At 33.2% G+C, this 71,585-nt stretch overlaps 7 protein-coding genes across 10 annotated transcripts in view; 3 read left to right on the top strand and 4 right to left on the bottom strand.

Annotated features, from left to right (window-relative positions):
• Positions 1–498, top strand: part of LOC129321850 (G-box-binding factor 1) — a 6,190-nt gene extending 5,692 nt beyond the window's left edge. For both annotated transcript variants that reach the window (XM_054967774.1, XM_054967775.1), the window contains exon 12: positions 49–498. In XM_054967774.1, the coding sequence (XP_054823749.1) occupies positions 49–90 (42 nt within the window). In that variant the 3' untranslated portion in view covers positions 91–498. The remainder of the gene's footprint in view (positions 1–48) is intronic.
• A 403-nt stretch (positions 499–901) lies between these two features.
• LOC129321852 (HVA22-like protein k) lies at positions 902–4,713 on the bottom strand. Its single transcript, XM_054967776.1, has 8 exons — positions 4,547–4,713; positions 4,000–4,058; positions 3,693–3,790; positions 3,263–3,314; positions 3,028–3,091; positions 1,669–1,764; positions 1,362–1,440; positions 902–1,276 (listed from the first exon to the last, which is right to left on the bottom strand). Exons 1-8 carry the CDS (start codon positions 4,577–4,579, stop codon positions 1,140–1,142), a joined length of 618 nt encoding a protein of 205 aa, XP_054823751.1. The 5' UTR covers positions 4,580–4,713; the 3' UTR covers positions 902–1,139.
• Positions 4,714–8,859: 4,146 nt separating this feature from the next.
• On the bottom strand, positions 8,860–11,050 carry LOC129321658 (scarecrow-like protein 15). Its single transcript, XM_054967512.1, has one exon. The coding sequence runs from the start codon at positions 10,734–10,736 to the stop codon at positions 9,099–9,101; it is 1,638 nt and encodes a 545-aa protein (XP_054823487.1). The 5' UTR covers positions 10,737–11,050; the 3' UTR covers positions 8,860–9,098.
• Positions 11,051–22,892: 11,842 nt separating this feature from the next.
• On the top strand, positions 22,893–26,151 carry LOC129321248 (vicilin-like seed storage protein At2g18540). The gene is made up of 5 exons (XM_054966961.1): positions 22,893–23,256; positions 24,350–24,525; positions 24,641–24,721; positions 24,898–25,197; positions 25,301–26,151. The coding sequence occupies exons 1-5, from the start codon at positions 22,956–22,958 to the stop codon at positions 25,937–25,939; spliced, it is 1,497 nt and encodes a 498-aa protein (XP_054822936.1). The 5' UTR covers positions 22,893–22,955; the 3' UTR covers positions 25,940–26,151.
• Positions 26,152–27,885: 1,734 nt separating this feature from the next.
• On the top strand, positions 27,886–32,457 carry LOC129322294 (vicilin-like seed storage protein At2g18540). The gene is made up of 5 exons (XM_054968534.1): positions 27,886–28,339; positions 28,767–28,942; positions 29,053–29,133; positions 29,330–29,629; positions 29,728–32,457. Exons 1-5 carry the CDS (start codon positions 28,039–28,041, stop codon positions 32,197–32,199), a joined length of 3,330 nt encoding a protein of 1,109 aa, XP_054824509.1. The 5' UTR covers positions 27,886–28,038; the 3' UTR covers positions 32,200–32,457.
• A 266-nt stretch (positions 32,458–32,723) lies between these two features.
• On the bottom strand, positions 32,724–36,727 carry LOC129322295 (probable protein phosphatase 2C 55). Of its 3 annotated transcripts, none has more exons than XR_008596242.1 (6): positions 36,438–36,727; positions 35,035–35,452; positions 34,425–34,749; positions 33,958–34,107; positions 33,617–33,885; positions 33,167–33,304 (listed from the first exon to the last, which is right to left on the bottom strand). XR_008596242.1 is itself a non-coding variant. In XM_054968535.1 (5 exons), exons 2-5 carry the CDS (start codon positions 35,406–35,408, stop codon positions 33,014–33,016), a joined length of 1,140 nt encoding a protein of 379 aa, XP_054824510.1. In that variant the 5' UTR covers positions 35,409–35,452; positions 36,438–36,720; the 3' UTR covers positions 32,724–33,013. The 3 variants fall into 3 exon arrangements, 1 of the variants encoding a protein (XP_054824510.1); XR_008596243.1 differs by lacking the exon at positions 33,167–33,304 and adding an exon at positions 33,335–33,456; XM_054968535.1 differs by lacking the exon at positions 33,617–33,885 and having other exon boundaries at positions 32,724–33,304; positions 36,438–36,720.
• Positions 36,728–43,613: 6,886 nt separating this feature from the next.
• On the bottom strand, positions 43,614–47,219 carry LOC129322872 (zinc finger protein GAI-ASSOCIATED FACTOR 1-like). Its single transcript, XM_054969318.1, has 4 exons — positions 46,329–47,219; positions 45,833–46,229; positions 45,464–45,720; positions 43,614–44,957 (listed from the first exon to the last, which is right to left on the bottom strand). The coding sequence occupies exons 1-4, from the start codon at positions 46,450–46,452 to the stop codon at positions 44,179–44,181; spliced, it is 1,557 nt and encodes a 518-aa protein (XP_054825293.1). The 5' UTR covers positions 46,453–47,219; the 3' UTR covers positions 43,614–44,178.
• Between the last annotated feature and the right edge of the window lie 24,366 nt (positions 47,220–71,585).

The following is a 71,585-nucleotide window of genomic DNA, read 5'->3' as shown; positions in this document are numbered from 1 at the left end:
GACACAATTAAACTTGACTTTTAAGTAATAAACAAATGTTTTCAACAGGAAGAGTTGGAACGGCTGTGTGGACCTGATGCAGTTGCTTGACTTGGATAGACACGCACGCTACAGCTAAATCTGACACTCCCCTCGGTAAAACAAATTTGCAGCTGGGAATGTATGGATGGCCTCGTCTCTCCCTCTCCCTCTCCCTCTATATATATAGATATTTTTTTGTCTCGCTAATTTATGTGATTAACCCTCAATTATAATTCCCCTGATGATTTACTCGTCATATGTTGTAATATTTTCGGCTGCGGAAGAGTAGGTAACGTTAGGCTAATGGAGCACCATATACATCACTGATGCCAAAGAGCCCGGCTTCAGTTATCTTGTATGAGCCTCCTGAGAGATAAGTCCGTAATCATTATGTTCCCTTGGAGTCTTTCGTTTTCCGCTATTGGTTCACGTTGAAGTGGAATTACTTTTAGTATTATAACAGCTCCATGTTTTTAACACTACCTCGCCAACAGAACCGTTAGTTCTCAGTTAAGGTAAGCGCCTAATTTTCATGATCAAGACACTAATTAAGCAATTATAAGCTTCTTGAATTTTCTAATTAAATATATTTAAAAAAATGTCATGTGATACTTGTTTGAAGTACAAGTGAAACTATTAAAAATTAATAGGAAATAATAAATGACATGAAATTTGGCGTGAAAAAACCTACCAACGTAAAGAATAGAAAACCCATGAATGAAAAAGAATCACGTGATAATCATCTCATTCCTATAAAAATGAAGAGACTATGAACAAAAAACTAAAACTGTAAGCTTGGTAATAAATAATATTTCCTAAAATCTCAACTATAAATATAATAGAAGCTACGATAATAAATAAAAATAATCACAAAAGAATATAAAAATTTAAATCATAATCTCAACAAAATAGTAGAAAGCACCGGGAGTTTCGCAAACAGATAATTATGAATCTTGCAGTTGGACTCTTACACTTACAGCATCGCCATTGTTCATTAAACAAAGGAGCCAGCTGTACAACGTCATCCTTGAGGCTGGCTGGCAACAGTAAATTGTATTTTAATTCAAGCAGGCTAGCGTAAAAGACTAATCTCTCTCATGGGTAATGTGCTTCTCTGATCATGCGATGTGCCTCTCTGGTTGATCAGCAGTACTCTGATCAAGCTCAGAATCCGATGAATTAACTGGTTCTTCTGCTGGACTTCGTTGCTGGGATCTATCTGATTCACCAGCGTCCCTTATCCTATGGCCTGGGGCTATACATTAGGAAATTTACTTCACAAGCGAATACTTTAATTAGGGGGGAAAACTAACAAAGAAGACCATTACATGCTGCTTCACCTGATCTAGTTCCAGTTATCTTCACTACCATGCTCCTGACAAACTGGATTTCTGTTTGGTGTGAACTTACTAGTTTGACCTGCAAGTTTGACAACTTAAACTCCATTAACGATTGACTGATGCATAAAGGCAAAGAATGGACACAACTTGACGGGAGAGTGCCGGGATAATGCTCAGTGCCGAGGATCAACATTTTTAAAAAATTTACAATATAGGCAATCTCCAAGGTTGACCCTTACAGTCAAACCGCTTTATCACAGCATTAAAAATCCAGTTGTCTAAATTGCAGCAGAATGTGGGGACATACCACTTCACTGTATGCGAGGCCCAAAATTTGATCAGTTTTAGCTTGATGCTTCAAGAAAAATGGACGAAGGTGGTTCACGTATATCTGTTTTGCTCCCTGTTTGAAAGCAAGTAATGGTAAAATATGAAAACAGAACCGATCTATAGAAGAGACAAATTATCAGCCACATGCATGTAAAACAGGGGACAATGTAGGCTGCAAACTGGAAGAACAAAGATCGATTACCGGAAGGCTGTTATGAGAGAAATGAGGAGAGTAGAATAAAGAATGAACTGACATTAAATAGCTGCCAACAAAAGCCATTCCCGCCACTGTATAGCTGCATTTACATGCTTTTCCTAATCCCTTGGCGAAGTTAGTTATTACCTACTCTAACTCTGCCTCGCATCATATTCACATCAAAGGCTGAGGCGAAGTCAAGAATTTGTCTCCTTAATGAATCAGCCTACATTTAGAAGATGGATCCCTCCAAAATACCACCAATTGGTCTTCATATTGACAAAAAGGTTATTATTTTGCTTGTGGGCCCTGAAAGTCATTTGGAAAAGCCCTTTACTTAAGGGCCAGGGGGAAGTACGCCGTTGAAGAGTTGCATTAGATAAATGTCCAATTCTGCAGAACTAAAGACGCACTTTTTTTTTCTCAATAGCACTACTTATCAGAATATTAATTTAATTACAAGGCAAAATGCAAAAAATTCACCGAGAATTGAGGGTGATGTACTCCATTTATGTAGTAGTTCGTCAAGCCCCAGCTTCCAATTTTATGCACGCAGCTCCTTCATTTAATATCCATCCAAAACCTTAACTTCTCCCTCCTAGGTAGATTTTTATTATACCAAGTCAGTTTCAAATGGCAAATCACCAAATTCCTAACTTGGGCACCTGGCATCTTCTCAGTCCAAGTGGAAGGAAAAAGCTAGGTCAGCCAAGAAAAAAGGAAGGAAAAAGTTCGGAGTTTTCGATGGATATTTAGTGGAGAATGTTCAGGAAATTCAATTTTTTGAGTTCAGGGGGTTCAGTTGCAGATGACCCTAAGTTAGAAGAGGTTTTCTGCATCTTGGCCTGAGTTGTATAATATTCTCAGTCACATTAAAAATAAATGCCTATCATGCAATAGAAACTGATGAAATTTTGTATTTTTTCCAAGAAACCAAGATGCTTATCAGACACTTGCAGGACTTCTGGCAAGTTAAAACTACGACAGAACCATTGAATGAAGGAAAAGGGGAAACATCGGAAGTATAAATGACAGGTGGGGAGGCCACAATAGAAGTCTGCAGGAAATAACTCGATTTTGTTAAAGATTCAAGGACTTTTTTACTGTCTAAAATTCATTATAATCCTACGTTGAACTCACATCAGTAGATGGAAGTTGAAGCCAGACCAGAAATGCAAACTTCAGGTGATAATACATAGGGCACCTGCACATTAAACAACAAAAATTGAAAATTATCAAGTTCATTGGCAAGACATGAAAAACATGTCACCAGTCATAAAAAGACTCCATCAGGACCAGTGATGGTGAAACTACATGCAAAGAGACAGCACCCTATACACATAACTTAAAGGATCAGGAGGGGGGCAGACCATACCATGAAATAAGCTTATCTGAGAAAACTTCAATGAGGCTGAAGGATCCATAAGCTGCAAGTGATAAAAGTGAAACATAAAACAGCCAGGTAGAAAAATATTAATATAATAGAGTCCATAAAAGGGTTCGGACAAAGAAATGCAAATAGCTTTGCTGTTGCAACTTGAAGGACTTAATATGATATGGATTCATATTTGGTTACTTCATTCTCAGCAGATGTCATAAAGCACTGAAGATTCTTAAAAACAAGTGTGTTTTGATAGTAAGTCCAATCGCATGTAGTCAGAAACACACGAGGATAAATAATAATGGGGAGGGGGGATAAAATTCTCTTAATCGTGGCAAATATTCTTGATGGAAATAATATTTGACTGTAACAAATGAATCAGAAACACAATCCAAGAAGAAATGAAAAGCTAGGTAATTTCTACCTGCCCAGTAGACAAGACATCTATGTTGAGCATTTTGATCTTTTCTTTCTATTGCCTTGAATGTAGAATACACAGGTAAAGCAACGCCTACAGAACAGCTGCACAAATATAATGCTATAAGCTAAAGTGGCAATTTAACATTCAACAGAATCGGCTCCTAGAGCTCATCAAAGAATCTTCAAATCAATAGCGATCTTCAAATAAAAATATGTCCACATGAATTTAAGAGTGTGTGTGTGGCTTCTTAATTATGAGAGAAATATATTTCCAACCCCAGAATGCGAGCAAGCATTAATTAGTGGCTCACCATGCCGTTCGAATCACAATGTTAGAACCAATAGGACAAAGAAGCAACCGCAGTCCAACCTGCACCAAATCCAGACATCAATCTGAGCGACCAAGTAACAAAAAACATCGATCCCAGCCGGATAAAATAGTTGGGAAGGGGGGAGAGGGAGGGGGAGTCCTGATACCAAGGAATTGTCCATAATTACAATAATTTCTCCAGAACTCAGAGCCCCTTCAACTAATAATAGTTATTACGGGAAAGACACGTAGTTCGCTACGCTGAGACAATCATACCTTTCGAATTTTAGAAGTTAAGAAGCAATCGCTTTAGTTTATTACTTCAATTAGAACCCCGAAATCTATACTAAAAATGTGAAGGACAAATTACCATCCGATGATCCGTCTTGTGAGCACTAGCATCAAATGGATATAAATGGAGAATTAGGCTACTTTGATTGAAGAAGTATATGCTAAATTAAAGAAAGAAAGAAAGAAAGTACATATATGTCAAAACTCTAGCTGAAGAAAAATGCTAGAATACATAAGAGAAGCAGATCGATCCCGACCTCTCCTGATAGGTTTGATCCTAGAAGAGCCATTCCAACGACACCATTCCCCTCCAAAGCGCACAAGGTACAATCGGCTGCAGTGTTTCCGGGTTATGGCGTCCAAAATCCTCGAGTTACCAAAGACGACAAAAGGCTTTTGGAGTCCCGGTGACGCAGTTTCGTTGCCAAGGCCATTTGTTTTGGGAAAAAGTAACAGAACTCTATAATTTTAGCTCATTTTTAATTAAGTTTTTATAAATTTTTTAAAAATAATTATTTTTTATTCCTGCACTCTACTTAAATTTAATATAAGTTCCTTTACTTTATTTTAAATATTTTAAATCTTTACATTTTTCTTCAATTGCAATATTTGTCTTTATATTTTTAGAGGAACATTAATATGATTCAAACGATATTAATAACACTAACATATTAAATAATATTATTAATTTTATGCTTATATGTCCAATTAATATTGATATAGAATTTTTTTAATAAATAAAAATTTAAAATTTTTTACATCAAATGAAATAAAAAGATTGACTTAAACTTTTTAAATGATTAGAAAAATGCATAAATTTCATGTAGGCTTTTTTTTAAAAAAAATTCTTATTAAAATTTTTATATTAGCATCAGTTTGACATATAAGTATAAAATTAATGGTGTTAATTGATATTTTAGGATTATTAACAATATTTGTGTCACTTTAACATCCTTTTAAAAATAAAAAAACTAATATTGCAGACAGTGAAAAATGTATGGACCTCAACATAAAAAATAAAGTGTATGGACCTATATTAAAATTTAAGTAAAGTTCAAAGACAAAAAATAGTGTTTTGCCTTTTTCTTCACTCGTTTTATCCGATCCTTGCAATTTCTTTTATTATAAGCATCGGTCATACATATTCTGTTAATTTGCAAGACAAACCGCGTTAGTGGCTGATGACATGGTTTTAAATTAATATGCACTGGGATTAGTTTTGCCATATGGATTAAAAAAACTCAATAAATTTAAAACTAATATTGTAAATTATAGATGCAAGGAGATAAAGAAAGCCAACATCAAATCAGCTTTATGTGCAAGGCAATTCTAGCAAAACTTGGGATTCATGATATTTCGTGTGCTAGGAGGAACGATTCCTTCAAAGTAGTAGCAACAACAATTCCCCCAAGTGGCGGCGATGTTTGGTTGGATGAATCTTCCACCATATCCTGCAATGGTTTCTTGGTTCAATATTTGCTCCAAATGTTTTAATTCTTTGATTTCAATGTTGTTTCAATTGTTTCTAGGTCATTCAATTATGGTTTTGGAGTTCGGTGGTGAATTGGAGATGTTATCAAGATCTATTTTTGATTTATCAGAACTGAATCATTGCAGTTGTAGTGTTTGAATTTCCCCAATCTGTTTCTAGATTGTTGTTATTGGTTTCTTGATGGTTGTATGATTAGTGGTTATTGACTGAAATTACTATCCATATGTTTAGACTCCTTTCTTAGCCGATGGTGACGTCGCTACGTGTAGAGAGCCACTTCCATTGCCATTATTACTTTCCTTCGGATCTTTATTACAACATAGAGGAGGAACGATTCTTATAACCTCAAGGATTCTTTTTTGGCGAAGACCATCTGAAAGCAACGGAAGAATGGGTATGAGGAAATTACCTCGACAAACATGCATTAATTCATGTTATTTTTTATTTTTATTTTGCGGCAACTTGCATGTCACTTAAGTTAATCAGCGTCTGCAAACAACCCTAGTCAACATATTATAAGACTAACACCTACTCTATGACTGAGAAAATTTTAAGGATTCAATCAAAAGGGGGAAAAAAATACAAGGACCTACTTCAAGATCAGGCAAAATTACAAGGACTGACAAAATATTTTTTCCTTTGTTTTGGAGTCTTTATTTTGACATTTTATGATGGCAATATCTAATACGGGAAAAGCTAATAGTGTAGTCTTGTGATTGATACGAATTTTTAATTTGATACTTATCAAATTCTTCTAAGATAGTCCTGTTGTGATGGTGGTGTTTTGTTTTTTGGTACCTAATACCTTTGGTCCTCCTAATTTTGGATAACTTATAACCAAATCACAATAAAATTTCAAGTAGTCTTGATTGAATCCTTGAGGTTACATACTACTCGTATTGAAAGAAATGTTATAGAAGCTATAATTTTAAATAGTACAAAGTAAAATAAAAAAGTTTTAATTTATTAAATGGACATGAATCCTTCAAAAGGTAAATGACCTTTTCACATGTAAAAAAAGATAATTCTCTATTATTGTTTTATTTGCAATGATAATCAATAAAATTCAAGGGCAATCATTGTGAAATGTTGGATTATATCTGCTAAAGTCAATCTTCACGGAGTTGGCTTCTCTCCATTTTCTCCCCTCTCCATTTCCTCTCTACTTCCCATATCAACCATTGGATCTATTTTTCAATGGTTTAGATTTGATATTTCATAAAATTATTATTAAAATGTAAAATTTTATAAAAAATAAATATAATAATAATTTTATAAAACATCAAATCTGAACCATTGAAAAATAGATCTAATGGTTGATATGGGAAGTGAAGAGGAAATGGAGAGGGAAGGAAATGGAGAGAAGCCAACTCCAATCTTCACACATAGTCAATTATATGTACACTAGCGAGGGTTAAGAGTAAAGAATGCTTGAAGATGTTTTTTATCCCATGAGACATTTACTACAACAAATGTTGTTTATAGAGAAATGTTTAAAAATTTGATATGACGTGTTTGTTTTTAAAACCAATGAAAACATGTTTTATTTTATATGTAATTCGATAAATAGAATTCTTATAAAACGTGACTATTAGAGTTACAATTTTAATACACATTAAAGTGATACTTTTGTTGATTTTTTAGTAATTGTTTAAGAATAGTTTAGATTAAACATTTTATAATTGAATATGATTAAATTCATATAATGTATTGCTCTTCGTGCAACGCACAAGATAGTAAAGGTTAGTTAATTAATAATAGTTGAGACTTGGCTTCTCTCCTATATAATTATAAATTAATCATTCAAATTAAATTGCAATAGATATTTTTAGCAATTGCCAAATTCAATTTAATAATTTAAAGTTGCAGCAATCTTTCTATTTGATGGAGAAAAGCCATCATCCAAATAACTGCAATAAATAAACTCACAGTTTACAATAACAAACTATTACATTTGAAAAGAATGGATTGTTTGAATAATAAAAAAAAGTAAATTGGTAGTAATACAAGGGAGGGTAAAGAAAATTTTAATTAACTTTTCCAATCCCATCCCTCTCAATCCTTTCCTCCAAGTTTGAGGGATTTGGAATAATTTTTTTCCATACTCTTCCATTTTCTCACCTCTTTTTTATTAAATTATTTCCCTTCTCTTTCAACCAAATATAACCATTATTTTTTACTTTAAGTTAGGCAATATTTTTTAAATTTTATTTATAAGTTACTCCCTCTGTTAAAAAATGTAAAGTATTTTTTAAGGAGTTGGATATTCAAAAATGTAAAGTATTTTTAGTCTTTCGAAATATAATTATTGTATTTTTTTAAAAAATGTCTCTATTAATAATGACTTTATATTTATTTTAAGGTGTTTAATAGGAGTGAATATAGAAAGATAGGGTTAGTTTGAAAGTAGATAACTATTTTATTGGGAGGTGAGATTCGATTAAAAATATCTTATATTTTTAAATAGAGGGAGTACTTTTAACATATTTTATCAAAAATGAAGAAAATTTTAGATATTGTTAACTCTATTTTAAAATTTAATACATTTTTATATTTACTTTTAATAATAACAAAAGGAATTATTTATAATAATTTTTTAATATTTAATAAAGGCTGAAAGATAAAGAGAAACATACAAAATATTGAGAGAGAAAAACTGGAAGAACTAACTCACATGGCCAATAAAACAATGGAAACTGTTTGAGAAAAAAGTTAAACTGCGCATGACCAAGTTAAATGCATACCAACTATAAGGATTGCTCTGGTGAAAAAAAAAAAACCCATAAGAATTGAATTATCAATTTTCTTTTTTAAATTTTAAAAAATTGGTATAACCATCCCTCCATCCCTTTTCTAATTGTACCGTCGATTGCCGATATACAATTTTTTTAAAAAAAAAAAACTTGAAGATGATTCAAAAAGAGGTTGAAAAGAGAGCTATTAATTGAGGATTCAGGAATATTTGCTCCAAAAAAAAAAAATTAGGATTCAGGAATAAGTGAGTGAGTAGAGCTCCTCCGCTACTAAAGCATAATGTATCTCGTTGGCTGTTGTGTGGCAAATCTTGCAGACTCTATGTAAAGCATAGTTGCAATCGCAACGCATCAAGCTTTGTAATTATGGGTGAAGAAAACGCCACTGCCTTTGCTATATAAAGAAGAGGCATCGACTACTCATATGCCTTCCTGTCTGTTATAATATAACCGGTAAGCTGCCCAATTATCTTTTGATTTGCCTCAAACACTAAACTTTGGGATTAATATTAATACAACACACACACAATATTCATATTCCCCTCCCTCCCTTTTTTCACAATTCTAACATCTCCACGCTGACGTGGAAACTATGGCCCGCTCATTCCAGAAGAGCACCAATTCTGCTTGTCGTTTTGCCACGTGGAAGCCTTTGATCGGTACTTTGGCCAGCAAACACTCTGCTTGAAAATCCGCGAACCGGCTTAACTGCACTGCCCTCATTCCCGCCCCATAAAACAGTTCCCTCCACGCCAGGGCTTGCCGGAACCCGCCTTCCACCGCTGCCAATATCTTCGGCCGCAGCAGGAGCATCTCTATTCTCCTAATCCATTCCCCGCCTCCTCCCACAAGCGACGCGTCCAACGACTCCAACATCATCGAGTAGAATTCCAGGCTGTTCACAACACTCCGACGAAACGACGTCGCTGCAGCGGCGTCTGCCCACCCTTCGCCGTCTACGAATACAACCACACTTGGAGAAACCCTCCGAATATCCCCCAGAAATGCGGCGATGTTTTTTGTTGATCCTAGACGGCGGAAGATAGCCGGGGATAGCAGAACGGCGGCCTTCTCTCCATCCATGAACTTGACGGCCTTCATTAACGACGTTTCGAAGGTCCGGAATAGCGCGAACTCGATTTGGACCCGGATCCTGAGATCTTTAGCGAACTGGTTCAGGTTCTCCCGGATCAATCTGCTTTCCACGGCGTATTCTTCTGTCTCGACGGCCGTGATTCGAAGGACTGGCGAGTTTATTTCACAGGACTCCGCCTTCTCGGCAAACTCTTTCATCAGAGAAGCGTATTGAATGCCTAAACCGATGTCGAAGTCAATGATGTGCATGAAGGGCGATGATCCGTGAAGGGCTTCAAGCAGTGCTTGGTTGGTGGTGAAGATAGAGAACATGGGAATTGGAGAAATTTCCGAGAAAGCTTTGGAGGTCCTGATGCTTTGAACGATTTCAACCAAGGAAGAAAGTCGTGGGGTCCTGTTCGAACCGGAGAGAAGAGATTGAAGAGCGTCTTTGAAATAAAACGCAGCTCTATGGAGGGGTTTCCCGACGGGGGATCGCAGACGTTGATTGAGCCGCTCCAATATCACCTGGGCGAGCTGTAACTGGTTCGTGTCGAAGCAATCAGCTGCTCGAATAAGCTCCTCGATCAGATCAAACCCGTTGCTTTGCCAACTAAAGTTATGACTGAACCCATGAACCAAATGATCAAAGGAGTTATTATAATTACAACCCATATTTTGATTTACGGAAACATCCGCGAGACTGAAATCCGGAGCTTGATCGAAAGGGAGCTCCTGAGAATGGGGGAATTCCGGAAGATGTGGGACCTGAGGCTGACATGGGTTTGATTGCGGACCGGTACTCTTCAGAACGTTAGCAAGAGAGTCATCGTGTAAACCCCAATCCTTCATGATGGAATCCCAATCCAGACTATGCAGGGCATGCTCGTCCAACTCCAGAGAGTCTTCAGGCTTGGACAGGGACTGAGTGATGGCCGAGGGAGCGGTGGGATTTTCAGGGACGGTACCGGGACTGGGGCTCCGGCAGAGGTCGAGAACAGAAGTGGGTTCGTAGCAGGAGCCCGGATTGACGTTGGACAGGTTTCGGGCAGTGATGTTGTTAGAGACAGTGGGTTTTGGATTCGAGGAATGGCGGGTTTGTGGGGACGACGAAGAGGGAACTCTCATGTCTCAACGAAGGATAGGGAGGAGAGGAGCGAAGAGAGAGAAAAAGCTGTGATGCGAGCTTGCCCCGTGCTTTCGCTGGTGAAAGTGAGGATCGGGAGGAGGAGGCTTTTGGCCGTTTTGGTTGTGCCCTTTTATCTTTGCGTGTGTGCTTGAAAAGGTGGTGGTGGGGTTGCTGGTATATAGTCATGTGGCATGTTATTAGCATGCATGGCCATGGCCATCCACAGCATGAGAATATGAGAGAGAGAGAGAGAGAGAGAGAGAGAGAGAGAGAGAGAGAGAGCTTTCGCCTTTCGAAGCTTGAAGACGAAGACACTAGTTTCACCGCCCGACCTTTTTGTCTTTGCTTTTCTCGATTGGATTAAGAAATTGGAAAACATGATCATTCAATTTTCAAATCAAATGAATGCCTCAAATTAAGCCGGTACATGTCGTTTAATTTGAGAGATAAATATTATTATATCATGTACGGAAGTGTTAGTTATTATCTTTTTCGGTTTCTTTTTTATTGTCTGTGTTCTTTAATTTTTCAGTGGAGCTGAGTTCGTAGGAGGAATCACGTGTCGCCGGCCCATGGGTGCATCTATGTCCAAGATGAAAACAAAAGGTAAACCATCAACTCATCCGGAGACTCGTGACTGTAAAATGACAAAATAAAAGAGGTCAGGGGAGGAGTTAAAGCTCCATATTTGTATCCGGATGAATTTCAGTTTGTATTTGTTAAAAATATATTTAAAAAATTTAACTATTTATTAAATTTTATAAAAATACATTTAGATATAATTTAAATGTACTTTTAAAAATTATTCGAATAAACATGTAGTTTCGATCTTAAAATAGGAGAACAGGACTCACAAAAGTACCGGACAAGCTAGAACCACCTATGCTTTATTATATACCCTCAACAAAAGCTCACAGAAAGGTCCATGATTGTCACCTTTGCAAGGAGCTTGTTGCTCCACTTTACTTCTCCCTCTAGTGGAAAGTTTTTCCCCAATTCCTTTACTAATTCTAAGGTGAAATCTTCACGAATCACGCGACTTTTTCACTCGCTCGGATTTAGTCTGAGAAAAGTGAAATTAAATATCGCTGGAAATCAGTGTCCTGAAAAATTAAAAATCTGACATGACCTTTTCACGTTAGATTTGCTTGTGCGTCATCCATTGAATAATGTCAGCTGGATACATGTATTCAAAACAAAAAACAAAAAAAACAAGGCGTATGGGAAGAGTTGAAAGGCCTGTGTGATTTTCATTTTTAAAAACAATTTTTTGTTTTTAAAAATAAAAAAATTAAAAACTTGTTTAAATAACTGTTTTGAATCTAATTATTTTTAAAATTATTCTCTTTTTTATTTAAATAGAAACATTTTAAAGTTATTTTTATTTTATTTTTCATGTTTTTAAAATGCATTATATTTGGCTATTAAAAATTATAATTACATTAACCAATAATTATTATAAACAATCACTATTAACTGCTAGTGATAATCATTATTGACTAATTTCTTAAATTTTAAATTATTTTTAAGTTAAGGCAATCAAATAATTTTTTTGTTTTGTTTTGAAAATAATTTAAAAAATTGTATTGTGAAACTGTTTTTAAAAAACAAAATAATAACAGGAACTAGGCTTTTAATTACCCGCCTAATTGTGATTTCCTACGTACTACTATGTCTTAATTTGTGCAGTTTCTGGTGCAAATTGAAATTGATGTATTATTAATTAGTGCCTTTCTTCTTGCCCCCGTTTGACATTTTAATGCCTCGACGGATCCAGGTTAAAGCTTGAATCATAATTGCATCTTTTGCATGGACGTCCCTCGCAAAAAAGTACTTAAAAGCTTCGAGTACTGCTTTTTTTGTCCCAAAAACACGTCACCAATTGCAGTAGCATCCGAAAATGACGAAGCCTGTTCACACTGATTTTTTTCCCCCTGGCACACTCATTGAGCAATTTTTTTTTTCTTAATAGAAAGCTATGAAAAAACTGTGTTATATGATATGATATCTCATATTAGTGCACAAAAAATTTATACAATCAAGAGGCAAAGCATAAAAAATGTGAACTCTACAAAATTTGAGGAGCTAATCAATTCGAGCATTGGGCAATTTTAAATGAGCACTAAATGGATGTTGGCATTGTTTTCTCAGCTTGGCTTTCTGGAAGGCCTCTTTTTGGTAATTGACAGACCACAATAGTCTCTCGTAACTAGCATACACAAGCACGCATCACGAGCACTTTTTTAAGTTTCAAATTTTTGGTTAATTCAATTATACCCTCACCCTTTTTAGTGACTATTATGTAACACTTTTTTTTCCCACAAGACTGTATGATTTTTTTTTTTTGGTTAGAGGTATGGAATATTATTGAAAACTGAAGGATTTACAAATACAAACCAAGCGCGACGAGCAAAGCACAAACAAGTGAAATAATAATAAAAAAAAACCTTAAATCATACAAAATGACACAAGGAAAAAAAATGACACCACTAGGACCATCACATACCGTAAAACAAAACCAAAAAAAGGGCAATAAATGTTGTCACTGTTTTGAAAACTTTGAAAGAGTAAAAGTCCCATTGAAAAATAGGAATAAGATTTATAGAATCGTCCGGACAGTCACATTCTTATGTAAACAATAACTATTATTCAAATAGTAAATTTATTATTTCCACACATCAAGATTCTATATAAAAAGAACCAAAATACTAGTAACAACAACAAACCATATACCATTACAAAAAAACACTCTAATCTCTGCCACAAACTACTGCCTATTAAATTGAGAAGCCCAAGCCAAAACTCCCAAAGACAAACATAAATCATCAACATTGATGCTGGAAAAACCTTATACATCTGAGCCTATGAGAAGAAGTTGCAAAACCCATGATTAACCATCATGTCATGTAGATAATCTCTACCTCACCTATACCAAATGAACCCCCATTCCCTTCTTAACAACTTAGATTGGAGGGAGAATTAACTCAAAACAACCAAAAATGATGAAAAACTAACAAAGCACACCTGCGTCGGATGCCTTTCTCAAGACAAAAGTCAGCGAGAGAGATGTTGAGGAACAAAAGCCATAGAATAAAAATCCCACTAAATGAGAGAGAAAAGCTTTCACAAGGAAACCCTACAAGACTTTATAACACTCACTCGCCGTAACATGCTATTAATTAATTAAACTTATACCAATGTGGGAAAAAATGTTAAATTACAGCTCAAAAGTATTAACGTGCGAAAGATGGCTCGAGATTGACACTGGCTTTCAATTAAGCTACATGATTATCACTTATAATTAATTCTCAAAACAATCATAGCACGTGATCTATAGTCTATATATAATATAGTTCGATTTGAAGTTACTTGTTATTCATCATTGATTGTTAAGCGATGAGCACACTTGTTCAAGTACACATTCAACACTTTATCAAGATCACTATTTTTTTTTCAATTAATCATTGGTCATTTCAACTATTTAGTTATATATACAATAACACCTTCGTTTAAAATGAACTAAATTATATGAAATACATTATACATTTTTTATAGTTGTTTGATGTTGAATCTCTTGCAGAACTCGCTTCAATGTTGAGTATCTAGGCATTGTCACATTCTTTTGTTCCCACTCTAGCCTCCATGTTTGAATTGGGTACTCTCATGTTCTTTGGCTTAATTAATACTTTCCTCCATTCTATTTAGAAGTTAGAGAATGATTTTTAAGTCATATTTATAATTATAAGGCATGTTATTGACTTTTTATTATAAATTTTTTCTTTTACTCACATCAAATGTTAGTAATAGATAAAATACATTGTTAAAGTATGTATCTTTAACAAAGATATAGTTAAAACGTCATAAAATTTTAAAGTTACTAATTAGTCTTGAAGTTTTTGTTAGTTCTAATAAAGCTTATTGAGAATGATTTATGAACAAGACCAAGGCTTATAAGATAGGTTTCTTATGAATGGAAGTGGGGTCTCTCTACTTTTTTTTCCTCCATTTCCTTCCACTTCCCCCATTTTCATCATTCATTAATTTTTTTCATTTAAAAAAATATTTAATAAAAAATTTGAATGGTGGGGATGGAGAAAATGGAGGGAAAGGGAGGAAAAAAGAGAGAGAGACCCCTAGTCCCCTATGAATCATGCTAACTCAAATCTTAAATGATGGCTTCAAGGATTTATTGGTCCAATGTAGGCTTCCTTGTATCCATGCTACGTATGTTCTAGTTTATAAGATACTTTTTAAAAAAAATTTGATATATCAAAATATAAGACATTTCAACAAAAATAAGACTTCATTAATAATACTTTTCTAATATTGCCATTCATATCATATTTTTTTCTCTTTAATATTCTTCTACTAATAGAATATTAAATGAAATGCACTTTTAAAAGTTTATATTTTTATTTAAAAAATAAAATTTTAAAATATATTTAATAAATCTTATTGGTATATATAATTTTATTTAAAAATATATTATAAATTGGAATGAGGAAATATAATTCAACATTATTCCTTTGCCTCCGCACTAATAAATAAAAAACTGCTCTTGCCAAGCCCAATAAATTTCAAAGAGGATATTCTTCTTAATCAAAAATATAAAAGTTGTTCTTCAGCTAATTTTAATTTAAAATATAAGTAATTTAATATATTTAATTTTTTATTATTTTACCACTTATTTTTATTAACCTAGATGTTTATATAAATATATTTTTTACTCATCACAGAATGATTTGGTAATTGGGATAGAGATAAAAAGAAAAAACAATATACTTTTATGAGAATAGAAATTTTATTGATAATTTTTTTAAAAAAGTATTTATATTTTAAATTAGAGGGAGTATCTTTATTTTCTTTTCCAGCATCAGTTTCCAATGCCAATTTCTTCCCTCCTCTTTCTTCTTCTTCCATTATTTTTCGTTTTGGTTTCTTCAGTGCTTCGTGTTGTCTCATCTGATTCTCCTCTTCAATAACGCTTGGCTTCCCTCCCATTCCCGCTTGGAAGGATTGATCGCCCTTCCCCTCCGTGCTGCATCCACCATCGTCCATTCTTCATCTTCCAAAATAACGCGTCTCAATTTTTACTAATTCCAGCGCATCTTTTCTCTTTGGATCCTTTCTTCCATCCCCATTCTTAGAAAGTTACCAAGTCTACTTAAATTAAAATCGATTATTCTTAAAACCAATGAAATAAAAAAAAAGATAAAGACCATAAATTTGTTGCTTTTTTTTTTTAATCCAAGTTATATTTGGAATGAATAAAGGGAAAATTACTATTAAGGTTTCATAAGATCATTAATTATAATTAGGGACCTTGAATTTTTGAAATTATAGTAATAGACCATAGTCCTTAATTGAAACTAAATATGAGTTTGCAAAATTGCCTTCACTTAAAAAATAAAAAAAATACTATTAAAATTATTATAATGGGTTGAGACTATTGTTAATTTTAGTTGAAAAAATCAGAATCCACTTATTTGGAAATGAGTTATTTCCAAGCATGAAACTAAAATTTAATTGTAAATAAACCATAGTCACTTTAAAATTCACCAAAATTACTTCTAAATATAAAACTAATCACTTGTAAATTTTATGTTTATCAACATATAGGTAAACCATTTGGAATTGAAAATTATTATCATGGGTTAGAATTATTGTCAATCTCAATTGAAAAAACTATAATTCTAAGTATTTTAGGCAACTAATAGTCCCATCTGGTTTAGTGATAATCCAAAGATTAACAAAAATGAATTTAGTTTATAAGACTAGGAAACTAGTGCTATTAGCTTGGGACTTACTTAGTTTTTTTTTTCCTTTTTCCTCTATAAAAAGCAAGAATTCATATCAATCTAATAAATTCAATTAAGATAATAAAAATACTTATAATCATAATAAATCTATAATAATTTTCAATAACAAGGAAAAAAAACATTTCAATTATAGTTCAAGTGGTCTAGATTATTAAATTAGTTTGAGTGTGCAAGTATACAAGGAACCAGACTTATTAAATTACTATTAGTCTTAACTTATTATTATAAATAATTAATAAATTAATTATAATTATATTAAATAAATTTAATAGGACTAGACTGGACCAAATGATCCAAATGCCTAATCTCCTATCCAGTCTAACCTAAAAAATAGTCTAATTTTTTTAATTTTTTTAAAATTAAAAGATTAATTTTTAATAAATACTTTCTCAAGTTAAATTGAGTTGAATAGAACTAAAAAACTTTTGTTCAACCCTAGCTCAAGGCATGACATGAGGCGGGGCTTTCATGGGGGAGCGTGGGAAACACGTCCCAACAGGGTAAACAAGGAATAAGCTCCAAAGGTTCCAGAAATACGTCCGTTGATTTTGGTTAAAAAAAAAAAAAAAAGATGTCCGTTGATTTACTTAGACAAGAGAAACCACAGATATCCCTACCCAAGACCCTTCACTATTATGTTAATGGCCCCTTTATGAATAGAAAATTTGGCCCTGACCAACACAAAAAGGTTTCTCTTCGCCCATTTGCAATTGGAACCTGCAAGCATATTAATAATTTTATACGTTTTTTAGTTGCGAACATGTCACTGCCTACACTATGTGTCATGGTAATTTGGTTCCATAAACTTTTCCTCGTAATTAATGGTTTATATCTATATATTCAAATATACGTATACCAATATTGGCTAACTCCTGACTTGGTGCAAGTACATGTAATGTATAAAGTTATAAACTAAAAACTGCAATATCAATTGTTTCTTTTTATAAAAAAAAATTGACGTGACGTGTGAATTGATTAAAAGCATATGAATTAAATCTGAGGACTGGAGAGCTGAGGGAGAAATAGACGAGACGTGATTGGATTTAGCGCAAACTCACGAGGGTTGAATATATGAGCGTGCATTACTGTAAAAAGACATTCATATAACACCATTTATTAAACAATTGGATAGTTTTTCATACATTGCACGAGTAAAAATTAAGAAATTTAAAACAAATATCATTAATATCATTAATATTAATATATTTGAAATGATTAAATTTTTTAAAATTCTTTTATTCAATCATTTTTCTTTTTAAATATTTCATTTGTATATATTTTATTTTTGTTTCTTTAGCTTATAGTAAACAAAAAAGTTACGAAAAAGATGCATCTATTACTCAAGTTTTGCTGGTGCTTAAGTAGTTGTCTTTGACTCAAATAAGACATTTTATGCAGATGTCAAAGAAGAATACTGATGCATGTTTAATTGTATCATAACATAAATATTAAGATTTGAGATTATAAATTCACATTATCAAATAGCCACAACAATAATTTTTTTGGACAAGTTTCCGTATGAAACCAACTATGCCACACTTAAGTTGCATTAAAGATATGTTCAGAAGTTAGGTAAATCATCATAGGCAACTCCACAAAAGCATGCAACTAAAAAACCCATAAAACATTTGAGCTAAAGTAGCTAAGATTTCCATTTTCTGATACAAAAAGTGTTACCATATTTGGCTCGTGGGAAAGATACAGCCACAAGAGGAACCAAATGGGGTTGCAATGAGCGGATCCAAAATAATCTGGTCACAACCTGTCAAAGAACTCATGTTAAAATGAGTGCATAATCATTTATATACTAGGAGGGCAAATGAAAAAGCTTTACTGCAAAAAATCATAAAGTCCAATCAGGTAAAGTCATTATTTGACAGCATTTAAAGCTTTACTTTTGCTATAAACATGAAAATTCAGGACCATCACAGTAGTTCAAACCATTACACTGCCACCCTGCCGAAATGTGAAGAAGAAAGAAACACTTTTATGATGGCAATGGCAACTTAACATAGGGGGAAACTATAATTTAAGATAACCGATTTGTTTTTCCATGCATTTTTGTATAAAAAATCAAAATACAAGTACAAAACTTTCTTCTACATAAGCCCGTCTGCATTTCATGTCAATTTATCAGCTTATCACCATAATCGAAGAACGTTATAGTTTTAAAAACATTGTGAGAAGGTAGTAAAATCATAAAATTCATTTTATTCGGTTACAAAGAATAAAATCATTTCTGTGCTTTACTTAAACAACTAAGTAGACATGAAGAAAGTAAAGAAAAACATGCGCAGTCATGCACATGCATATATCTAGAGAGAGGTTGTAATGCCAAGTGTAAAACAATGAGTTATTGAGATTACTCAATACGAATGGCACATCAAGGAAGAAACAAATTAAATAAAGAAGTACTTATTCTAATTATGAGCAAGCAATGCCACCTTTAGACAGGTCAAATTACAAAAAAGGAAAGAACAATTCAAGACAAAAAGAAAAGAATTAGAAGAAGGAAGCAACTCAAAACTGAACATTTACACATAAAATCAAATAACTTCATAAACGTAAGAACATGAAAAAAATGAAATTTGGATTCTCCATCAGTGTAAGAATGCTACCTTGGAGAGGGATAGAGACATTCATAAAGATTCAAATTATCAATGATCCACGAACAGAGATGCATTCATAAAGTTATATGAAAAATTATATGAAATGAAAAAGAACTCCAAACCTTTGTTTTCCCTCTTCTTTGACTCAGGACTGAGAGCTTTCTTTACACAATAAAACCAATTCCCATCCCTTCCCATCTTCTCGGCATTCCTTGATTGTTTCCTTTAACATAAAAATTGAGAATTTAAAATCTTGAATCAATCCTATCAATATCATAATTTAGCTTCATATGGATGAATCATATCCTCAGTGCATTGCAATATTACCACCTTACTAACTCCAAACACAATTCAAAAGCAGTCAAAGTTGAGTTCAGATGGAAGAAACAGAGCTTGAGGATCCATGACAAACACAACATTGCAAACCAATTGTCCAATTCATTTGTCATATTTACATTGCTAATAAAAAAATACGATACAACAAAAATTTACCTAGAAGCTTATGGACATAGTGACAACCCTAAAAAGCAAATAGGATCTTGTGCCACATTGTTGATTTTAAGAATTCCAGAAAAGATGAGATATATATTCTCAAACAACTTCAAAGATTTAAATGAACAACTACAATTATACAAAATTAAGATCCAAACCTTTCAAGTAAGCATCTTATACAATTGGTTTCCAAACATGCACCAATGCCAGGCACCTTATTCATTAATGATTGTGAAAATCAAGATACGAGATTTTGTTTTTCTTGCAGGAATTAAATTCATTTTCGATGACAGGAGAAAGATAAATGCAGACAATGAAGTAAAATTTATTCAAAATCAAGACAGAACTTAGCCCTACAGAGATAGTCCATGTTTTGTGGGGATGATAGAGAAGATATCATGAAAAATCTTTCCCCAGTGGTTTTGCAGAAATAAAAATCTCTAAAGATCATGCACACAAATGCTTCACTTCTGACATTATGCATGAAGTTGTAAGAATGAAAAATAAGGAGATGATAGCTGAACAACAGTTCATCATCTTCTTTCCGATATACATACATGTGGAGCATAATTTTTTTCTTAAGTTGTGACTACCAACTGCTTATGAGATCCTTTAGTGAGTCACAAATGTCTTTAAAACCAAAACTATATGGCAGCGTAATTTCTCAAATAAGAAATGAAGGATGAGTATTGAGAAATGAAGGTTGATTGCAGGAGAAACTCATGATGCCTTGTGAAATGAAGTATTAAAATCACAAGTTCCAAGAAAGCTAGAGTATACTGAAATTGATAAGCATTACTATGAGGCGTGGTAAAACAATAACAAATAATATACCTTCAAAACAGAAAGATAAGCATATGAAAGACTGGTGCATTTTCCCGTCATTGCGATTCTAACCTATGTAGCATATGATAGTCGTGAGCTAAATATTTGGCAGTTCAGAAAATCAAATATCAATTCATTTCTTATAGATTTAATTTATTGACACACAGATTCTCTTAATGAATCATAATTTTTTTTCTTGCATTCCACTCCTCCAAATTGGTCTCAATAGCAACATTGTAAATATTAAATGGTTACTAATCATTGAAAAAAGTTCTAGGAATATTCAATGCTACCTTATTTAATAGTTTATAACAGTTTAATGTTAACAAAAAAAATCATTTTATAAACCCTTGTTTATAGTAATAGTGTGTGTATACTATATGAAAAAGAATGGCGAGTGTGATTAAAATACTAATACACGGAGGGAGGCAGATCCTCTCATAATTCTCTATATCCTAATCTAATCTCCACCCTTGAATAATAATTAATTGGTTTAATTGTTCATATTTAATTGTTCTTTTACTAACAAATTTAATTGTTTTATAAAATAATTATCATATAAAAAAGAATAAATTTAAATTGTTAAAATTTGACTTGCCCAATTTAAAGTTGCATATTTTTATTGAAATTTTTTATAAATTAAAATTTTTTTTCATTTTATTTCAGTTATCAATTGAGCAGGGTTAATTTTAACCATTTAAAATTATTTATTTATTTTACTAAAATCATTTGGTAAAATTAATTGAGGGAGTTGAATCAGTTTATCATGCGATCTCTAATTTAAATTTTAAAACATACAATCACATTAAATAAATATGAAAAAAGGTATCTCAAAATACATGTGAAGCTGCCGTTGATAATACAGTCCCACCCAGTAGGAATTCATATTAGCTTGGCATTCCTTATCTAATCTAATAGTGGAAATGGGATGAGGAGAATTAAAAAGAAAAAAAAAAGAAAAAGACAAAGAGGGCAACCTAGGGCCGCTGGGAGTAGGGTTGTGCAAAGGATCCGGACTTCTAAAACAAGCGCCAATGGGTGCATAAAGAGGGAGCTACTCGTGGTAGAACATTTACTTTGTTTACATGGAAGAGTCAAAATCATGTGACGCAGAGATTAATAAACGTATAAATAATAATACAAGGGGGATTCACATACTTAGGGATTAAGCGAGGGAGTAAGTAAGGGGAAGAAGAGAAGCTTGAGGAAGACAAAAGGAAGAGGGACGGATGGGATGAGATTCGTGCTGGCTTGATATCAGGGGAAGATGGGGCCATCTGATTAAAGACTCCACTCCCACCCAACTAAATAATTGTGGTAGTGGCGGATCTTCTATCCACTCTATGGCCCCATGCCTTTTTCATTATTCGTGCCTCACATTGCTGGGCTAGCACCACATCTAATATTATATCATGCGTCTATTTTGAAGTGCCCAGCAGCAGCATGTGACATGCATTCCCTCATTGCCATTTAAATACGTGGCCTTGCTCTTTTTCCACTCTCCTTTACAACTCCCACCAGGAAAGCAGGCGGTTATGCTGCAAAAAAGAAAGCCTTCAGTCATCAACAAAGGTTCAGGTTCCTGACTCCAATGCCTACTCAACGTTTGACCTCCAACTAGATACCAGTGCTAGTCTTGTAGGGTGAAGACTCGCTGTTCAAAGAGAATTAGAAAACAAGACTGGGTTGAATCCCAGCATTCATGTTTAATTTGATGAATAATACATGATTGAGAAGAAGGGAAGAAGCCAGATTTCAAAGAAACATTTTTTCTACTTTATTTGCATCTACTATAGCATGGCTCCGCCGACCAGAAATAGGGGCGAAGCAGCTGAACTGACATACAAATCGACCACACACCCTCGTGGCAGTCATCACATTCACACATTCACGTTTCTTTCTTTGTTTTTTCTTCCGGAGTTGTCAAAATTCAAGTTCTGTTCATTTCATAATTTCATCAAGTGTGAACCGTGACCACGAAATTTCTCATCTACCTCGGATTTCTTTTTGCTAGGGTGAATACTTGTAACTTGCTGAGAATCTGTAACGGATCAGACTGAGTGAACTCTGTCATGAACTACAAAACAATTACAATACGCAACCGGGCCGGTGTTTCTGGAAACTAACTTGCTCTCCACAATGTTTTATGAAAAATAAAACAAGGTAATAATAGAAACACAAGTTAACAGAGAAAGAGTAGGGCAAGGGAAAGAACCAAGGAGACGGAAGAGAAACTCCCAAAGATGAAGACATGTCACGTGTCTTTTTGGTTCCCGTGAGTAGTTGGCAAATTCAGCACAAACTCAACAACTTCGACTCATGCAGTGTAGGCATGCACTCTGCCATTTGTACTATGTCCTTACAAGTGTCAAAAAACAAAACACGTGCCACTGAAAATCTTGACACCTCCTCCTATAAAGAGGTAGCTACGTACCTTCGGCAAGCCGAAAAGCACGGTGAATTCATTTCACAAATGAAGCATCGAAGAGCTTTGCTGGATTCGCCATTTTCATTTCTCGTGGTCTTCTTGCTGCTCCCGCTTCCCTTGCATGGGAAGGCTTCGAGTTCTGAGAATGTCACGAAGGAAGAGGGTCCTGTGATTGGAAAATCTGAGTGGAGAGGACTAACAAGCACCGAATATGGAGAGGTGTCTGCCATTGACGTCAAAGATGGACGCAGACCACCCTTCCATCTTCAATTCTTTACACTGGAACCCAATTCTCTCTTCCTTCCTGTTCTTCTTCATGCAGACATGTTCTTCTATGTTCAGACAGGTACCTTGGCTCTCCGTTGTCGACTTGTTTTTCTCTAGCTCTTACGTTTGGGCATGTTTCATTTTCCACCCTAATAGTAAATATACGGTGAAACTCTTGAATTTTGCATGACAAAAACTTATTTTGGAGTACATGTCACGCATAACGTTGCCAACACTTTTCACTCATGAAAGGCAATCAGAATTGCATTGTTAATAATACTCTTTCAATTTTACTACAAATTAAAATTGAACTTAGAAGCTCAGTAATCCTATTCTGACAACTTTAGTTTTTACTCCATAATCTCATATCAGAGCATGAGCCATGGTATGAACAAATTTATCATAGACATTGATAATTAATTATTCTTATGTCATGTAAAATTGATGAGCAAAATTTAAAATATGTAAGTATATATTATTTTTTTTATATTTATATAAAATTAAATATAAATATTTCAACCCCTAATAAAATTTTTTGGGCTATGAAGCACAAATACTGATACGTGTATAGGATACCATATGTATCTGGTATTTTGATACTTTTATTTTTTTAAAATATATGATACAATGCATTTTCGATATGTGCATATGTATTCATAAAAAATAATAAAAAATATCAAAAGTATAATTTTAATTTCAAACATATCCAAAATAGCATGCATATATAGTCCTATAAAATAATATCAAGAAAAACATAATCATAACTTATACTTTTATTCTATCTATATCTAATTATTTATTTTTTAGTCTCTGCTAATAGTTCCTTACCTAGGGTTTAAATGCCAAAAGATTATATCTCTACGTTTTTATAATTAAAAAAATATTTTTTTTATTTTTTATTATATCTACAACTTATTTTTCAAGAAAAATCTAATTTTTGATTTTAAAAGAAAATCACAAAAATATATTAAGAACAAAAAAGATTAATAATGCAATATTTAACAAAATTTAATTTCTAATTAAAATTAAAAAATTTATATTTTAATACTCTATGTATTAAAGAAATATCGGTGTCCCATACGAGAGGCAATTTGATGAATGGTACTTGATAGGCTCCACCCTTGGATATGAATCAACCTCACCGCCACGTTGGATGGTTTCCTGAGTTTCAGGGAGTGGAAAGCTGACCTGGGCATATGATGGTGATACTGGAACGGTAAATCTACGTCGAGGTGACATCTGCATGATTGGCACAGGCTTCGTTTTCTACTTACAGAGCAACTTGGAGGCACAGAGACACAAACTTCGGGTTCTTGCAATTTTCCCCAACTCGGTTGATAACCATTACGTAAGATCAGCTTTTCATATTCTGCACACATATCCTTTCACTGAAGGTACATAACTGTACTGATGAAGTTCCTAAGCTCTGCTAGCTGTTTGTTCGACCTGAACCTTGAACACAGGACCCGGCAATCGGTGCTTATTCGAGAATCAATGAACTGGTCGGCGGCTTCAACAAAAAAATCATGCAAGCAGCTTTTGGGGTATATATATATATATATATATATATATATATAACTAAATGTAAAATAGAACTGATGAAAAAGAACAAAGGCAAATATTGAGATAAAGATTTTATCTAGTTTTAGCAAAGAACACTTTTCAGGAACTGGCTTAACTATTAATCAACGGCAACGGTTGGCGTTTTTATTTTTTGAAGGTGCCGGAGGAACTGGCCGCAGTAATTTCAAACATAACTGAGACCCCCGCAATAGTGCATGCTGTTTCGAAGGATAAAAAGAATATATTGGGATTGGAAGCTTGGATTCTAAACAGAGCATTAGGTGGTGATATCGCCACTGGCGTGTCTACCAACAAGAAGAAACCCCGAACATTCAACGTCTTTGACAAAGATCCTGACTTTAAGAACTGTCACGGGTGGAGCCTCATGGTGACCCTAAAACATTTGAAATCATTAGAGCAGATTGATGTTGGCTTCCTCGTGGTGAATTTGACCGCGGTTGGTGATTCACATTAATTTGTTTTTTCCATTTTGGTCAAGCTTTTAGGTTTGTGTTTTGGTTATGTTAACTCATTTTCCGGGTAATGATTACACAAACAAGGGAGCAATGATGGGGCCACACTGGAATCCACTGGCAACAGAGGTATTAATGGTATTGGAAGGGGAAGGCATGGTTCGTGTCGTATGCGGGAACAGCAATATGAACAAATCTGAATGCCAACACAGGAGGTTTAAGGTGAAGCAGGGAGATGTTTTCACGGTTCCTAGGTTTCATCCAATGGCTCAAATGTCTTTCAACAACGACTCTCTGGTTTTTCTGGGCTTTAGCACCACAACGAAGAAGACCTATCCTCAATTTTTAGTGGGAACAAGATCAGTGGTACAAATTATAGATAAGCGCATACTGGCAGCATCTTTCAACGTGAGTGACGGAACAATTAAGCAGCTGTTGCAATCTGAGGTAGGATCCATCATATTGGGGTGTCTGTCATGCGCAGAAGAGGAGGAAAGGATCATGATAGAAGAAGAAGCCAAAAAGAGGGAAGAGGAAAAGAGGAGAGAGGAGGAGGAAGAAGCAAGAAAAAGAGAAGAGGAAGAAGCTAGAAGGAGAGAAGAGGAGGAAGCAAGGAAGAGAAGAGAGGAAGAAACCAGAAGGAGAGAAGAAGAGGAAGCAAGGAGAGAGGAGGAGGAAGGCAGAAGTGAAGAAGAGGAAGAAATCACAAGGATGCATCTGTATTAACTGCACGAGATGAATTAACAGGGATCCATGTGCTTGAGGGACACCAAATCTCCAATTATACTCCGCTCCAAAATAAAAATAAAAAGCCTAATATGCGTGCGTGTGTGAAAGAGAGCGAGGATGCAATGGATGTTTAAATTTTTAGAAAACATGTTCTATCTATGCTGCAATGACACAATCCCAGAGTTCTTATAATTAGTTATATATTATGTTGTTGCTTTGTTTTGAGCTTTCATAACATCATATCTCCTACCCTTGCTGATAAAATCATGGCATTTAACCGCCCAGCAAGCGACATTGTGCGATTAACTGAGGATCACCATCATAATTCACTTTTCATATGCTTGAATTAAGCTGTTCTCTCATAGACCCTTGAGCATCAAAACTGTAAACCATGCTAATAAATTATTGTCATCTTTCATTTTGTATTAGCCTAAAGCATTGCCTTTCCAATATCAGTAACATTAGCTAATGGAAAAGGAAATTTGAGAATATCGTCCCCCAGAGTTTTTGGATTGTACAAATTCAAAATGTTCACATTCCATTTTCCTCGTTCATGCGGCATAAGATCAGCAACTGTCATGACCAGACAGAAATATTCATGCCATTGCCAATTATCCAGCCCAATCTTTGAGTAATTACATCAGCACCCTTCCATAGCGATGATTGCTCTGATCTGTGACAGAGAAACCGAAGGAAAGAGATATTTTGGTTTAATGGTGGAAGCTAACATAGAAAGATTGAATGGCTTGTGAGAATTTTGTCGGCAAAATAGCTTTATTAAGCACTACGGATATCACGATGAGCCAAAAATTACCTAACACGGGTGGCAGTCCAATGGCATGTTACTGTCACAGAATTTAAAGCCGGCCTTATCAAGGCTAATTTTCCTGCTTGGGACAGTAACAAATATTTCTATTTTCTAAGCTTGGACTTTAGATCATTTTACCTGACTTGTCCACGACCTCTTGATACGAAGATGATTTTTACCCCTGTCAAAATCATCGTCAGCACCCAAGTATTTCCCAATCCTAGAATCAAATTTGACACCTTGGAGGTTCTTTTTAACTTTCAGGATTCACAGATGGACTGGAAACCGCAACCCACTCTTTAAAATTCATTCTATATCCAGATTTGCTTTTTTTTTTTTTGGTCAATTATATCAAGATAAGTTGCCATACAAGCTGAGGATAGAATTCACATGGGCAGCAGCAGTGATCTTATCCACTTTGAAAAATATTTTCAATTAAATTTCAACCATTGAATTTTTTTCCAGAACTAGTATGATAAATGTATAATCTAATTACAAATTATATATTATTTATTAAAATATGACACTCATCCTATGCCCTGTTACCCTTGGAAGACTTCTACGTAGTTCGAGGAGTTTGGCTTTTATCATGTAGCCTTCCTCCCCCCCCCCCCCCAAAAAAAAAACAATTGTATCCTTATTTTTAAAAGATGAAGAAACTAAGAAATTGTGTATATCCATAATATTTTTCATAAAACAGGTAAAAGGGTTGAAACCGGCCACGAATCTAGGGGGGGCAAATTTCACTGCCCTTGGGAAATTTTTTTTATTTTTCTTATTAAAATTGTAAAAAATAGTGTTTGACCCCCCATACTTTAAATACTTTTCAATTCCCCCCCCCCAACCCAAAAAAAAAAAAAAAACACATCTGTTTCTGGATTCGTCACTGGGTGAAACAGCTAGACCGACAGGACATCCACAACACGGACAACTCTCCCCTGTCGCACTCTTGAAAATGACAAATTCATGTTTTTCTCCGAGTACTCAAAATTAAAGTTATGTTCCTTTCTTAATTTTGTAATGAGTTGTTCAAGATATCAGTAAATTAACCCATAAATTAGATTAGATTTGGGATCAGACTGGGTAAACTCAACATCTTGGATTCACAAATGACCAGAGGGGGAAAAAAGTTGGACTCATGCAGTATAGGCATGCACTCTGCCATTTGTACAATGTTCTTACACGTGTCAAGTAACAAAAACACGTGCCACTCGAAATTCTGACACTCTTCCTATATAGAGCTTGCTGTCTTTGGGAAGCCGAAAAGCGAACTGACTTGATTTCAGAGATGAAGCATCAAAGAGCTTTGCTGGCTCTGCCATTTTCATTTCTCTGGTTCTTGTTGTTACTCACCCTTTCCTTGTACGGGAGGGCTTCGAGTTCTGAGAATGTCACGAAGGAGGAGAGCCCTGCGATGGGAAAATCTCAGCGGAGAATATTAACAAGTACTGAATATGGAGAGGTTTCTGCCATTGATGTCAAAGATGGACAAAGACCACCCTTCCATCTTCAGTTCTTTACACTGGAACCCAATTCTCTCTTCCTTCCTGTTCTTCTTCATGCTGACCTGCTCTTCTATGTTCACACAGGTACCTTCCTTAACCTAGCCTCTCTATTTTCAGCCTAATTTTCTCTAGCTATCACCTTTTGGGCATGTTCATTCTTCACTCATACCCAAATAATATTCGGAGCTCTTTTCTTCATTTAAACAGTAGAAGAAAGAAATTCCTGTTTCCCTTTAATTGACTTCTATTCAGTGATCTAATATTGCTAAATGGTAATAACGAGTGACATTTACTGACAAAACAATTCTAATACAGTGAATCTCTTTAAGTTTTACGTGAAAGATTTGTTTTAAGTGCATGCCAATAACGTTGCTAAGACTGCTTGTTCCTGAAAGCTGATCAGATTTATATTATCAATAATACTCTTCCAATTTTACTACAACTTTAATAACTGCTAGAGACAAAATAGAACTTTAAAACTCATGCCAACGTTGAATTGCTTGAGTTTCAGGGAGTGGAAGGCTGATTTGGGCATATGATGGTAATACTAAAACGATAAGTCTACGTCAAGGTGACATCTGCATGCTCCGAGCAGGCTTTGTTTTCTACTTACAGAGCAACTTGGAAGCACAAAGGCAGAAACTTCGGATTTTTGCAATTTTCCCCAGCTCGATTCATAACCATTACGTAAGATTAGCTTCTCAAGTTGTCCAGACATTTAATTGAAGTTACATAATTGTACTCACAAAGTTCCTAAGCTATGTTAACTGTTTGTTCAACGTGAACCGTGAACCCAGGACCCAGCAATCGGCGCTTATTCCAGAATCAATGAACTGGTGGGAGGCTTCGATCAGAAAATCGTGCAAGCAGCTTTTGGGGTATGTGTGTGCGTGCGTGTGTGCTCATGTGTATAACTAAATCTCTAAAATTAAATTGATCAAAAAGCACAAAGGCCAAAATTCAAGTACAGGTTTTTATCAAGTTCTAGCAGAGCACAAGTAAACTATTGTAACATTTTCCAGGAGCTGGCACAATTATTAATCATGGGCAATCGTTGTTTATAATTTTTTGAAGGTTCCCGAGGAACTGGCGGCAGAAATTTCAAGCAAAACAGAGACCCCTGCAATAGTGCATGCTGTTTCGAAGGGGAAAAGGAATATATTGGGATTGGAGGCTTGGATTCTAAACAGAGCATTAGGTGGTGAGATTGCCACGGGCGTGTCCTCCAACAATAATAAACCCCTGGCATATAACGTCTTCGACAAACATCCTGATTTTAAAAACCGTTATGGATGGAGCCTCGTGGTGACCCAAAAGCATTTGAAATCATTAAAGCACATCAACATTGGCTTCCTGATGGTGAATTTAACCAGGGTTAGTGGTTTAACTTAATTTAGTTTTCCCATTCGATTAAACTTCTATGTTTCTTTACTATATTAACTAATATTCTGGGTAACAATCATATAAACAAGGGAGCAATGATGGGACCACACTGGAATCCACTGGCAACAGAGATAGCAATGGTATTGCAAGGGGAAGGCATGGTTCGTGTGGTATGTGGGAGCAGCAACATGGACAAGTCTAAATGCCAAAACAGGAGGTTTAAGGTGAAGCAGGGAGATGTTTTCATGGTTCCTAGGTTTCATCCAATGGCTCAGATGTCTTTCAACAACGAATCTCTGGTTTTTCTGGGCTTTAGCACTACAATGAAGAAGACCTATCCTCAATTCTTAGCCGGAAAGAGATCGGTGGCACAAATTATAGATAAGCGCATACTGGCGGCATCTTTCAATGTGAGTGACAGGACAATTAAGCAACTCTTGCGTTCCCAGGAAGGATCCATCATATTAGGGTGTGCATCATGCGCAGAGGAAGAGGAAAGGATCATGATAGAAGAATACAAACAGAGAGAAGAGAAGAAAAGGAGAGAGGAGGAGGAAGCAAGAAAGAGAGAAGAGGAGAAGAGGAGACAGGAAGAGGAGGAAGCCAAAAGGAGAGAGGAGGAGGAAGCGCGAAGAAGAGAACAAGAGGAAAGGAGAGAGGAAGAAGAGCGAAAGAAGGAGAAAGAGAAAAGAAGAGAAGAAGAGAAGAAAGCAAAGGAAGAGCAAGAAGAGGCTAAGAGACAACAAGAAAGAAGGGAGGAAGAAAGGAGGAGGGAAGAAGAAAAGGAAAGAAAGCATCAACAAGAAGCTAAAGAGGAAGAACAAGCTAGAAGAAAGCAAGAAGAAGCAGAAATGGAGCAGGAACAAGCTAGCAAGGAACAAGAAGAAAGGGAAAGAAAGCGTCAACAAGAAGAAGCTAAAGAGGAACAAGAAAGGAGAGACAAAGAAGAAGCGGAAAGGAAGAAGGAGCAAGCTAGAAAGGAACAAGTAGAAAAGGAAAGGAAGCATCAACGAGAAGAAGCTGAAGAGGAAGAAGAACAAACTAGAAGAAAGCAAGAAGAGGAAGCAAAAATGGAGCAGGAACAAGCTAGCAAGGAACAAGAAGAAAGGGAAAGAAAGCGTCAACAAGAAGAAGCTAAAGAGGAACAAGAAAGGAGAGATAAAGAAGAAGCGGAAAGGAAGAAGGAGCAAGCTAGAAAGGAACAAGAAGAAAAGGAAAGGAAGCATCAACGAGAAGAAGCTGAAGAGGAAGAAGTACAAGCTAGAAGAAAGCAAGAAGAGGAAGCAAAAATGGAGCAAGAACAAGCTAGAAAGGAACAAGAAGAAAGGGAAAGGAGGCGTCAAATGGAGAAAGAAGAAGAGGAGCAAGAACAATATACTAGACAAGAAGAAGTGGAAAGGGAGAAGGAGCAAGTCAAAAAGGAACAAGAAGAGAGGGAATGGAAGGGTCAACTGGAAAAAACAGAAGAGGAGAAAGAACAAGTCGGAAGACAGAAAGAAAAAGAAGCAACAAGGGAGAAGGAATGGGCTCGAAAGGAACAAAAAGAAAGGAAAATGAGACGTCAAAAGGAAGAAGCAAAAGAAATGCAAGAACAGGCAAGGAGACACAAAGCAGAAGTGAAAAAGGAGCAAGGGCAAGCTAAAAAGAAAAAACAAGAAAGGGAAAAGAGGCATCAAAAGGAAGAAGCCGAAGAAATGCAAGCACAAGCAAGGAGACACAAAGCAGAAGTGAAAAAGGAGCAAGAGCGAGCTACAAAGGAACAAGAAGAAAGGGAAAAGAGGCGTCAACAAGAAGTAGAAGAAGCAAAAAGCAAGCAAAAGCGAGCTATAAAGGAACAAGAGGAAAGGAAAAAGAAGCGTCAACAGGAAGAAGCAAAAGAGGAGAAAGAACAAGGTAGGAGACAGCAAGAAGAGGAAGTAGAAAGGGAGCAAGCGCAAGCTAGAAAGGAACAAGAAAAAAGGGAATGGAAGCGTGAACATGAAGAAGCAGAAGAGGACCAAGAACAATATCAAAGACGACAACAAGAAGAAGCAACAAGGGAGCGAGAGCAAGCTCGAAAGGAACAAGAAGATTGGGAAAGGAGGCGCCAAAAGGAAGAAGTAGAAGAAATGCAAGAACAATCAAGGACACACAAAGAAGAAGCAAAAAGGGAGCAAGAGCGAGCTAGAAAGGAACAATTAGAGAGGAAAAGGAGGCATCAACAAGAAGAACAAGCTATGAGACACCAAGAAGAAGAAGTTGATAGGGAGAAGGAGCAGGCTACGGAACAAGATAAAAGGGAAAGAAGACGCCAAAAAGAAATAGAAGAGGAGCAGGAACAATCAAGAAGACATCAAGAAGTAGAAAGGGAGCAAGAGCAAGCCAAAACGGAACAAGAAGAAAGGGAAAGGAAGCTTCAACAGGAAGCTAAAGAGGAAGAGGAGCAAGTTAGAAGAAAGCAAGAAGAAGGTGCAAAAATTGAGCAAAAGCGAACTACAAAGGAAGAAAAGGAAAAGGAAAGAAGGCGACAAGAAGAAGAAAGCAGGCATCAACAAGAAGCAAAAGAGAAAAGCAAGCTATGAGACCGCAATAAGAGGAAGAAGAAAGTGAGCAGAAGCGAGCTGGAAAGGGAAAGAAGGCATTGAAAGGAAGAAGCAGAAAAGGTGCAAGAGCAAGCTTAAAAACTGTAAGACGAAAAATAAAATAAAAAATAAAAAGTCAAGCTGATACGAACTTATCATATTTTGTTATTACTAGATTTGGGTGGTTTCATGCATTGCACATAATGACAAGAATGATACTATTTATATCTTATGAATATAGTACATCTTTTATATTGATATTGATGATGATTGTCTACTTCAATTTTATTTAGGGTCACATTATAATGTTCAGGCATGGCATGTGATGCAAATTATAGTAGAGCGGGAAAATAAATGAAATTTCTGGGGATTATAAAAGATGAACATAATCTAACATACTAATGTCAAGGTTTGTTGATTTTCAGCGGTCAAATAAGTAATACTGACTAACGTTAATTATTTATTTGAGACCGCACGCATTTCGTATAACATACCCGGTTTTGAGCAGTCTACCAAATCTTAACTTGCCCACGAGAAAATACTGTATAATAGTATAACCAAGCAGCCATTACAAAAGAGTTTTTCCAGAACGCCGCGAGATCAGGGAACGATATGAAATGTAATGGCGTTCCAAGAAATTAAACAAAATTGTTCAACTCTAGCAACTCCAATTCGAGTGAAAAATTACAAGTAGATGAAGATCATGCAGGTTAAAAGGGGAAAATAATGTTGGACATGGCTAGCTAAACAGACGCTTTAAAAATATGACTATGCAGGCTGAGGCAAAGGTAAAGACTAAAGAGAAACTCACCCACTAATTGAGCTCTGTTATATACGAAACGACAACCGTAATGTCATCAAGCTTGCCACCAAGATAGCGGAACCCAGCTTCTTGAGCAGCAACAGAAAATGGTGTCCGCCGATTCCGGTCCATTGCCCTATGACGAGCTAGTGCTGCTATCTTCTGAGCAGCTATTTGCGGTTCCAGTCTATCCCTTACTGCCTCCGCAACAATCGCAGTAATCTCATTGTTGTACAAGTTGTCAAATAGTCCATCGGTTCCAGCAACGACAACGTCTCCCAGGGCGACAGGCATTACAGAAACCTGGATACATTGTTGTAGAAGATATGCTGAATTCACTGTCAAATATTCCTCAAATTTTAGGAACAAATAAACTTCATCTCGCCATAGGGCCTCTAAGAGAAAAAACCAAGGGCCATAGCTCCGGGATAAAACTTGAGCTCATTTGACAATATCTACAGGGTATGTCAGTACAGGTGAAACTAGCATGGGGTAAAAGGACTAAATCTCATCCGAGATTTGAAACAATAAGAATTCCATACTTGCTTGGAATGGTAATAATAAGGGATAATTGAAAATGAGATACACCTTACTTCAATCAATTAGTAAAATTACCTGACAATGTCACTCCTCCCTCTAGTTTCCACCCACCCCACCAGGCTGCAGGCACACACTGGTCTCCCACCAAAAAAAGGGGGGGGTGCCCAAAAGACAATAACATATCATCTTAAATGCCAAGTTTATTTTCTCATTTGCCTCCATATGTTAACCACCAACCATGGCATTGGTTAAAGAGTTGGTTACTCTGCTTCATGATGACTAGGTCCCCATGCCATGGGAAAAATGAGATCAAAAATTGTACTGGTATTGTATGCAGATACTCCCTAAAATAAAAATAGCAAAACTCAAGCCAACAAAAGGTGAATCCTAAGAGTGATATTGGTGGGTGAGTTTACCTCGCCAGAGCTAGGTAGATCGCCTCCATTGCCACTCTCCAATTGATATGTAAAATTGAAGCCATGCTGTTGAAAATGGGACTTGAAAACGGTGCGTCCATCTCTAATCACAACGAATCCACTGTCACCCAGGTTAATAGCATGTAGTCCCTAGAACAAGCCAAACACAATGCAAATAAAAATTAGTTGATGTTACTTTCTTTTAACTCAAGAAAAGAAACTACCCCAGTTAGTTGTAAAGATAATTTGACTGAACCCCAAAAAAAAAAAAGTGCTTCAGTCAGTCGAGATGCAAACTAAACTAAACATCAGTAATCAATGTTGAGAAATTATGAGCAGATTATATAACAGTACAGAGGAAAAAAATATGTCCATGCAATCATTGTCGTTTTATGGTCCCCCGGGATTAGTTCCGTCGTGCTTCCGTTGTTATTATATATATATATATATATATTAAAAAATCAAACCTTATCAGTAAGGGCAATGATACAAGCTGTTGATGAACCCTTGGCCTTTGTACTTGAGTGAGCCCTCTCTAACACCCTCAACGGATTAATAGAACCTTGGGGCTCCTCTTGAATTGCTCTTACTAAATTAGACATAAGCTCACGAGCAAAAATTCCTGCATTAACACCAACATCAGCCCAGCCCCCTACACCATCTGCAACACCGATTGCTTGTTTGTCCGTGCAAATAAAATGAGCATCTTCTCCTCCCGTCTCCTCCTTATCTGGATGAGGCAGGTAACATGATCCTGCGACCAGCGTCAAGGTCCTCTCACTTCCAATGGGTCTGAAAGTAAAACCTCTCAGGTCATGTCAGTTTTTAACAGTGCCCAAGAAGTTGGGAGTTTTTTTTTGGGGGGGGTTCATAAGATTCTTCCTTCATTGACAAAGCCATGCATTTAACTGGTCACAATTTAAGATAAATCATCGCACTCTCAAATCTCATATAATCATTTGCAGTCTCAGCGTCTCTTTTAAATCACAAACAGGACAAAAAGGTTACCAGAATAAATAATTTAACAATGAAGGTTGTCTCATTTATTTTAGATGATACAAAGTAAAGATCACATACTGCTCAGGAGAAATGGAAGAATTTGCAAGTTGGTCATCAGAAGTGTTGCCATCACATGAGACTTCTTGTGCAGCTCCAGCTGAGAAACAAGCAGGAGAGGTAACAGAGAAATTCTTCAGCCATGGTCCATGATGCAAGCTAGAGTTCTGCTTCCTCCAGTTAGCATAAAAAATGGAATATCGAGAACTCAGAGGACCATTCAACGGTTCTGGCCTTCTACTATCCACACTAGCTCTCAGGCAACCTTTGCGACTTCTGTCTTTGAAGTAAACACCAGTATGCTTAGTGACAATGTCTAGTGCACTGCTGCAACTTGTGGCAATATCATCCACATAGATATCTCCCAGGAAAGCTTTGGAAGTCGAAGCAGCCATCGATTCTCTTCAAGGTGTGAGGTTTAAAGGAGAGCGAGTAGTGCCTGATAAGAATGAAGTTGAATGTAGTAAGAAAAGATAAGGCTGAATTTCTGTACAAACCTAGCACTCCTTGATGCATAGTTATTGCTTTTGAATAAGGTAGCGTTCAGGCTGAGTGAATGCCAGAAGCCATCTGTTTCCTTGTGCAAAACTTTTATCAATTCAGTTTCTCTCTCAAGGAATACCAAACCTTCGGCGTTACTTAGACTACAATGCCTCATTCGGTCTTTCCGTACCTAAGTAGGAAACTCCCCATCAAACCTTGTCTGGAGAAAAGGAATAAATTCTCTAAAATTGAAAATCCATGAATTTCATGAAATTTGTTTTTTAAAAGAAGAAGAAAAAGAAGAAGATTTTATAAAAAATAATAAAATGAACAAAAATACTAAAAATGAAAAACCTCACATAAATTCATGAATCTTGATTTCAGAAAATTTAAATTCTAAGAAATACACTTCTCCAATTCAGGATAAAGAGGGAAAGTTTGTACACAGGTGTTTTGAAATTTTTTTTTGGGAAAATTTGAATCTTAAATGAAAAGTGAAGTAATTCATAGGTATTTTACAGGATGTGAATTTGAACTCGTGATGTTAGTATTTTAATAGAATTTCACCATTTTTTTGTTAGAAAGAAGTGGCAAGTATTTCCATTTTTTTATAGTTTACGAGAGTTCATAGCCCAAGGGAGAGGGGGTAAAGTTTCCAGAGTTCAGTTGAGCTAAGAATCTACGACAACTCCTTTCAATTTCTATCCGCGTAATTTTCTTCCCGCCATGTCCGTGAAGGAGCGCAGTTTTATTTAAAATTTATTCTATCCAATAAAATCACTGCATAGTTCATACGCCGCCAGCTATTTATGTAAGCAAAATTCCCACAGATAAAACCCAATATGGATAAAAAGAGACGCAATGTATCAACAGGAACAATAAATGAGTAGCAGCAAATGAAAAAATTGAAGGCGAATTTGAAGAGTGAAAAGCATGCTTACCAGATAGGGAAGTGAGGGAACACGAAATAAATGGAGCAGAAGAGGGGATTGTCAAAAGGAAGCTCCGAAGATAGCTAGAACTCGAACTTCTTAATCTCCTCCGCCTCGTAAGGTCCACAGACGCCTAAACCAAAATGGGAGGGAGATAAGAGTTTCAAGTTTTCAATTGAACGGTGCCTTTGTCACTGTTTCCTCCGTGTCTCGGGTCATGAGGATCGCCCAATTGTCCCATTATCTCAACCATATTCCTATCTTCACCCGGGGGAGAAAAAACATTTCCTTGCGCTTATTCTTGTCCACTCTTCCATCTAAAAATGAAACAGGCTCAAAAATCAAATTCAAGGTGTCTCAACTGTAAGACATAAATTGATTATTTTTTATTTAGTTTGATTTCACATTAGCCCTTATTGATTGCGTTTTCCCACCACAATTTATTTGATGACCGATATGAAACAAAAATTTCAAAAAAGGACGAACGAGTTATCTTTGAACAGTACAATCGTTTTAAGCTTAACAAATGATAAATCTATTTTCACCTGTATCTCCTGATACTCTCTCCATATTAAATTATAAAATATTTTTAAAAAAAAAATTCATCTTAAAATATAAAATATTTTAAATAAATTAATATTTTAATAAATGTATTAATTTTAATATTATTTTTTTATACTTAATTTCAATTATTTTTTTAATATATTAAGCGATGGGCATGTTGAGAAGTTCATATTTTAATTTTAAAAAAATAAAATTATTAAATATATTTAATTAAAATTTATTAATATATAAAATTTTATTTAAAAATATTTTATAATTTAAAATAAGGGGTATTATGTCACAGCCTGCAGGGCATTGAAAGGGGTGAACATGACAGGATGGCGGCCAAAGGGGACCTCTTTTTTTTTTTTTTTTTGTGAATGAGTTATTATATTAACTAGAACTGTGAGCACTGATCAGTGATCATTCTTTTGGGAAATCTGGCGCGGGAAGCTTCGAATGGATTGGAATGTCTCGTTTGAATTTCATGTACTAACGCTACACACGCCTCTTTTAAGATGAGATATAAAAAAAGTTTCCAGAAACGGGGTAATTGAAACTTGAGAGGCTTCCTCATCCTGATAAATACTTACATTAGAGCCCAAATACATCCAACCTGAATAGATTCAAATCCAAATAGACTTGATTTTTTAAAAAATTTAAATAGTTAAATTTGACTTGAATTTTTTTTCACTTTAAATAACTCAAATAGTCAAAATTTATTTTTAAAATTAATTATTTTATTTTATAAGAAATATAAAATATATTTTTTGATTCTTAAATGATACATATGATTCAAATATATGATATTTTAATATAAAAATATTTAAAATATATAGAATTAATTAATATTTATTATATTTTATATATTTTTAAAAAATAAAAAATATTATTTAGGTATTTAGGCTGAGCCCTTGCCAAATCAGGCTTGGCACAAGCATTAAAAGAAATTATATTTTTTAAGCTTGATTCTAATTTATTTTTTTTTTTTTTTGGTTTTGGGTTAATCTGTTGAGATTGGTCTGAATTATTGGATCTAATTTATATACATATTTTAAGTTACTTTTTTCGTTTAAAAATATAAGGTATTTTTAATAGAATTTCACCCCAATAAAATTGTTACCTACTTTCAAACTAAACTTATCTTTTTATATTTACCTCTATTAAATACTCTATAATAAATATAAAGTTATTATCAACAGAGATACTTTTACAAAAAAGATAATGATTACACCTGAAAAGATAAAAAATGTTTTATATTTTTTAATATTCAATTTCTTAAAAAAAATTTTAATGGAGGGAGTACCAAAAAACTAATACTTCACTTGTGCAGACGTCACTTCTTAGGAAATCTTTTTTTTTTAAAAAAAAAAAAAGACTAAGGAAATGTACTCCCTATCATGGAGCAACAAACATATTATCAACTCTGCTGCAAGTGATAAAATATATATATATATATATATATATATATTGCTTTAGTGATCTAATTGATCTAAATTATTTTAATTCTTAATTTTTCAGAAATAAGAAATATCATCACGAGTGTAATTGTGAGGTTTTTTGCTCACTTTTCTGAAGATTTGAGTTCAAAATTCCATAAAATAAAATAATATCCGCACACATGCTAGAATCTGTATTCCATTTGGGATAAGATTTTACACGTAATTCAGTACTTAAATAAATCAAATCCCAATCTACCCAGATTTTTCAAGGAAAGAATAAAATAAAAATATTTGTTCACGTATGTATCCTTTTATTATAAGCAATCTAATCTAATAAAATATTTTTCTTCTAGTGAGCGGTGCAACCGCAAGAGGGCCTTCATCATTTTTAGAAATTGCGCAACCGGGCAGCCAGTCAATATGTTTGGGCCTTCGCTGAATAAACTGAATGCCTGTGTTGTAATGGGCCTGAATCTGTCAAATGCGTAATAGACCCAATAGGATACAAGGACGAATCGCTCAAAATATAATGGGCTATTTTATTTTTTTCTTGGTTTTGAAGAAAAACAAGAAGGTGCCCATGTTTTCTATAGAGTTTGGAGGAAGACGTGATATTCATGATTCACAAATATTGTTGTTTCCTTTGGATTATACGCATATTGATGACGATTTTAAGGTGTAGCTTTAATGTTCGTCAAGGTTAAAGTATATTTCTATCTCGTAAGTATCATCGAAAGAACTATGAGCGTTTTGAAAAGGATTATAAAGCAACATAAAGTATAATATTTTTAAAATCGGTGCCATGTTTTTCTTTTAACCAGTTAAAAGTTTATAGGTTGGAAGTCTTGTTGCACCCAATGTTAAACTACTGAGGAAAGGGGACACACTACACCATGTTAAAATATCATGTGCTACATTACTTGATTCTTTTTTGGGAGTACTTTTTATGCAAACGTGAACTTTTAACTCTGCTTTTAATATGAAGCCTAGTGAATGTAGAATGAAATCTTAGAAAGTCATTCTCTCACTCTAAAAAACGGTTGAAAGTATTTATTTCACAAAATTTTTTTTAAAAAATACTTGATCTTGAACTTAATTTAATGACTAATTCAGTTCTCAGAGCACTGTTTTGCGTTAAAAATACACTTTTTGTAACGCATGTTTAAAAGAGGGTCAGTTGAATAATAGCCATGGGCACAAATTGTAGCGTCTTGTGTTATTAAATGAATTTAATTTAAAGTTTGTTGGCTTAAGAGATTAGTGTAAGCTCTGCAGCGCATCAAAAGGAAACTCACACTCATACAGACAGGCAACTTGCCATGTGAGCATTTATGCGAATCAAAGGAAAAGAAGCTCTTGTCAACATCGAAGTGGCATGTCGACAATCATAAAATGCCGAACAGAACCTAAGCAGTGCGAAGGCAATAATCCATTCAAAGATCGCGAATGTTAAAAGTTAAATAAAAGAGTCTGTAAATGCGCTTTTGTTTTGGCTATAATCTACTACAACATGAGAAGTAAAGCCAGAAATAAAAGTCAAGTTTAAAAAGTCGAGCCTGAAAATCCTGTTTGAATAAAAATTAAGGTGTTACAAATTATTTTTTTTAAAGTAACTAGATTTAAAGATCTGACCTTGATAAGTTCTGTGTAAAAAAACTCGGGCCCGAATTGCTCTACAAGCTTGGATAAGTCAGGTTATCTTATATACACATATACACACACACACATACATACATATATTTAATTAACAATGATACAATTTGGTTAATATTTATTATAGGTGATAAAGAAGAAGTTACGGAAATAATTGACATTAAATCTTCACTTTCATTTTTAATAAATGGACCTACATTTGAGGAATCTAATATTTTATTTTTAAATGATGATGAGGAGGATTTAAATTTACATTAATAAAGATTTAATTTTTATCTTAAATTTTAAATTTTTATTGAATTTTATGTTAAAATTCATGTGAAATTTTAATTTATTTTATGTTAAATTTTAAAATATTTTATTTAAATTAACATGTTAAATTTTTTTTAAAAAAATGGTTTAAGGGCCCAACTCAGCCTTGTAGATAAAGGCTGAATTTTAAAATTAAATTAAATTAAATTTTACGTAACAGAATTTTAAAACCTTAGCCCATGAGAGTGGGACTCATAAGGGCCAGCTTAGCCCAGATTCCTACCTCTGATGACAAGTAGCAGTAAAAAAAAAAAAAATTACGTCAGGTGGCACCTGATACATACAGAAGCGCTAGGGGTTGGAATGCACTGTTGATTGGGTGTGAATGTCGTACATGGTGTGGCCTGACAAAACTCATATTTTATATGGCACGTTAATTACGTGGGACTTGAAATAATTGAGGGGCGAGAGCCAGGGATTGCGTAGTAGTAGTAGGAGTGCAGTACGCAAGAGAGGATGAGGCGTGACCATGGAAAATTCTTCAATCAAAACGCCTTCGCCATGTGTGTGTGAACACGTGGCATTCAAAATCCATCAAACTCATTTGGTGGTCGCCCACGCCACAAGGTCTTCCTCTGCATAGCCTCCTCTACATTTTTTTTTGCCATATTTTAAAAATTAATTGGATTGGACAGTGTACTAGTTGGAATTATATATTTATTTTAAAAATATAAAATATTTTTAATTAAATTACATTTCTAACCAAGTTAGATGATTATTTTTAAATTAATATTATCTTTTCATCTTTATTTAAAGTTAAATGATTCATATCTCATTTAAAAATAAATGATTGAATGATTTATATTTTAATTTGAAAAAAATTTATTCACTCACATATTAAAAATATCTTATATTTTTAAATATATAATTTAAAAAAATGTATTATAATTTTTTTGTTTGTATGGAGAAGTATATTTTAAAAATGGGTTGTCTCTATTCAATCAGGGCTGATTCTCTTCTCCGTTTTCTCTCCAATCTCCCTTTTCCCGAGCTTGGTCCGTGCACGTCCTCTCATTTTCTATATATGATTCCAGTAATTCAGATTTTAGTATCTTATTTGTCATATTTTTAGAATATCTTTAATGAATGATGGTAATAGTGCGACAGACACGGTTAGTTGTTGGGGTGACATTGCTTCGTGGGATGGATTATGACTTTTTTGGCCCTTCTCAGATTGTTTGTATTGATATTCTTTGTATTCTCCCCAGCTATTCTCTATTTTTAATTTACTTCTCTTTTTAATCGTTTGAATTGAATTTGAATGATTTAGCTTTTCTTTTTATTTGAAATTTAAACAGTAAATATTAGTTAAGTTTTTTTTTAAAAAAAAATAGATAAGATAAAACAATTAAATTTAAATCATCTTAATTCATTCAAAGCAGATTAAAGTTTAAAAAAAAATTAAAAAAATCAATTTATTATTTTCGTCTTTCGTTTTTAAAATTCCAAAAAAGGGGAAAAAAATGCTAGCGCAACAATCGTGATACCAGATCCGAACATTTAAAAATAGCAATGCTAATGGAGATCCAGGCAAATGGTTGCTTTATATCTTGCCAAAGTCGAGATGGGTTAGACTACATATTGATGGCTCTGTTAATCTCAACGGAGTTGCGGCTTGTGGTGGACTTATTTGAGATGATCAAGACAACTGAATTAGGGATTTTTCTAAAAGTATTGACTATCTACCTAGCACGATTGCAGAGCTAATAGGAATTTTGAAAAGTATCAAACTTTGTTGAAATGCCCAAATCCCTAAAGTCAACGTTTATTCTCATTCTATGGAGGCCTTATCTCTCATTGACCAGAGCAATACTTATAATCACCCATATTCAGTCATTATCAAAAACATAAGAGATATTACCATGTGCAATTGGGAGATAACTTTTGAACATGTTTTCAGAGAAACTAATAGATGCGCTAATCTTATGCACACAAGGCGTCATTGAAGAATTTTGATATTTGTCTTTTTGATATTTTACTAATTAATTGTATAAGTTTTATGATTTCTGACCTTACCTAATTTCGATATTTGTATGGTTTTACCATGATCTTGTATTAAAAAAAAATGATGAAATTTCATCAACGGGAAATTTATGTTTACTGAAAATGATTGTGTGCTTCTTGTTAGTACAGTAATTATTAGCCTCAACCATTAGAAAAAAGTCCTCCTCCCAAAAAAAAAAAAAAAAAAGAAAAGCTCGAAATCGAAAAATTAACACTAACAATTGTGACGAATTAATGCCTCCGATTGCAGTGTCATTTTCATTCTGTAACTGTAGATATTAAAATTGAGAAGGATGGAATACTGAAAAGGTAAACCATTTTTGAACAACACGTAATCCGATTCATTCTTAAACACCACCTATTCCGAATGGCCAATCAAAGTGGGAAATAAATAAAAAAATGGCAGAAGCAACAAATTTGTTGACCCACAGGCAGGCGAGATTGATCGTGACAGCATCACCATTTATTATGAGAATATGAGAACGAAACAATTGCCACCGGCTTCCTCCGCCTCATCGCACCGTGGAATAGTTATTACTTTACTACTCTTTCTATATAAGTATTACTATTTTCCGGCATATTTATTAAAAAAAAAACTTGATAGTTAAAATAGGTTTGAACTTTGAAGCTAGTATGAACGTATAATATTACAATTTTATACCAGAAAGATCAAAAACTAATCTGAATCAGCATTAATGTTGCTTCATTTGTCCAGCTCGGAAGTCGGAACTGCTTAAGCTACATCAATCCCTTTATTTGATCCTTTAATTTAAAGACCAATGCATTTCCGTATATTTTACACGTGTTGAAGACTTACTCCATTTAATACTTGATAGTTATGAAAGTTCTCATTTTCTATCATCCTAAAACAATACCTCCCTCTTCATTTAGCAGTCTAGGATACTAGAAAAATAAACGAATGTGCCGTCAATTGAAAAAGAATCGATCCGGTCAACAAAATTGAAGGAACTGGACACACACACACACACACACACACACACTCTCTCTCTCTCTCTCTCTCTCTCTCTCTCTCTCTCTCTTTTCCAAATGCACTCTGGATGCATCTAAACAGGCAAGGAGCAGGATACTAAGGCCGTTCATGATCCACAAGAGACACTGCAGGCCGAAGACTCCATTAACATTATAAAAGCTCTCTTGATGATAAGGCTAAGTATGCAGAGGAAAAAAGCTCACATCAGTCCTGCCCCTTTTGCCCCCTTTCCAGGGAAAATTGGAATGGAACGAAAGCCAATGGAACTTTAATTAATGCTCTATACAAAGTCTCTACCACACTAGATAATGACACAGCACATTCTCCAGTAAAATAATTATTAAACCACATACTGCCAATGGGCATACGTCCAAATCCACCTTGTGACTGCAATAATCAACACTTGGCGGAAACTCGGCCTGAAAAAGTTGAAGGAACTAACATCATCAGAGTTTCCTGATTTATGCCTACAAGCTACGGCTATGTACCAAATCATCCACTATTGGCATTCATAAAATGACCAAAATTGCAGATGCCCAACATACAAATGGAGCAGACCTGATCACCAAATACGCCATACTGTTTTGCAAAAAGACTTAAAACACAACCGGGTTTTATAAAAAGCTTCCACATATCCGCAATCCACCATATCAAGTGGTCCAGAGCAAGCAGGCTTAGTGTATGAATGGAGGAGGCTCTCCGGGCATTTTCATTTACTATCAACACAGTCCTTTCCACCTTTTGGGACATATCATATCAAGTCTGATCTCACCCCAGATTGTACAAGGATTACAGCCAGACAATGTCACGAGCTCCTCCCAATATCTTTACCTGAAATCTCTCCACTACCGAAGGGCCTTGCTGTGGCAGAAACGTCCAGACCACTACCAATGGAAGTGATTAGTGCTGATAAGCCTCCACTAGGGGTGCCACCACCCGCAGCCATCCCCAATCCCAGAAAGTCCAGGGTCGTGTGCTTGGGACCGAACACAGAGGGCGTCCCCATCATTAATTCCTTCAATCCAGAGCCACCATCACATGGGAGTCCAAGCCCGAGCCCTGCATGAACTGAAGCATTCTCCGGTTCTACTTGCCTCTGACCCCATGGCATGTCATCTAGCAAGCTTAATGATGAAGATGATGAGGAAGATGAGACTATGCCGAACCCACGAAGCAGCGATGCATTTGTTGCTGCTGCACCCATCTGAGCAGCTTTCTGCAGTAGCGCAGTGGCGGACATAGCTGGCTGTGGTGGTGGGGCATACTGACGACGTTCTTGCCCTCCTGTTCCAAAGATTGACGACCCATTGCTAGGGGACAGGCAGAGAGAGATGGGCTCCGAAGATGAAGGCCCTGAGAGCTCTGCAGGACGATCCGGACGAGCCATGGCCCTAATAAACGCAGGAGCTTGAGGTTGAGGAGGTTGCAGGCTTCCGGATGCAGTTGAGGAAGCAAACAAGCTTGCAAATACAGTACTGCTAGTACCACCATTACTGGTTGAGCTAGTACTGCTGCTGCAGCTCCCATTTAGAGCAGCAGAGGCCTGTGGTTCCTCAATGATTTGTGAAGGATTTTCGGGCAACTCTGAAAAACCAGAACCAAATTAAAGTTACGACTAATATGAATAAAATAGAGAGAAGAGAGGAGCAAAAGTGGCCACTTAGATCGTATGAGTTTGCAAAAGTTTAGGCCTTTTATTTTAAATATTGAAAGTTCTTAACAAAAGAACAAATAATGTTTACTTTACTAAACCCACTCCCCCTCCCCCCCAAAACAAGGCTTTTTCTCTTTTTAACTTTTGAATCTTTTGAAGTTTCTTTGTCAACAATTGCATAGTTTAGATCACACAGTTCCGAACAGCATATTTTAGCAGTTCGTTTTTATTAATTAGCTTTCCGAATCTCAGATCACTTATTCCACTGTTATGATAGATATCCAGATGAAAACAAAAGACGATAACAGACAAAAACTACTAGGCTCCAAGGTTTTCGAGAGAAACAAACAACTCTGTTGTCTGGTTTAACTAAATCACATCAGACGAAAGCGGGACCAAAAGGATAGCATGTTATCCAAAATCTGCTGATATCTACCTGGATTTTTCGTCTGCAAGGCAGATGGCATGACGCTATTTGACTTCGGAGCTGGAGGCGGGGCTGTAGGCGGTGGCGGTGGCGCCGGCGCCGGAACTGTTGGGGAGGAATCGCCGCTTATAATTTTTGGGTCCGACTCTGAATTAGGCTTCTCAGGAGCTTGAGTCTGGGTTTGAGTCTGAGGCTGGGTCTGATTTCTTGCACTCTCCTCTGCCAACGCATCACAGAATGCCCTGTGCGTGATGAAACTATCCCTCCTTCCAAAAATCAAAACCAACCAGAGAAAAAGATTTACAAACCTCAAATCTAGAGAAAAAAATTACAGCAGAAAACAGAGGAACAAAGGAGAGCAAGGATAGCCAGAAAAACCTCGAAAACAAAGTCCCACAATCGCATTTGTACTCTCTGGTACCACAAATCTTCGAGTGAGCCTTCCAATCTGACTGAACTGCATATTTCTTTGAACATTTGTCACATTTCCACTTCTTCTCACCGTGTTTTCTACAGAAATGCTTCTTTATTCCGGTGAGATCACCCAGAGCTCTGGAGGGATCATGATGGACGCAGGTTGGCTCGGGACACACATAGACTCTTTTCCTCACTTCCTTGCTGGACCTCTGCCTCAGCTTCCATGGCAGATTATGACCCCGTCGATGGAGCTGGAGATTCTGATCCCTCTGAAATCCCTTGTTGCAGATTTCACACACGAATCGGTTCGTCGCTAACAGGGTTTTTGGAGACAGTGCAATCACCTCCGCGTCTGGATCTGAATCATCCCCAAACATCGAAGATTCAGTTAGGAAAAAAAAGAAGAAGAAGTCCCAGACAAATAGTTAAATCAACCTCATGGTTTATCTGTTCCTACCTGGCATTCCGGGAAGATTTCTCTTCTTCTTAACAGTGGACTTTGGTGGAGCAGTCTGATTGCCAGAGGAAGAGACGCTAGCTTCCCCTGAAGCTGTTGAAGAATTGTCTAAATCAACTGGCATGGGGACCGAAAATTTCTCTGCGGTTGCTAGGAAATCAATCTAGCCAACAAAGAGGGAAAACTTAGGGATTTAGCCTCAGTGTTGCAAAGCAACCTTTTGAGAATGAAGTTCTAATTTTTCCACTTTCTTTTTCCCTTTTCCTCTTAGGGTTTCTACACTGTCTCAGCTTCTCTCTCGCTCTCCCTCTCTACATCTACCAGTCAATCTGAAATTATTTTCCCTCACCTTTATCTCATTAACCCACCACCTAACAGCTCTTATGGGTGTCTGACCAAAATTCACATTAACCAAAGAACTCAAATGATTAAACCCAATAGGCCAATAGCTTAAAATAAAGCTTTCTCGGCTCAGAAAACAAAACGAGAGTCAGACACACATCATACCCGCCAGAAAACTCTCGCCGGCCAATGACCTGTGATCTAACTGTCAAATTGAAGAACAGATCATCCACAACGCTTGAACCCAAAAAGAAAAAAGCAAATACAGAGATCCCGGCGGAAATTGCCGGGGCTTTCTGGCTTTTTGCGACACCGAGACAGTGCGTGCCTGAGTGCCTCAAGCAGCAGGGATGAGCTCAATCTCTTTCTTGTTTTCTCTTTCCAAGTTCTAAACTTTTCGGACGGCAGAAGAAGATATGATAAATGGGAAAGTCACGAAGCCAAAAAACAAAAAACAAAACAAAAAAACAAAACAAAACAAAACAACAATTATAGATGATTAACTATTCGGGAGTTTAATTAGCCGAAAAGAGCGTGGTTATGGACCTATGGTTGAAGTAAAAGGGGTGATCTACGAGTGCGTATTTTTGGGGCCCGACTTTTGGAAAATGGAGTGGCGAGGTTAGCTGTAACTTTTCGTGTCCAAGTTCGCATCCTCCACATGTCGAGGCCAGTGGAATGGTTTCTTCCTTCCTCCTTAGGTACACCACATAGCAGAGTGTCGGACGACTATTTACTTCGATGCTTGTCGTTTAGCGTTTCGCATTCCTGTGGAAACCGACAGGGCCATTCCGAGGGCATGAATAAAAAATTATGAGTAAATCAGCTTCGATTTTTATTAGAGGAACACAAAGTCAAAGAACTTTAATCAAAATAATACAAACTTTTCAGTCAGGATTTGCCCTCGTGCCCCTTGCTTCTTGTGCTCTTTCTTTTTCTTGCGCCCGTTTCTTTTCTTTAAAATGAATCAAATCAATGTAAATGCAAGCATCCTACGACTAGAAACGGTAGTTGAGTTATCGACTGCCCAGTCTTGGTGCCCTTGCTTTGCCCAGTCTCGTGGAAAACGGGTTAATCGTTTTTTTTTTTAACAAGAAAAACGCTATGGAGCAAAGCTCCTTGGGGGCCTGCGAATTTCTGATTACAGTTGAACTTGTTTTACTTATTTCCCGATTCAAATACCTGCATTCTCATTGTAAAATTTTTTATACTTCTATCGTGTTTATTAAAGCAGTGACCAAATATATGTTTGAAATATTAAAATGAAAAAACATATATTTTGATCTCTATGCTTTGATCATATTTTGTTATATGTTCTTATATTTTTTTTTGATATTTTGAATTCCTATATTTTTATTTTTTTGGTGTTTTACATTCATTCAAGATCCCTACACTTTATTTATTTTGTTCATTTAAAACTTAAAATATTAAAAAATAAAAATATAAAGATTTAAAATATTATAAAATATATATATTTATAATAAAATATGAACAAAGTGTAAGATAAAAAATTATGTTTTTTCAGTACTATTGCCCTTCCAATTTTACATTTTCTAAGCTAGTCTGTTTCCATCAAAGGATGCCTGGATGATTGGTTTGGTGCGGCCGACTCCGATTAAATTCAAATAATGGAGTTATCTTATATCTTTTCAAACTTTTTCTCTTTTTTGAGAAAAAGGTAACTTTCTTTTTTTTTTTTTGGAAAATGTAATAAATAACTCGGTTTGTATTTGACAAACATAAGTTTGTTGACTCTAGCCAAGTTTTCGCTTACAACATTCCTCTCATATTTTTTTTAACCCTTACTAAGTAGTTACTTATTTTCTCTTATTCTATTTATAAATTATTTTTAATATAATTTATTTAAATTTAAAAAAATTAAAATATTATTAACTTTATTTTAAAATTTAATAAGTTTTCACCTCTACTCTTTAATAAAGATGAAAGAAATTGTAATAATTTTTCTAGTGTTTAATGAGGGCGAAAAGGTAAAGATGAATATGAAAAATAGCAAAAAATTCTATAAATATGTAATATCTTGAGCTTTAAATTTGGAAGTTAATTGCTAATTAAAGGGTAATTAATAAATTTGATGATTAATTAATTTAATCATATTTTTGGGTTATTAATTGATATTTTGGATCATAAATAGCGTCAAGATTATACTAGTGTGGAAATTAGATTGGGTCAGATCAGGGAAGCAAAAGTGAGAATTTGCTCATGCGTCATATGTTGTAGCGCATGGCATGCTGGATAACATAAAAATGTGAAAATCATTAAAAAACTAGAATTTAACATTTGGAAAAGTGGGAGCCCGAAGGGGAATGTGGGGAGTTGAGCTAAGGCTTCAAATTGGGCCATATTGAAAGTTGAACTAGGTCTTCAATCGTTTGAGTAATATTACTAACTCCCTCTTCTCCTTTTCTAATTCATTTGTTTTAAGGTTAGAGGATTTGGAAATTTTAGATTTTAAGTTGACCTAAAACCTAAGAATTTGGATGTGATGTTTTAAGCTTAATTTAAGCCTTTTTGAGCTGAATAAATGTTAATTTTAAGCTTGAGTGTTAGGACATTGGGTTTGGGTGAATCCTAAGTAAATTTGGGATTGTTGGAGTTGTTTTGAGCTGTGTTACAACATAGAACAACTCTTAAAATGCTATATAGAGTTATTATAGGTTACTTTAAGCTACTACTAATTTAACGACAAAAGTTACGGGTTTTGAATAACTAAATTTAGTTAATTTGATTGATAGGTGCCTATATTAGGTATGAGAAACTAACATATGGTGCTTGAAATTGTATATTTACATGATTTGGTGCTTCTGTTAGTCATTGGGACTATTAGAGTAAATGTTATACTATGGGTAATCCTTTTGATAAAAAGGGGTTGAGATAATTGAATAATTCATTCTATCAATTAACTAGTTTAACTATGGATAAGTAAATCTTATAGCATAGGGGTGTGTGAGAGAGAGAAAGAGATAGAGATAGAGAGAGATTTTAATAAGGGCATTCAGGTGTCTAAAACTCTCACACGGTATTGGATTGAAATGAAACTTGTATCATTAATTAGCACACCAAATAAGCATTACGTGGACGCTTGAATCACTCAGTTAAACATTAGATGCAAACATGGTGTATATCTAAAGTTCGACTTGAAGAGCTATCATGACAACATTTGTTATCATGACAGGGGCACGTACGTTGTGACATGTTATGCACAAGCCACGATACATGGTGTAGAGGTTAAATTGCCCTCTTTATATCATATGCTACAGTGCATGGTATAACATTCTGATGTTTTAATCCTTGAACTAGTTGCTAATTAGGGGTGAATTAGCAATTAGTGAGTGATTAGAATTTTGGATGATAACTTGATGTTTTGACTTAATGGAGTATTGAATGAATATATATAGGGGAAGAATTGAGTTTCAAAATGAAGTGTGTGTCTAACATCATAAGTTTTCTTATTAGTAATTATCAGTGTTTTCAAGGGTAATTTGGTCAATTTAGATAAATTGTTAATTTAGTGAGGTTTATAGAGACTAATATGGTTTTTTGAATCCTTAGATAGCCTTAGAAGAGGATTAGATTGAGGTTCAAGTGGGCCATGACATGGAAGGGAGTTTAAAATTTTATAGGGTATTCTATGCCATGCGCCGCAGCGAGCGTGTCGACGTGCGGCGGCGTACGTGCAAAATCTGTACTTATCAGGCATGAAAAATAGATAAAAAATAAAACAGAAAAGAAAGGTTGAGGTAACCATATAGTTTATTATATTTATTAATTATTATAACTGTATAGAAGTAATTATAAATGATAAGGTTGTGGTTTTAAAGAGTTTTATGCATAATTTGACATTGTAAATGATTTTGGCATGAAAAATTGATTTGTAAATGGTTATTAATTTTAATTGAAATGTATATAATATGTATATAAGTTTGTGATGTGGAAATGTGATGGAAAGTAGTGAAAATTGTGAAAGAGCATGATCATAAGGGGTGGGAGTTCACTCGAGATATGTGGGGATATATGTGTGTAAAGATATGTGAGTAAAAAATTCATATGGTTAGGCTGACACCATAGAACATTCGGTGCAGCATTATATGAAACTGTTACCATGGCACATTCGGGCAGTCTGGCAACTTCCTAATACCCGTTAGGGTACGGTTAGGAGTCAACGATGCCTCTATCACAAGTGTGTGAAGAGGAAAAAATCATAGTCTATAGGTGGGTTAAATTACCTTTGGCTAGGTATTTCTACCACCGAAAGTATACTCGGGTCAACAAGTGGTTGATCCAAGAGAGCCTATAGTTTCATGTCAGGGAGTATTGAAAGTTCGGTGGTTAAATGATCATACTAGTATGAAACTATGTGTTTTGTTGACAAAAGATACAATTATCTCATGGTATACTTGTTATTACAATAGTTTTGATACTTTTTGATAGTTATTTGTGGTAATAAACATTTGATTAACTATATTGGTTACCGAGATATTTATCTCATTTCATGGTTATATTTTACAAGGAGGGCTCCGAAAGGGGAAAGAGGAAGGAAGGAGCATGTGAAGAGTGAAGAACATTGTAGTATAGCTCTTTCCTTTCTCCTTTTTGGTTTTGTAATGAATATTATCACTAAATATTAACAACTCAGGAACATGACATTATTTGAATATTACTTGTGTGAATCTTGTGATAAGTGTGTATATCTTAGTCCAAGATTAATATTATGGATTAAGTGATGTACATTTCAAGTGTTTAGAGTGTCAAAATAACCAATTGATTTGTCTGTTGAATTTTATCCGCCTTATTGTGTTATTGTCAATTGAGGGTTTGGTGGTCATTTTGAGTATAATTACTCAATTATGTGTTATGATTGAATTGTTAAGTGTGTATGATCCATTTGAGGTAGTCAAGGTGTCTATGGGGCTAATGGCATTTGGTATTATGAGTTGGACACCATGGTGTGCGATTTGTTATGAAAACAAACCATTTTGGGTTCAGGTGTCCATCTTTTAACGGATGATTGTTTGAGTACAAAACTGGTGCTATTAGCTAGAGTGCTTAAAGAGCTACATGTGAATATTGAACTGCTCAAATCGGATGTCGGATGGCGAAATGACACACTTTGAAATTTTAGAGAAAAGCCATAACAGCAAACTGCTGTCATGACAACAGGTGCATGCCACGATGCATGATTATTGTGCCGCAACTCTAGAGGCCTTTAAGGGATTCATTCCTCTGTGCCATCTGTCGCGGTGGGTAAGGCTTGTGTTGCAATAGACGAACCAGATAAGGGCAAAATGACTTATTTTAGTCTGTTTTGAAGAGAATTGATTTTCATGCTTTCGTGTTTACTCTTAACTAATTTTTAACCATGGTTTAAGCTCAAATTATATTTTTTAGAAAAGGAGATTTCTTGAGATCCCAATGTTTTACATTAATTATCTTTAAACCCTTAAGTTGTGATAACTTTTTCAGAGAATTTTATTTAACTCGAGTTATCACAATGATATGTGAGTGTTGTCTTGGTAATGTCAAGGCAGACATTACAGTGTGCACACGGTGAGGATTTTTCTCACCGTGCCACTCACCGCGGCACAAGCTATATGAGCCATAGCACATGGATTAGAAAATGAAGTAATTAGTACATGTCCATCTTGTAGTTTCAGAAGGGAAGAGGAAAGAAATCGAGCAAAGAAGAGAGAAGAGATCAGGGCTCTGACAAGGCATCAATTTATTAGAACTTGGAAGGCATTTCCAATCGATAACTTATTTGGTAAGTTTTGTATAACCTTTACTTTCAATTATACTATACTTTTTTTCAATGTGAGTTATAAAGATATTGAATCGAAAAAATTTAAGGAATTTGTTTCTTACCTTTTAGTAATGAAGAGGTTCTCGAGAGTTAAACTAAGACTTTGTGACTATTTTGGGGTAAACAATAAAGTTTTGGATCCATAAGCTTAATTTAGCCCTAAATAAGTGGAGAAAAGAATGGGAATTTGAGTAAAAGTGAGATCGGATTGATAAAAGTGGTGAATAGTGGTGAATGAGAGGTAATGAACGTGACTTGGCTAAGTGAAAGTCAATGGATGGCTAAAAAATAGTTTAGAATATAAATTAAGTACTTTTGGTCAATTGAGTTAATTGATTAATTATGCCAATTGTATGTAGATTGGCATATTGTGCATGTAAGTTGAGAAAGGAAGCGTGCTTGTAAGTATTAGTGGCTATGAAATCTATGGGTAACCTTTCTAGTGACAGAAAGGTTGAGATAATCAAATAACTTATTTCATTTGACTGTCTATTGTAATTGTTTGAAAGTATGATATTTAGCGCATAAAAATGTTTTAAAATATGCATCTTTGATGCATGAAATGGATTTTTAAAGACATGAGTAATGGAAATGCATGGTTATATAATTTTATGTGTGCAAAACATATGCAAGCATGATATTTGTATGAAAGCATAATCATGGGGGGTGGGAGTTCAACCATAAAGAGAAGTAGTAAGAAATCCATATGACATCATTCTTATTAGTGATCGACAAGGTCTGGTATTAGAGAATTTCATCTATTTAGTGTCTTTTAAGGTTTAAATTTAGAGATTATTTCTTTAGTGTCTATATGAGGTGTGGTGTTGGAGATTTGAGCTCCTTAGCATCTATGTAATGTGGTATTAGAACAACAACACACTAATTAGTATGTGATAGGGGAAAACTGTAGTTTGAAAGTGAAAAAAAACACCTTTGGTTAGGTAATTCTATCACTGAAGGTGAGTTTAGGGTTAATGAGGGTTCATTGGCCTGATATGAGCCTATAATTTTAGTCGAGATTATTCAAAAGTTTGGATGGTAGCGGTCATGCTATTGGTGGTGATGTGAGGTGAAAAATGGATTTATGATAAAAATATATTCCATATTTTATGTTTGAATGTATATTATGCAATACTTTCTTATAGTTACCTATAATTGTTAGTAGTAGTGAGTTATTCTGTTACTGATATTATTATCTCATCTCATGATTACATTTGTACAGGTCAAAGTAGTGAGCCGGGCAAAGGAAAAGGCATAGGATCGACATAGTTGTACTATTGCCATAAGACTCCCGAGCTTGTGTAATGAACCTGTCTTTTGTGTTGTAAAATGAAAAGTTACCATAGGACTCATATACATATTATGAATGTGGAATGTGGTGATTATGTGACTTTAGCCTTATAGTTGCGAATATGCCTTGATTATGGTGAAAAGATGTAATAATGGGCTAAGAGTTAGATTGCAAATATGTATGTATGGGGGGCATACATGGCAGAATAGTACATGCTAGCCCAATCATTGATACAAGTGAACTAAGGCTAGGGTTGTAATGTATTTACATTGTATTTTGTGATAGTCATGTGTTGTGATGATTTTATAGTTAAGATATGAAAGATTGGCCAATATATGTTTATATGAAAATTTGTAAAAGATGGCCCTTATTGTGAAATGGGTGATTGAATGGTCAAATCTTAATATTTGTATATATATGATGTGATATGTGGTCAATCAGGTGTGTTGGGTCCTTTTAAACTTGATTCTAAGCCTTAAATGGCTTAATGAGATAAAGTGTGTGATTTGAACACTTTGGTACGTGAAAATTTTGATAAAAAAGACTTTTTACATCCTAGCGTCTAAATATTGATAGGACTGTTGGATTATATCTAAACTTATTTCATTAGCTAGTTTACAAATTAAGTTTCATGTGAGTGCTTGCATCACTCTAATCGGTCATCATGTATGGAAATGGCGCATATTAAAATTTCATTTCTACGAACTAATATTCAATAGCAAAATTTTGTCATGTGCATTGCGGCATATGGCACATAATAGAAGCCGATAGCTCTATGCCACATGCCACGGCATATGTGATGCACGCCACAATGCATTGCCTATAAAACCTCCAATTTTTAAACATATAATTAGCACATATTTAATCTTAAGGTAGAGCTACCATGATATTTATAACTAATTTAATAATAAAAATGTTATGGAAAAAATGATTAACCTTGGTTATATAAAAACTCAAAAAGGTTAAATAAGAAAACCCTATAGAAATAGAATTTCATAAATTATTAAATCTCAAAATTAAGTTTAAAAGGTCATTTAACCATTATAAATTAGAGTAAAAGGTGTTTGAGAAACATGAAAAATAATTAGAGTTGAAAACAAGTCAAAATGAAGTAAAAAGGGTCATTTTTACTTAACAAAGGTGCTTGGCTGTAGCCAGAGAACACTAAGCCATAGCCAACACTTATAGTGAGGTTTTGGATATGGCTAATTCTCTATTGGCTGTGGCCAAATGATCTCGGGAAGTCTTTGGTTGTAGCCAAAAATCTATTGGTTGTGGCCAAAGATGTCATAACAACTATTCAATTACAAACTTTTAATGTACACACCTTTTGACTCGGATCTCGAATTGAGGTGATTCAATCGCCCACACATCAACAATTTTATAATCTAACTAATAATTTTAGTTTCATGTTAATCCAACATTAGATAAAGAATTTAGACACTCAGGATTATAATTTCACATTTTTACTTCTAAAACCACCAACCAAGTTTTCAAATCTCAAACGATATGCCATTAGCTAATATAAGGGCTTGAACCGCACTTAATAAGTCCTAATATACTTGTCTAAATAGCCACAAGTATCAAATAAGTTCTTATACAAGAATTGACCTCCTAACTACCATAAATCACATAACGAGAGAGTGAAAATACAATTATTTGCATTTAAGCTAAATAATCACCCAAAACATGTAAAAAATCACTTAACTAGTAAAAATATACTTGTTCAAACTATCTTAGTACACTACCTTAGCTAGATTAAGGTTTGGACTCTACTATGGTCAAGATAATCTAATAATGACAAGATTTCATTGTTTAAGGTTACAAATACAAGTAGATTTCAAATAAACAGAAGTCAATATGAAAGATCCATAGTTGACAAATATTGTATTCAAATTATACATAAAGGATAAAACTAGAGACATTATAATTGATTACCAATCTCTAACTTCATAGGCCTTCCCTTTGCTCTTAGCTTAATCCTTGCCTGTAAACATTAAATTATTATAGTGAGATAAATATCTTAGTAATCAAGTAATTTAAAGTGTGGCAATCATAACAATTAAGACATAAGGCAAACCAATATTATTTATAATGCATCTTTATAAGGTAGTTTACATGATCAAATGCAATCGTCTTATACCACTCTTTTTATCATTTGACCGAATTCATAGGCTATTATCTCTATAGGTCTAGTCGATGTGATTGGACTAACCCCACTCTTCAATCGTGAATGGTCACTCAGCTAAAAGCTCCTATACTCACTCTCAAACCATAAATTCTCCCTACTCGAATTCCAGGGTGTCATAAGTACTCGACCCACACCATCCAATTTAGGACCAGTAGTACTGAGCATCATGCCTGACCCATACTACACCCATAGGTTATTGGCAATACTAAGTACATATAGTAATAAAGTATGCTAATTACTATGTGTAAACTCAGTGGAGGTTACACCACATGAATTTTCTATCATAATCCATCTATAATGCTAGGTTGAACTCCCACCCATTATGATCATACAAATTTAATCAACAAATGTGAATATAAGCTCATACATATTATAATAATTCATCATCCTTATAATTACTAGAACTTGAATTCTTATCACAGTTTACACCACATTATAGTTTATAATAACTCGTTTTATAATTAACTCTTGACCAATTTATGCCAACAACTCATATTTCAAATACCAAATTAAATCTATATAAATGTAATCATTAAGCATTTCATCACAAATATAAATGCTTAGCACATCTCTTCCAACATTATTAATTACGACCACTCATCATGTTAACACATTCACCTCATAGGTAATTTAAACTTAACATCAATATAAATATAATTATCAAATACTTCATCATAATGAGTTATGTTTTATATTTGGGTAATAGTTCAAAATCAACATATTCATCCATAAGCTCATTTTGCTCATTTCAAACTATTCATAATAATACTTAAAGTGTAAATGCAAACATAATGATATGCTGTACTTAAATTTTCGGTTACCTCAACTCTTAGTTAACCATCCAAGAGTACCTGTAAATATTAAACGGAGCCTCCAGGAAGCTCATTAGCACCAACAATGATCAATTTATAATCAAAGACATCAATAGTCATTAATGACTAATTATCTTTAATTAACTCTAATCAAATTTGTAACATCCCAATTTAAATTTTAATAGTTAATTTGGGTTAATAGAAATTTTGGAGACTATTTAGAGGTAAATAAATTAGTAGGAGATGATTATTAGATCTAACTTAGGATATAATTCTAAGTTAAGATTTTAAACATTATTATTATTATTATTATTATTATTAGGAAAAAAGGAAGAGAAATATAATAGAAAGAGAAATTGAGAAATGAAATGTAAATGTGTGCATGTGTGTGTGTGTAGGAATTAAATAAAAAAAATAAAAAAATGGGGAGGTGGAATGTTTTGCTCATATAGTGTAATGTACACACACACACACATATATATATATTAATAAATTTAAAAAAAAAAGAAGGAGTGGGCGTTTCCGCGTGCTATGATTACATACATACATATGTTAGAAAAAAGAAAAGAAAGCAAAAATGGGGTGGGACCCATATTTTATTTATCTAAACCAACCCTCAATTTTTCCTTCTCATTTTTCCAAACACTCTCTCCTTTCCCTTCATGCAGTGCGAACAACGAATAGAGGGAGCGTCTGTAAGCGCAAGTTCACCGGTACTGGGGAGCTACATTTTTAAGGTGAGACTTCCTAATAGGATATTTAAGTTGAGATTTCAAGTTTAATACTAAATAAGTGTTCTAAAATTTTTTCTTAGCCATCCTTTTTCTTTGGTTTCTGATTTTGTGGTGGTAGAAAATTTAAGGGTTGGAAGAGGGGTGAATTTATTTTGAATAAATGTGGTTATTGAGGTTGTTAGTAGTATAATAAATATTCTAGAATATAAATTTGTTAGTGAGCTTTGAATCTAAGACTTATGAATCAAACCCTAGGCTATATTTTTATTAAATCTAAAAATATATGTTGATTTATTGAGATGTAGATAATTATTTGGGATGAAAAATAGATTATTATGGCTATAAGATGATGATTCTAAGCTTGAGACTCAATTTTCAATTTTTGGGTATTTTATATGCGAATTTATGAAATAAAAAGAAAAATTTTGATAATAGAAATTAGTTTAGAGGTTGATTTTAGCTTATTAATATTTATTGATGAGTAAAAGAGGAGTTAAAAATTTTACTTAATAGTACTAACTCTAAATTTGTATTAAGATTGAGATAGGAATTATGTTATATTTTCTAATTCTATTATTAGAGTTATTTTATTAGTTTCAATAATTGAAACTAATATTTATAAATAACATGTTATTTGTAGATTGTGTTGTTGGTAAAGATGTGGTGGGAAAAAAATTATAAAGAATAATTTTTTGAAAAAGCCATGAGGTAACCATATTTTTAATTTGTGATTAGTGTTGCTTCATGTTAATTGGGTGATAATTGAGAAAATTATGAATTGTTATTGAGAAATTACCTTGTTATTTTTATGAAAAAATTATAAAATTGTGGATATGTATTCTGAATTATTTTTGTCAAGTGGGATGTCATATTAAAATATTATTGAAAATGAAAAAATTGTGAAGATTGTAATATTGTATAATTGTACAATATTGTTATGAATTTGTTTGATTATTGTGAGAGGTGTTGGGAGACTTCTTGTTGTTGTTGTTGTATTTATGTGCTATATGGTACGCCCCTATTGGAGCCCAATAGGTAGCTCGTAAGGGCTCAGATTAATCTACCTTTAGCCGGGTAATTTAGCAGCGAGTAAGAGCTTTGGCTCGAGGTTAATGGAGGGAGATAAGGATAGTTGTTTGTTATGCATTGTAATATTTCTTGTATTTTGTTGGAATTATATTATTGTTGTTTACCCACTTAGCAAGCACACATTTAACTATTTGTATACACTATCATAAATTGGCATTGGTTACTGAAACTTTTGAGTCTTATTATGTGGTTAACAATTTTCAGGAGAAGAGCCACGAGTGGTACGTAGAGGAGTCTTTAAGGCTTAGTGGCATAGATTCACTATCTCTTTTGGGTATTTGATTTATGATTTTAATGTGTTATATTGTCAATACTAGAGCTTTTGTTTATTGACAATTATATGAATATAATGATATAATCATGCCCTTCAAACTATTTTTACTTTTGGTATATTTTGGATGACTGTAACTTTAATCTCTGATTTATTTTGGATGGTTTGAAATGGTATGATTATGAGGCCAAATAATTGGCTTATTTTGAGAATTGATTAAATTATTTACTTTAGTTATTGATTTATGGTTTGCACTTGTTGGGAGTATAAGGATGAAAAATGTGATTTTTGCCTAATGGCATGTGGGAAGTAAAAATTTATTTGAGATGTTGTATTGTGCAAGCTTAAGCCAATTATAAAATATTTTTATATTAAATTTATTGATATAAGATGTGTTGGGTGGCTATAACCCAACTATAATTGTAAATGTGTATTAGTTGTATGAAATTATTTTGTATTATTTAAAAAAGGATTTAATCTTTTATACCATTGTAGTTAATTGAAAAGGTGAAATATTTTATAAGGTTATGTTTTATCGTTTCTTACCATGGTAGTGTTTTAAATTATAGAATTGTTTCAAAAAAAAAAATGATAAGTTGACTTCTGCTTATCATGGTAGACACTTTTTTTACCATGGTTGAGTTAAATTATTTTGAAAAAAAAAATTAGGGTGTTACAAAATCCTAAATCCAAAAATCTCATTGTGGTCATTTACCTATAATCAAATCCATTTTTAAGTTCTATTAGTTTACATAGACTCCCATTAATTTAATCAACATCTTTAGTAACTCATAACTTCCTTAGCTTGACCAATTAGCTTTAATGTTTACTCTAAACTCCACTTTTAAATCCTAAAACATCAATAGTATCATAAACTAAAGGTTAGACACTTAAATAAACACTCATTAATTTTATTGAAGTCAAAAACCTAGGCAAAGTCACAATTCATTTTCGGATTCCTAAAAAATTACCCAAAAATAGTGATAAAAATGCACAAGAGAGGAAGAGAAGATATTATAAGTACTTACCCATATAATTAGAAGCTCTAAATATATTTCATTGGATGCCTACAACAAACCCTAGCAGAGCGCTCTTATTCACTTTCAAACTCTCTAATTTTTTAAGTTGAAAAAAAAATTTGGAGCCTTAAAAATCGAGCTTTGGCTGTGGCTAAAGATCAAAATTTCATATTTCAAACATTGTTCGTTTAATTAGGCCCAAGTGTGACCCAATACTACCCAGGGTCTAATTCTAAGCCCTAATTAGGGTCTTTCAACCTATTAGCCGTCCATACATTATCTATTAATTTGAATTAACTCTCAATTGTCTAATTTATCTTTAATTACTCAATTAACCTTAAGTTAAATTTTTCAAGATGCTATATTGCCCTTTTTCTAGCTTAATTTCTTTTGTTTTGAAAACATGGTTTGGAAAAAATGAATGCATGCATTTATCCTCTACTATTCAACGCTGCGATATATAAAGTATACTGATGGTTTTCAAAACAAAGTCTTGGGCCTCAAGCGCTTTTGGGAGCTTACACATGGATCACATCCGCGACATATATGCTAGAATGCACTAAAATAACATTTTTAACCTTATTTTCATGTGTTTTACTTCCCAAATCTTTTCATGCTTCCTGTATTTTTAAATATCGATTAGTGTGAGCTCGAACTATGTATTTGAAAGGTTTTCTTGGGATCTCAAAGTTTTTCAATTATATTTTAAATATTTAATTGTTTTAGCTCTTCTGTGACTACAGTAAGCTTAGGAGGGATAAATGGCTTCTAATTATTGTTATATATGATTGTGCAGTAAATATTGATAATGTTAAGATTGATATTACAAAATATGATTAAAATTAATCGTCTATCTCTTTTCTATAAATAAGACCAAAGGAGTAATGAGTAATTAATATATAAATGATATTGTTAAATTAAGAGAGGAAATGTAGTAAGGGCAATCTAGTATAATTGCATAACAAGTTATTTATTTTATTTGGTAATGTTTGTGCCAAAATCTTAAACACTTCTTAAAGTGTCACTGTAAAAGTAATGTTTTATGAGAAATTATTAGGCATACTTGGTGTATCGTGTCATTTATAAATAGACTAAAATCAATTAAAATATGCATTTTACCATTAGAGTAAAATTAATTAAAATAATATTACATAAGATTTTACTCAAATAACTTTGAGCATTCTAATTGGACAGACCACAAATGATGTGCTTCACCCAATCTACTTAAAAATTTCTCATGTTTCATCCTCTCTATATAAGTTACCTTTTAGTTTTTATGAGTTTTTAGTGTTCTTATTTATTCCTTCATGTGTCTAAAATAGAACCTTTTTATTGGTCCTATATACCTATGTCATAATTCAGTATATCTATAGTTGTGTGTGACACTAGGCAAATGAGGTGGTTGCCTTAGGCCTCAAAAAAAATATTCACTTGTATCCTATATGATTGGTCATTATTTTTTTCATTAAGTATGAATAGTAATGATATATTTTCAATTATAATTTATTAGTTGCTTATATCCTATACATATAACCAGTTATGAAGAAAAGTGAAATGACAATAGATAAATAAGTAATACCTTTGTTGGTCTCTATTATAAGATGAATTCTATTATTTCACTGGAATTAAGGAATGATAGTTAACTCATTTAAGGTTTAAACGAAATTTTTTTAACTTTATTAAAAATAGGAAGAGAGAGATATAATATTATATGATGAGTTATAAAATTAAATTTACAATACAGATAAAATTGAAATGATGATAAATAACCCTCCACATGTCTTATATTAAGAACTAAAGAATCTTTTTAGAAAATATCTTATGATATTGGATACTAGAAGGAGTAATATCTCTTAAATAATTTCGCTTTAGGCCCTAAAACTATCTCACACGGCCTTGATCACCTCAACATAATAAAGTGAGGGTTGATCATAGTAGCAAAAGAAACTATAATATTATAAGCATGGATAGCAAGAAGATACTCTCAAACATTCAGTTCTCTGTTTATAAAATTCAAAAAGAGTAAGCTATTGCTAAATAATAAAAGCCTAGCATACTCAATGACTTTTTTATAAGGATAATAATTCATATCTTATTTGGTTATAAGGTGAATTGCTTTAACAGAATCCATATATGCCTTCACTTTGAAGAGGCCTATTGAGTTGTAAATTTGCAATCCTTGAATGAGGCTTACCACTTCCATGATGACAAAGGGATTGCTACTCATTGTAGAATTGTTTCCCACAACCTACTTTACATTGTTATCTCCTATAACTCCTCCACATTGAGATGTCCTTCTTAGAGGAATCACCCACATCCATTCGCACCTCATTGACATGTGGTCAAATCCATCTTTTCATATTAACACTACCATTCCTGCCCAATCCTTGTAATTCACCCCTCATTTTAAGGTTTCGAGACACATGAAATAAGGTGCCAACATAACAGAACAATGTCTCCTATTCAAATTCAGAGAAAGCTACAGAGTAGCAATAGCACTAGATTTCCGAACACATATATCCGAACAACGCGTCCTAGAATTAGAAATTTCAGTTAGCAAAATAATGTCGATGTTAAAGTACAAGCCACGTCACTAAAGACATCACCCCTCAAAATTAGAAATTTATTTCTTTCCATTTATTTTCTCTCCAGGCTTATCATTTCAAAGCAACATTTGAAATTGAAATATTTAAATGATTAGAATTTAACATTTTTATAAAATTTAAATTTTTTATTTTTTAATTACAATCCAGAATTTTGAATTGTAATCTATATTTAAATTTGTTTGTTTGTTTTTCATAATTTCATATTTTAATAATAATTTTATATAATATTAAATTTTAATTATTTACAATTTGATTCAAAGATTGGGATGGCAAATGGAAAGGAAATTTAGAAAAGCCAGAGTCCCAAAAATTATTCCACCTACATGGATACCTTACAGGAAAAAATAGACTTCTACTGCACGCTTGAGCGAGACTAAAATTGCATGAAAAAGATAAAAAAAGAAAATTGGAAGAATTATGTTGAAGTTTTATATAAAAAATTTAATTAATATATCATAAATGACCTTATATTAATTATTAATGAATCTCGTAGTAATTAATTTTTTAATATGAGAGTTGCATATAATTTTCTTAAAAAACTTTTGCAACCCAAGACTATGAGAGAAGGAGGTTGCAAGAATTTGTTTGATATAAATCCATCAAGATATTATAAAATTTAGAAATAAATCAGTATTAATCATTTTTTATTACTATAACCAAATATAAAATGATGTTTTTAGTAAAATTTAACAAAATAAATATCTTTTTATAACATTTTTAATCTATATAAAAATTATTTATTTTTTATTTTAAATAATCGTGCCCTAAATTCATTAATACAAACAATCTCTCCCAAGCTTAATATTTTTTCTTTTTTCAAATGCCTTACGAATCATCAATGATAAACTACTGTGCTACGGCAAGATCATTGACGAATCTTGACAAATTTAAATTGTTTACCTATAATCTATACAAATTAGCTCGGACTGACTTATAAATAAAAATTGAGATAGTAATTCATATTTTTTAATTGGACTTTTTTGAAAGAAATCAATTGTCAAAGAAGTTGACTCAGATTAATTTAAGTTAACTATAATCATTCTATCTCGATTAACTTCGTGTTTAGAGAAGATAATTATCTAGTTGATTGCTTGGTTATAAATTGTCATATTTTTGTTAATGATTTGTACATCTTTGATCAAAAACCTCCTAGGTAATAGTTGATCAAAGATTTGTTTGTTGTGCTCTCTGCTTTGTAATGTTACTATTGTAGGTTGTTTCTTTTTTAATTCAAAAAAATAAGTTAACTACAATTATAACTAGAACCAAAAATTAAAAAAAAAAACTCATATGCTTAACCTTATATACTTAATGTATTTATTTTTAATTAAATTAAAATACATGAATCTTTTATAAATTATTTATTTTATAATAAATTTTTATTATTAGTTTTATTAACATATTAAATTTGCTTGTCTTAATTTAATTGAATATAAACTCATTAAATACATAAAAATAAATATATAAGTTTAGATTAATTTAAAATATCAGTTGAGGACCTCTCATTTACTGCCACGGGAGAATTAATTAACCAAAATGTACTTACTCGCATAAAAGAAAAAAGTAGTCTGGAATATTCCGCTTGTATTTCACGGTCCAATTGCGGATCCCATAATAGTTCCTTTCATACTATTTTTAAATTATCTTCAACATATTTCATCAAATAAAAAAATTAAATTTTATTAACCTTATCTTACAATTTAATAAGTTAACACCTCTATTTCTGATAAGGATAAAAATAATTATTTTTAATATTTTTTTCTAATATTCAAGAAGGGTATAAAAGTAAAAATAAATATGAAAAATAATGAATTGCATTATAAAAAGGGAAAAAAATAATATTTGCTCTCTATCATATAAATAAAATCAGAAATGGTTGAGTTGTTAACTTTATTTAAAAAATAATAGACTTTTAATTTTATATCTATTTAAATGAAAATATTTTAATTTTTTTACATTTTATTTCGTGATTAATAATTTTAAATAGAGGTAATAATAAAAAAACTCAATTAGTGCTATATCAATTGTTCTATGTTAAGGATTAAAGAATATTTTTAAACACACCATATAATAAAGACAGGAGTGCGGATTTAGATTTATAAATCTGAATTTGCAATAAATTGCGATTTTACATTTTTATGTTTATTTTTCAATTTGAAGAAAGATAAAAAAAAAAAAACAGGTTGAAAAAAGAAATCTATACTTCATATTGAAAATCCTGAAGAGTCAACGTCAACATTTTTACTGAAAATTTTCCATTTAAAAATAATTAAATTTTTTCAATGATATCAAGATAATCAAACTATTTAAAATTTCAAGGACCTGAAATGTATATTATTATCATCCCAACTGTATCAATATATATAGATTTCTCAAGAAAGGTAACATTTTTCAATTTACGTGTTTTTTTAAATTTTCAATACAGCATTGATTGATACTTTTCTCATTATATCTTTATTCGTAACATGAATGGAACGTCTATAGATACACGTATTCCTTTATTTTTTTTATTACTAGTTATAAAAAATAAAAATAAATTTTGAAAATGCATGTGAAATCTCATTACATTAATCACACATTTTTTTTCTATCTATGTGATCTTACTCTCTCCATCACAAATGATACTCTAAGACAATTTTAAAAGAATTTTATTATTTAATGAACATAAGGTTTCATTGACAGTATTTTCTTAATATTATTCTTTAATTGGAAACAAAATTAAAATGAATGTAGTATAATGATTAAATGTATAGATTTAAAGTTATATTAAGCGAAATGTATTTTTATAAATTTTTATTTTTATTTTAAAAATTAAATTTTTCAAATATTGTGATTGAATTTTATTAATATACATAATTTTATATTAAAATATCTTGTAATTTGAGACAATTTATTCTGAACGGTAACTTTCACGATATTAATTTTGGTTCGCTGGTTGCAACGCATTGTGTGGACTTAATCGTGCCCATAAGTTTAAAACTAGCTAGCTTGACAGGCTTCGAACATTCATTATAAGGAAGGGGACATTTAAGGTTTTTTTTTTTTTTTTGCCAAGTCATTTAATAATTCCAACACGACCAATTTATTAACCTAACATGCCCGAACAGTCCAATTGAATGAACTCTTCACTAATCATTCACCACCGCATGTGAATCTTTTGGGCTGCCTGACCTAAATGTCGCAATTCCCATAATAATAAAATATTGTTATTTCAAATTATATAATAATAAATTATTTCCATTTCAAAATATAAAATATTTTTAAATAAAATTTATATAATAATAAATCTCATTAAATATATTTCATAATTTTATTTTTTAAATAAAAATACAAAATTTAAAAAATATTCTCAATTTAATAATTTTAAATCTACATTTAATTAATATTCTTTCGTCTCAAATTATAAAATACTTTTAGACAAAATCTTACATATCAATAAATCTCATTAAATATATTTAACAATCTTATTTTTTTCAATAAAATGTAAACTTTTAAAAATATCATTCATTTAAATTTACACCTAATTAGTATTAAAAATAGAGAGAGAAAATGTAATATTAAAATAATCCTATTTAATAAAATCTTAATCTTCTCAAAGTATCTTATATTTTGGAACAAAATCTCTTCTAAAAGTATCTTATAATTTAAGATGGAGAGAGTATCAAATAGAAAAAATGTAATATTGGAATAAATATATTTAATGAAACCTTAATTTTTTTAGAGTATCTTATATTTTGAGATGTTGAATCTTCTCAAAAAATGTCTTATAATTTGAGTTAAAGGGTCTATTTTTATCTTTTATCTCTTAAAATTTATTTTTATGAGAAAAACATTTATATCAAACCTAATGATAAAATAATTTTTTTTCATGTTAATAAAAAAATTCATAATTATAAATTTTACTACATTCTTTTTAGAAATTTGTATCAAAACGTTTTGAAACAGAGATTTGTTATTTACAAAATACAATAAAATATTAATTTTTTAATACAAGTTCATGTTAAAAACTGTGCAAAAAGATCAAGTTCAGGTCATGTTAGAAGCCATAATGCTTCTATAATTTATGGGAGGATTGTCAAATAAAGTAATATTAAAATGTTTGCTTGAAGCCTTATGGGCTAAAAGATCAAGTTCACATATCAATTTGGTTCGCTGGCCACGTGACGCGATACAAGTAGATCGAGTTGACCTTTTTATAAGAACAGCTCGTGGTAAATAATAAAGGATTAATGAGTAAATAGGATCATGAATTATTGCTCAAAAATCACCCTGGATCTTGATCTTTTAAAATATGTAAAATAAATTTTAAAATTTTAAATTCATAACAAAATAAACTCTAGCTGTTAATTTTTTATCATCGTTACTATCCACACAGGTATTATTTAATATTTATTTTCCAACGAATTTAACCCTGACTATTACTGTACTCGTGTGGACAATAATGATGTTAAAAAAAATTAACAGTCAGGCTTTATTTTGCTATGAATTTAAAAGTTTAGGGTCCATAATAATTTTTAAATAACAATTCAATGTCTTATTTGCTCGTTAACTCAATAATAAACACTAAATACTCTATTGTTCTAATTATTACATTGGATGTCTTTTTTTAGAAAAACTCATTAATATTTAATATAAGTCAAATAAAATTAATCAGTATTTATAAAAAAAATTAACCAATGCAAATACTCAAATAAAATTAATCAGTATTTATAAAAAAAATTAACCAATGCAAATACACCTATCTTGCTATGTATGTTTAACCTTGATTTCATGTCTGATACAATTATTTAGATTTCAAGACCAACCTAATATGTTGGATAGAAAGGCTGTTCATATTTATATGGGCCTAATTGGCCCGATTTCATAACAAGATGAGACTTTACTAAATGAGATAAAAATATATTTGGGACGGGACAGGATATAAGATCATTTTCAAATGTCTCATCTCGTTTCAAATATTTTATTTTATTTTTGATTTTTATTAATATTTAATATTTTATAGTATTTGTAGCCTAAAAGTCATTTGTGGTTATTGTGCACTTGATTTTAAATTGTGGTTGTTGTAATTGCATTCTTTTACTTTAAATTGTTGTTACCGTAGCTCAATGATTGAATTTATATATTTGTATTATTTTGATTTTTTAACTTAATAAGTTATGCAATTTAATAAATATTATTATCTAGATCTCTCTTTTAAGTTTCGCTTGTTTAATCGGGATGTCCTATAACATCCTAGATTTCAATCACTAGGTAATAGAGTAATTATAGGCCTATTTTCAATCCACATGAGATGACCTAAATAACATTGTACATGTACACATTCACATTAAATTTAAGGGCAAAGAATATTTTGTTCCTTACAATCTAAGAGTGTGGGAAAGAGAGAGTGAAAGTGCTTAAGAAGGGGCAAATTTTAGAACTTAAGTTTCATAATCGGATATTTTAAAGGGGTTTTAAGACTTTCTATGACTAGGTTCTCATCGAGAGTTCTTACTGCTTGGATTATTTTGTGACTACTTGTAAGTTAAAGGAGAACAAATAACTTAGGATTTTTCTATGTGTGTACAACCTTTGTGTGATATAATAAATTTATATAATCATACACTCATATAAACATTGTCTAGCTAAGCATGATAGGAGTACATAATTGTTAAGACTATAAAAGGATAATTTTTGAAAATTACTAAGTTACTAGAATCTTGTCAAATATGCTCGTTGTTATATGTATGTGATGAAATCATTGATATATTAATTCTCTTTTTTTAAGCATGTTGTGAATTTCACTTGTTTATATGAAATCCTATGGTAGTTTATTCCTCTCAAACATGCTTGTAACTCATTGCCATAATTTTGTAAGATAATTTTAATTCCTTTAAACCCTGCTTGTGTATATTTTGATTTTTGCATTAGTAAGGCATGCATTGGTGATTGACCAAGGAGATAATCGTGATGGTGATGATGTTGATGTTGATATTGATACATGTATATGATTCAGCAACCATGTTGTTTGCCTCCACTTTGCACACATTGGTTGGCATTTTTTTTCAAAAGCCTTGTTCTTAAATACTTATCTAGCTAGGTTTGTAAAGAGGAAACATGGGCATTAACACTTTCTAGTTCCATTCTTTAATGAGGAGAGCCAAAGTTTAGGGTTTAGGCTTTGTACCTTTTAGATTATATATCTTGAGCTTTAGATATGCTTTAATTAGTCTAACATGTAGGCCTAATTGTGAATAAAATTTTGGTTCTGGTCAGTAACATGAGGTTGGATAGACCAATAAGGGAGTTACCTATTTACATATTTTTATATGTTGCATATAACTTATAGATTATGCCCAGTAATTTTTTTTACTCATAATTGAATGATGATGTTGAAATTATCTTCATACCTATAATGTTATATGAGTGTAGTTGTTAGTTTGTACATATATAGTAAAATTCTAGGTTACTGAAACATTAATGCTTACTTATTTCTTTAATCTTTTTAAGTAAGATTGGTAAAGGAGAAATGTCTAGAAGCCTAAGGCTTAGTTTGAGTAAGCATTGAGTCACATTTCAGTTTGTAAGTTAATCAATTACCAGTTTAAGACTTATTTGTCATTTGGGATTAATTTGCTAAATTGTTTATTACTTATTAACAATTGATTCACCAGGAGTAAATATTTATTATAAAACTTTTGTGCTAAAACTTTTACTACAAAGTAAATATACGAGAATTCATTATGGGATGTGACACGCGTATCTGTAAACTTTGATAAGCCTATATACACTTTGTGAAAAGGAAAGATTAACTTTAAACTTATATAACTTTAGTAGCGCCTTTTTAATTAGTTTAATGATTTTCTACCAAGGTTAGCTTTTAAAAACCTATTTATAAGACAAACCTTTTTTTTTACAACTATGGTAGCTCTTAGAAATTTAGATTAACTATTTTTTATCATGGTTACCTTTTGAAAATAAATTTGAATTGGTTTTAGACTTCAATACTATAAGGTAGTTGCCCTTCCTACATCAACACTTAACTAAAAACCTTTATGGTAATTATAGGACTAAACCAAATGAATTACCCTTCTCATTTGAAAATGATTAAAGTAAAATAATAATAAAAGTAAGATCCTAAGTTTTTAATAAGTAAAACTGTGTTAAACCAAGCACAACTAGTTTAAATCATAGTGAAAATAAGTATGAAAATATGTGATACCAATATATATTCAAAATATTTAAAAGTAGGTCAAAAATAGCAATTTGGCATAAGGTAGAAAGGTGTGTCATGGCATGCTGCTCATGTACCATGGTTTCCCTTCTCTATGCCATACATCATGGTGTAATGTATAGAATGGTGACATTATTTTTGTTATTTTGGCAACAACAAGGGTGAACTTTTGACAACCCCAATTCTCTGTTTGACTTTCAATTAAGGTAATATAGGGGTTTACAAAAAGCTATGAGTAAGCCCTAGCTAATGACATTGGTCCCATTTCAAAATTTCTTCTCAATCAAAAATTTGACACCCATTTACAACCTTACACAATTTCACAATTTAAACACAATTTGGTGTCAGAGACCCCAGAAGCTCTCTACCACCTATAGATCACATTGATTGGACCTAAAATCATCTATGCAACACACCACAATATCCATATAGCACACATCTCATAAATCAATGCTCAACTCTTAATTTAAAAAATAAAAAAGGGAGGTAATTTTATATCAAAAGTCAATAAGACCCTTTACAATTAATCATATTATTAACATCTTACTTGAACTAGTATCTTAACTATGTCTAGAAATCTCAAAGCATCATATATAGAACCTAACGCCTAAAATACAACATTCAATCTTAACAAGCAATAATGCAAGTAAATCACAAAATATGAAACTTGTAGTTAGAAATATCAATTTCAATACACATAATTAATCAAAATGATGGAGGCCTACAATTAGGAAATGATATTCTTAAGCCTGCAGTGCTTTCTCTTAGTCTTGACCCGAGCTAGTGCTTGTAAATTATTGAAGATAAAGGAATGAGTATAATTATTCAATAACCAAAGTACATTAAGCCTATACAAATGAAATTCAATCAACTATAGCAATGTAAGTGGCAAAATAAGCTCGTTATACAATCACAGTATTCATTAATCACACTTAGTCACGATACTAATAACCATGTGACTAAAATATCATAATATGAAAAATCTATAATAATAACAACTACACGACCATAACTATGATATGCATAATATCATATTGGTATTAACCATGCAACTATGAAAATGGTATACATGATTAATACCATTCTTATATCTTTTTGATACCCTCGATTGAAATTGTGGTCTATTTAATCAAATGGTTTGTTTGAATGACAAGACTACTCAAGCTCTTCAATTGTAATGAGCCTCATGTCCAATACTACTTTGCTCCCCCTTAAATTGTGGTTTCCCTAAATCACACATTATGGGGTGTCAGGCCCCTGAACTAGCTTCCTTACTAAACAAGTGAAGATTAGTTAGGTTTGAATCCTTCGATGAATCATGAAATAGTCCCTTATAGAACAAGTGAGGAAATAAATAATTGGAAAGCTATCAATCTCCAATGATGACCTTACTATGTTGATTTAAAATATTTACTCATCTTCTTAGGTGAATTCCTTATGATCATGATCACGCAATTAAAATGCTCAATGCATAGCATGCACATTTCTCAATAATCATATTCTTGCATGTAAATACTCAAGCCTTATTTTCATGGCAAGCAATTTCACAATTCATAACTCTCAATCATTATCACATTCCACATTTCTCTAATATCTTCACATAATCATGCTTAAATGCATTAATCATATTCTCATCCAATCAACTTCATTTTTGACAAAAAAAATCATTTAAATCATAAATTTCACGACACATATGCATTTTGCACATATTCAAAAGCATACTCATATTTTCAAAACAATTTACAAACATCTACAGTTAATTAAACAACCAAAAGCATAAGCTAGATTTCTCCTAATTACCTTAAACTTTTAAGAGTCAAAAGTTTACTCCTCAAGCACGAGTACTTTTGAAGATTTACCAAAGCTTGTTC

The sequence above is a fragment of the Prosopis cineraria genome, unplaced genomic scaffold (genome assembly GCF_029017545.1).
Source record: "Prosopis cineraria cultivar Desert tree isolate PC_DT_omini unplaced genomic scaffold, ASM2901754v1 PC10, whole genome shotgun sequence".
Classification (NCBI taxonomy): Eukaryota; Viridiplantae; Streptophyta; class Magnoliopsida; order Fabales; family Fabaceae; genus Prosopis; species Prosopis cineraria.
Note: the sequence above shows the minus strand (reverse complement) of the source record. Positions and strands in the feature narration are given on the sequence as shown.

Coding starts and splice junctions, on each gene's coding strand:
- LOC129321852 (XM_054967776.1), bottom strand. CDS start 4,579: ATGGCTCTTCTAGGATCAAACCTATCAGGAGAG. Junction 3,315..3,692: donor ATGTCTTGTCTACTGGGCAG/GTAGAAATTACC, acceptor TATCACTTGCAG/CTTATGGATCCTTCAGCCTC. Junction 1,441..1,668: donor GCCTCGCATACAGTGAAGTG/GTATGTCCCCAC, acceptor TCAAACTTGCAG/GTCAAACTAGTAAGTTCACA.
- LOC129321658 (XM_054967512.1), bottom strand. CDS start 10,736: ATGAGAGTTCCCTCTTCGTCGTCCCCACAAACCCGCCATTCCTCGAAT.
- LOC129322872 (XM_054969318.1), bottom strand. CDS start 46,452: ATGCCAGTTGATTTAGACAATTCTTCAACAGCTTCAGGGGAAGCTAGC. Junction 45,721..45,832: donor TGTGGGACTTTGTTTTCGAG/GTTTTTCTGGCT, acceptor GATTTTTGGAAG/GAGGGATAGTTTCATCACGC. Junction 44,958..45,463: donor CTTGCAGACGAAAAATCCAG/GTAGATATCAGC, acceptor CTGGTTTTTCAG/AGTTGCCCGAAAATCCTTCA.
- LOC129322294 (XM_054968534.1), top strand. CDS start 28,039: ATGAAGCATCAAAGAGCTTTGCTGGCTCTGCCATTTTCATTTCTCTGG. Junction 28,340..28,766: donor GCTCTTCTATGTTCACACAG/GTACCTTCCTTA, acceptor CTTGAGTTTCAG/GGAGTGGAAGGCTGATTTGG. Junction 29,630..29,727: donor TGATGGTGAATTTAACCAGG/GTTAGTGGTTTA, acceptor CATATAAACAAG/GGAGCAATGATGGGACCACA.
- LOC129321248 (XM_054966961.1), top strand. CDS start 22,956: ATGAAGCATCGAAGAGCTTTGCTGGATTCGCCATTTTCATTTCTCGTG. Junction 24,526..24,640: donor ACTCGGTTGATAACCATTAC/GTAAGATCAGCT, acceptor CCTTGAACACAG/GACCCGGCAATCGGTGCTTA. Junction 24,722..24,897: donor TCATGCAAGCAGCTTTTGGG/GTATATATATAT, acceptor TATTTTTTGAAG/GTGCCGGAGGAACTGGCCGC.
- LOC129322295 (XM_054968535.1), bottom strand. CDS start 35,408: ATGGCTGCTTCGACTTCCAAAGCTTTCCTGGGAGATATCTATGTGGAT. Junction 34,750..35,034: donor TCTTCCATTTCTCCTGAGCA/GTATGTGATCTT, acceptor TTTTACTTTCAG/ACCCATTGGAAGTGAGAGGA. Junction 34,108..34,424: donor TCATTGCCCTTACTGATAAG/GTTTGATTTTTT, acceptor GGCTTGTTCTAG/GGACTACATGCTATTAACCT.